The following is a 62,395-nucleotide window of genomic DNA, read 5'->3' as shown; positions in this document are numbered from 1 at the left end:
GCCCAGGGCAGGCTGATAGATGGGGCCTGATACATATAGTCTAGATGGAAACAGGGGTCCACGAGCACATAGTGGATTTTTTTTCGCCACCTGTTTTTTCTTAATCTTTGAAGTGTCTATTTTAAGGTTCTGACAGGTAACAGGATGAAATAATGTCCCAGGACATTTATTTTTAACCCTTTAATGCATCTATGCTAATTCCGAACCAGAAAAAAAATATTAAGAAAATGGCATAGCTCCTTGAGTTAACAACCTATACAGACAAATGAGCACACTTTTCCATACAATTCTGGGCCAAGGAATTTAACGTAATGGTTATTTTTAAGTTTTTTACACATTTTGACTTAATTTTGGGACAAAAATATAAAAAAATAGCAAAAAATGTAAATTTGCCTGTATGTTTTTTACATTATACTAAAATCCTGTGCATTAAATAAAAACATCTTGGGATTTTTCTTAATCTTTGAAGTGTCTGCTTTAAGATTATAACAAGTAACAGGACAAAAAATGTCCTGTGGGCTTATTTTTAACCCTTTACTACACCTATCCCAATTTCAAACCAGAAAAAAATATTAATTAATTGGCATAGCTCCTTAAGTTAAAAACCTATACAGACAAATGAGCACACTTTTCCATACAATTCTGGGCCAAGGAATTTAACAGAATGGTTATTTTCAAGTTTTTTTTACACATTTTGACTTAATTCTGGGACAAAAATATAAAAAATTAGCAGAACATGTTAATTTGCCTGTATGTTTTCACATTATACTAAATTCCTGCACACTAAATAAAAACATCCTGAGATTTTTCTTAATCCTTAAAGTGTCTTCTTTAAGATTCTGATAGGTAACAGGACAAAAAAATGTCCTGTGGGGCTTATTTTTTAACTTTTTACTACATCTATCCCAATGCCGAACCTGAAAAATAATCAAGAAATTGTCATAGCTCCTTCAGTTAAAAACCTACACAGACAAATGAACACACTTTTCCATACAATTCTGGGCCAAGGAATTCAATAGAATGGTTATTTTTAAGTTTTTGACACATTTTGACTCAATTCTGGGACAAAGAGATTAAAAAAAAAATAACAGAAAATGTTAATTTGCCTGTATGTTTTCACATTATACTAAAATCCTGTGCACTGGATAAAAACATCTTTTCTTAATTTTTCTTAATCCTTGAAGTGTCTACTTTAAGATTCTGACAGGTAACAGGACAAAAAATGTCCTGTGGGGCTTATTTTTAACCCTTTACTACACCTACACCAAATCCGAACCTAAAAAAATATGAAGAAATTGGCATAGCTCCTTCAGTTATAAACATATACAGTCAAATGAGCACACTTTTCCATACAATTCTGGGCCAATGAATTCCACAGAATGGTTGTTTTGACGTTTTTGACACATTTTGACTCAATTCCGGGACAAAAAGATAAAAAATATCAGAAAATGTAATGGTTGCCTGTATGTTTTTTACATTATACATTATATTCACATTATGAAAAGTCTACTTTAGATCCTGACAGGTACCAGGATGAAAAATGTAATTAGCTGCAGAACTAATTGATGATAAAATCCAACAATGTACTAAAAATAAAGTATTAGTATAGTGTGGTACGAATCATTTTAATCCTCATTATCACCATTGAAGAGATCATCAAAGTCCATCTTTTCAATCTCTGTCCTCCTCCTGATCACCTGTCCCCTCTCCAATCAATTCTGTCTCTTCTGCTCTTGCAAAAATATCAACAAGAGAATAAGTTAAGATGGTGTAAATTGACCAGACCGGCTCCAACACCCCCTCTTCCATTGTCTTCTCCCAACCCATACCCTGATCGTAAGGGTTTGGCCTTTCAGATTTTGGCTGATCTGTCCTTTTTTAGCAGGCAACCCTGTAGTTTACTCTGTCTACTTTAAAACCTGCATCCAGGGCTCTGTTAACACCCACCATCTTTTGCAGCATCTTGGTTCTCACAGCATCAATGGAGGTCAGTTGGCCAATGGACATACAGAACATTATCTCCTGCTGGAGCTCATTGCTGACCTGCCACAATGTACAAAGCTGCAGCTTCTTCAAGGGAGCTACTTTGCCTTTGCTCTTAAAAGAGCACTGGTGCAGCATAGTATCCCAGAAGAGTGCTGCAGTATTTAGATCCCAGAGGTTCAGCTAGCTCAGAGACATTCATAAGTTTACTATGCAAGCCAGTTCTGTGGTCAAGAAACATGGTAAGGTTGACACTGCTGGTATGGTAAAGGATATTCAGTAATATGTCGGTGTTTGGGGTCCTCATCACACTGGACTTGTACCCCTTTGCAGCTTGGTGGAGCACACGGGTCAACACGGACAACACGGGTGTCTGTCTCCTCCTGGTTTGACTGCAGGGCGTGGATCTCTGAAGCCTGAACCCTTAACAAAAGGTACAATTTTTAACACATACCTGTATATTGAAGACGCTACAATTCTGGCGTTCCATTCAAATGTTTTTATAGCGTTGGATATATGATGAGAGCTACAGTTAAGCACCGATAACTATGGTCTGAGCCTTTTTCAACTTAATTGGACATTTGTTGAAGTTAGGCAATAGGATCTCATATACCCATACCACTGCCCTCACTTCTCTGGTTCGAAATTGGGATAGGTGTAGTAAAGGGTTAAAAATAAGCCCCACAGGACATTTTTTGTCCTGTTACCTGTCATAATCTTAAAGTAGACACTTCAAAGATTAAGAAAAACCCAAGATGTTTTTATTTAATGCACAGGATTTTAGAATAATGTGAAAACATACAGGGAAATTTAATTTTTTTATATTTTTGTCCCAAAATTAAGTCAAAATGTGTAAAAAACTTAAAAATAACCATTACGTTAAATTCCTTGGCCCAGAATTGTATGGAAAAGTGGCTCATTTGTCTGTATAGGTTGTTAACTCAAGGAGCTATGCCATTTTCTTAATATTTTTTTTCTGGTTCGGAATTAGCATAGATGCATTAAAGGGTTAAAAATAAATGTCATGGGACATTATTTCATCCTGTTACCCGTCAGGACCTTAAAATAGACACTTCAAAGATTAAGAAAAAACAGGTGGCGAAAAAAAATCCACTATGTGCTCGTGGACCCCTGTTTCCATCTAGACTAATATCTAACATAATAGTAGGTTAGACAGCACCTCCTAGCGGATATGAGCAGACGTGCATGAAACAAGAAAAGAAGGAATCAAAACAGTTCTAAATTGTGAGAGTGGGAGTAGTGAGATCCTGGTTATTATAATAGTCATATGTAATCAACACGCTGTCTATCTGTATCTATTTGAGAATAATATAATATAAATTACAATATATGTATGTATTCTATGCTGAAAAGCTGCTGTAGTAGGATGATCATAAGCAAAATTTAAGCCTAAACCAATATATGATATAGATGTTTTTTTTCCAGGCCACGCGTGGCTGTTCAGAGTATGCATGGTCTGAATAAATGTGGAACGTGTGAAATGTGTGAGCAAGTGAGTGCGGCAGCTTCAGTGAGCATGCAGCAGCAGCAGCAGATACAGTCTATGGGATGCAGACGCGCATCCGAGCGGAGTGATGTCATCTGCCGGAAGATGCGAAGTGGCAGACTGTGATGCAGGTCGAGTGCAGTGCAGCGGCGGTGGGCTTCCCGTGAGCGGCGGCGGCGGAGGGGGACTGATAACAACAGCCAGAGCGAATAAAAGCGTCTCTAATCTGCTTTAAAGGTGTCAGAAAACAGATCGAGGCTACAGGCTCGTCTGGCAGCACGTTCTCGCTGATGGAGGCAGAAAACGGTGCTTCATTCATCGGCTACTGGCTGATCCAGCGCTGCTCTTATTTTCTATAGGAAAAACAAAAACACGGGCGCGCGCGGCTGGAGCAGCTGCAATCGACCTGCACGAGCATGAATCCAGCGGAGCAGACGGTGACATGGCTCATCACGCTCGGGGTCTTGGAGTCGCCCAAAAAGACGGTGTCGGACCCCGAAGGCTTTCTGCAGAGCGCGCTGAAGGACGGGGTGGTGCTGTGCCGGCTGCTGGAGCGCCTGCGCCCGGGCTCCACAGAGAAGGTAGCTCGCTACAAGCCTCTCCATATTTCTCTCTTTCCCCTATTTCTCTTTCTTAGTCTCTCTGTCTCTGTGTGAGTGTGTATGTGCCTGTTTTTTTATAAGACAACGCGAATTAAGCGTCACCATATTAGCTAACACGCGCTGTGTGCAGGATCCTCTTTTATGGGTCATTTCAGCGGTCAGTTAATCCCCCGCACATTTGGACGAGCTAGCAGTAAAGCTGCAGCTGTGTATAAAAGGCTGGATGCTCGGGCGCGCGATATTAGCGCTGTATTAGCAGCAGCAGCAGCAGCAGCAGCAGTGGAGACACGCGCACACATGCGCGCGCACACACAGTGCTGAATTCAGTCCTGTCCTGTAGGCCCGTCTGCTTCTGTTCTGAAGAGAAACAGGCCTCTGTGAACAGAGCGACAGGTAGGCAGGCTGGGAAGCGAGAGATCGCTTAACCTACATTATTATGCCTCCTTATGGAAGCACGACGAGCTTCACACCGCACTGCACAGAGCCAGCGGACATCTGCTGGACAGACAGAAAGACAGACAGACAGATATATTTACAGAGGATCGTGGTTATTTATCACACGATATTTATTTACGACAACGCCAGCGACCAAATACTGTATGAGCAGGTGCAGCAGCTGTTCACTGCTAATAATACACGTTTACCCACACAGTTCTAAGGTTCATTGTTTCTAGCAGACTGTAAGAAGATAGACAAGGAGATGCAATGATTTGCATTAGATTACATTATGGATTTTTCTATACAACTTCACTTATGATAGTCATAGACTTGTTGAAATTTAACAACAAAAGGAATTGCATCCAGCTTGGCTTCCATAGCCTATTGTGGTGTTTTGGATTTATTGTTAATCATTCATTAAAAAAATCTTATTGTTTAATAAAAGAATAAAAATAACCTCACTGACCAAATTTCAGAATTTCTATATAAAATCTGACTAATACTACATAGCGTAGTATGTTTGACACCTTCCTAAAAGAAGAACACCAAAATATGACTGTTGTTATGGCTGTTTAAAAATTACCAATGGTTTAACACAATAGTTTATCATACAACAGTAGCAGTAGAATCAACCAGAATTCTTCCAATCCTCATTCAAACATGTTAAAATTTAAAAAAAGGATAGGACTAAATATCTATGTAATATTTATAGCTTATATCCTTTATTAATAAGAAGTAAAATTTATATTATAGTAAAAATCTCATCACTTACCATCTGGGGACGAGCCCTGAATTATGGATCTTAGTTCAGTGAAGGTAGCTGCCATCTTGGAAAGCTATTAAAATTGAAAAATAAAAACTCACATTTTATTTTGACTTGGGCGTGATAAATTAGCTCAAGTCTCACTCTCGACATTGGCCAGTTGGGTATCAACTGAGGGTGTAGGTGATTTTAACACAGGTGGCCAGCATTGTAAGTTGAGGCATGGTTTACGCATGCAACTGTGGTATCAAAAGCTAGATAACTAGCTAATACAATGCCTCAACATTATCTTAACTAATACTTCATCAACAGTGTGTATTTCATTGGCATAGTCGATCTAGGTAACCAACACAGTGCAGCAGGAGAAACATTGCATGTATCATTGACAGGCTGTTTCTGAAACTTTGGGGAGCCTACTTGCATCCCTCCATCCCATCATGCTCAAACAAAAATAGACAGCCATTTAAAAGAATAAAATTATATGTCTTTACTTTTTCATTTCAAGTTCACTGAAATTATTATGGCAGATATATAATTTTCTCACAGTTTATAAAAATGTATAACAATAACAATAATCATCATCTTCATTATCATAAAGCTTGGGGGGCTTGGGGGACCTTAGTCGCTGCTTATACTGACATGCCAAAAGTCATGGGATAACAGTATGCATATTGATCTTTAATAGCCACACCTGTATAAATTGTGAGGGATTATCTTTTGAAGCTGAACACTGGCCAGCATGTTCATGGCAAGGAAACATGAATAATCAGATTTGGCATGGGGCCTGATAGTGGATGCCATATGGATAGAATATTCAATTTCTGAAGTTATGGAGTCATTTAATATTCTGCATTCAGTGCAGGAGGCCCCACTTGCAATTTCCACTTCCATGTAATGGCAAAAGTCATAGGACACAGTACTAGATCCTGTCTAAATACTTTTGGTATGTCAGTGTATGCTGGTTTACAAAAAATTGCACATAACAAACCCCTTCTGTTTGGCTATGAACTATGTTCAGGTCCCTGTTAGAAGGAAAACAGACTCAAAACACTGGGGTTTTGTGTTTTACACAGTGCCAGAACTGCTGAAATGAGTTATAGAACTAAGGTTGAATTATAAGCTGCAGTGTTTGCACGACTTGTTAAACAATACATTAAAGATTTTTATTTTAGACATTTACTGTTGACAGACAGAAATTTAAGTGCAGAAGGAATTGCTTCCAGCTGAGTTTTTAAACAGTAGTGTTGTGGATTCGCTTAATAAAAGTTTTAGTATATGTAGAGACATGTCATCTGCTGGTGTTGGTCTACTGTGTTATATCAAGTCCAAAGTCAGCGTAGTGTATGCCAAAAGATTTTACAGCACTTCATGCTTTCCTCTGCTGGCAACTTTTATGGAGACGCGGATTTCATTTTCCAGCAGGACTTGGCACACTGCCCACACTGCCAAAAGTACCAATTGGTGTTATATAATATTCTAATTTTCTGAGATACTGACTTTTGGGTTTTCATTGGCTGTAAGCCATAGTAAAGCCAACAATAAAATAAATAAACATTTAAACTAGATCACGTTGTGTAATACATCTATATAATACACGAGTTTATTATTTTAAACTGAATTACTAAAATAAAAAGTTTTTTTTTATTTATATAAAAAATGTCATAGAAAGTTAAATAAGGTAAGGTTGCTACAGGAGTTATGTAGGTATTTCCCCAGTTAGCTAACCGCTATATCGACACGGTACACCTAGCTGTCCTGCTAATCTGGTTTGTGTGAAGACTGCAGTCTGTCTAATCTCCAGAGCCCCATCACCCACCACCTCACAGCCGTCCTCCTCCTATCTCACCGCCGTGTATAAGAGCACCATTACTGAACCATGACCGTAAATATGGGTGAATAAGCTCGACACAGTCTGGACACGCCTCGTTTACTATCTGACACTATTTACTGAGCAGAGAAACCCAGACTAGATATTTAACGGTTTTATTTATCCCGCCAGACAGATAACACTGCACGGTTCTGCACCCCCCACTCTCTGTCGTCATTTCCGGTGTGTGTGTGTGTGTGTGTGTGTGTGTGTGTGTGTGTGTGTGTGTGTGTGTATTTGGTGTTGAATCTGGCGCTGCTGGTCGGTCCTCGGGCAGCTCCACACTCACTCATGCCCGGAGTTCAGACCCTGTCTCTGCCCCGCGTTTCACACAGTCTCAGTGCGGAGGAGCAGAGCGCTCCGGACCCCCGGCTCCGGTTCCTCACCCCGGTGTGCTGTGGTCTCTCCCGCAGGTTTTCCACGACCCCAAGAACGACAGCGAGTGTCTGAACAACATAAAGGAGTTTCTGAAGGGCTGCGCTGCGTTCCGGGTGGAGGTAAGCTGATGCTCTGCTGTTTTACTCAGTGTGTTTTACACGGTGTTTGATTTTGGGGTCAGTGCGAACATCTTTCACAACTCAGGGCTCTGAAACACAAAACAGCGCAGGAAAACAATCCACAAAGAGGCGTGAAGACTGACCCGACCGCAGGAGCACAACAACCCTACAACTACCGACAGGCTCAGCACACAGCCACGAGAAGACTAACTGCTAAACTAGTGTTAAAAGAGAAGAGACTAGCTCTAAACTGGAGCTCTATTAACTAGAGGGGGTTATAAATTATACATTCAGTCATTACAGGCTTGTGAAATGTTCTAAGATAACTAACTACATTTGGTAAGATTGAGTGAGTACTGTTTTTCTTTCTGAAGCATGTCTTGGTGAACTGCCCTGCTTTGTTCATTCATGTGATGCTTTGTCACTCTGGAGCAGATTTGACATGATATAACCTAGGTCTGTCCCTCCTAACGTGGTCTATAAACACACGCTGATAAATCTAACCTCGCCTCAGCATGATTCTACAGCTGCAGATGCAGTGATTTGTGGGAAAATAACAAATAGCCAGATAACAATCTGAGGTCCTGTCAGCATGAGTCTGTTTGCCACTCTTTCTCTAGGCTTTTTCTTAAAGAGGTTTGTTTGTTTTCCATTTGCACCCCCTGGTTTTCAGAGCAGCATGTTCTTAAGAAGACAGGACATATTTTTGGATACTTTCTGCTACTTAATACTTAGAGCTTGTGCTTTTGTTTGTTTACATATGTGGCCACAGAGAAATATATATTTTAACAACTCAGTTTTACTATATATATATATATATATATGAAGTCAAATATTGAAAATGACAGACGTCATCTGGTAGATGGAAAACCCTACAGTTTGTTTGGGTATTGGAAGCCGACTATACATTTAATTGTGAAGCACAAAAGGCCAGATTGGAGCATGCTGAATTATGCGCATTTATTATGGAGCCAGATGGTTTTGGATAAAGCCCATGTATACTCAAGTGTACTGAGAGGAGAAGGGTCTAGTCTGTGGTCATAGAGGGGAAGACCTCTGTTCAGATTATAATGGCAATAAAAGGAAAAGACAGATTTTTTTTTATTTTGCATATTTATGTTTGTTAGCTTGCAGTGAAGAATGAAAACATATCGAAATTATGGACTGATATTTGTCATTTGTGATGTATACATCAGATGATGCCTTAAACTGAGAAATAAAGAGTTGTGAAATGTAGAAATTTTGACTACCTAGATTTGTATTTTTTGAGAGAGAAACATGGATTTACATATCATTGCTGTTGCACAAAAACTTGCTTAAATATGGATGGAGGTATATTTAGTGTTTTTTATTCCAGGTCGTTTTGGAGCATTTTTTTATCCATTCATCATTAATTTTTTGACACGATGTAAAGAACTGCTTTTATAGTATTTTTCTTACATAGTCTAGTAGAATACTACTTCTACTGCAGTATTCTCCTCTAATGCTACAGTAAGTTGCTCTCTGTGATGCCCTGGCAGTACCCATGTCCAGCTGGGACATGCCTGCACAAGCCCCTCTTTGTCCGTGCTGAAGACCGTGTTTGAGGGGCTAGTAGTGCATTGGGATCTGCATGATTGCTGTTGTGTTAGATTACAGATGAACACAGGAACAGTCCAGCTAGTGAAAACTCCTGCTGCAGTCACTGCCGTAGTCTGTTTACTCTGTTGAAAAACCTGTTTAAACACTTGTTTCTGGTTTGATCTGAGATTATCCTTCTAAACACTGAGCATATCATGGGTTTTATTTGGTCCTCAGGTTGGGCATCTGGCACGGCTCATTACGTTCTTTATTTGTTTGACTCTGACTCAATTTATCACATATCGCTCGTAGACAGTATTTATTGTGTTTGTTGTTAGATTATGAACAGTTACTTTCTGTACACATGACTACTTGTGCTGTAGAGCCAAAAGCTGCTTATTTTGTAGGGGGTGGAAATTGTAATTTTATCCAGGACAGCATAATAATCTGCTTAAACAGCAGTTACTCCACTTTACAGACCATGTAGCCCTTCTAATGCAGCAACATACATCAAGTTGCCAGTTTCCCATTTTTTTTGCCATTCCCAGATGTGTAATTGATGATTTGTACTGTTTGTTAGTCACTAGAATAAATTAATTTGTATTTTCTGTGCTTCTACATTGCATGGCCCTGCTAATGGTCACTTTCTGCAGTGCAGGTTCAGATTGATTTTGTGTTTGTTGCAGTGCATTTTTTTGAGTCATCTTGCTGCTCAGGATGACCACAGGATGTAAAGTTAGACACTAATTGAATGTAACTCTGTATCTAGGGCAACACCAATGCATACAGATGCACACAGACTGCCAGAAGCGCTGGCTGGTAATACAGATATATGTGTGTACACACACACAAACACATGCATTACTCCCTCATTCTCCCCGGGCATATCCGTAATCAGAGCGGAAAGAGAAAGGGAAGCGCGGTGGGACTTGTCTGTCGCAGTCACTGCCCCTGAAAAACTAGTCATTACTTTCTATCAAATCATCAGTTCACACTGGCAGATTGTTCATTTATTTTTTTGTTATTCAGTGACATATCAAGAGCATAACTGCTAGTTTCATTCGCTCAGGCTTGTGATTTTAACATAAATTCTGAGAAGTCTTTTTAGATTATGGAGATAAACTGCCTGTAATGCAGGAAATGCAGTTATTTGAATTTAGAAGATCAATGGTGGAGTCCTAACAGTTTGTCTTGCATCAGTGATTATCACACAGCCAGGGCAGCATATTTCCTCATTTAGATATAAATTTGATAGTAAAAGAAATCTGCTGGTAAGAGCACAGAAATAGCAGCAGCAGCAGACAGTGAGTGGGCCGACTGGTGGATGATGAGACTGCCTAACCTGCACATCCCACATTTTTGTTCATACACTGTGTAGGATGGAATTCCTTTAAATGTGTTGCTTTGCGTTACTAAAATAATCCAACTGTGATTAAAACATTTAATATACTTTAATATACAACTCTGGAAAAAAATAAGAGATCACTTCAGTCTCTGATTCAGTTTCATATTTCGTATTTATAGGTATATGTTTAAGTAAAATTATTTTTTTTTTTTATTCTTTAAACTACAGACAACATTTGTCCCAAATTCCATATAGAAATATTGTCATTTAGAGCACTTATTTCAGAGAATGAAAAAATGCAAAGAAAACAAGTTCATATTCATAAAGTTTTAAGAGTTTATAAATCAATATTTGGTGGAATAACCCTGTTTTTTTTCACAGTTTTCATGCAGATTGGCATGCTTTCCTCCACCAGACTTACACACTGCTTATGGATGAATTTATTCCACTCCTTGTGTGAAAATTTAAGCAGTTCAGCTTGGTTTGATGGCTTGTGATCATCCATATTCCTTTTGATTATATTCCAGAGTTTTCAATTTGGTAAAATCTAAGAAACATATCATTTTTAAGTGGTCTCTTATTTTTTTCCCCCAAAGCTGTGTATGAGCTGTTGAATTGCATTAGAGGAATTGTCAACTCATTTTGTTATATCTGTCTACTTTTTTTCTCTTGTCAAAGTTGAGTGGGTGGAAGACTATAAGAGACTATATTGGAAGACATCAGTTGTTTTTCTTATACCACATTTTTGTTCAGGAGCTCTTAAACACAGCCCACTTCTAACAAACCACACTTTGAAAGTCTTGCAGACAACCATATAGACAACAGAGGCCAAAGAAGTTTGCATATTAAAAAGAGAAGACACTCTTAAAAGGTGTCTGCAATGCGCATTTTCTGAAATATCAGGTCCAATTAAGCTTTAGAGAGCAGTCTTTAATACTTGTTCCTTCTCTTATTCTCTCCCCCACTGTTTTGTCTGTGTGTCAGAACTGCGGGCAGAATGAGCCTCTGCCTAGTTTTGTCTCTGTAGTTAATCTGTGTAACTCAACCAGCAAGTCATCATCACATTGCTTGGATGTCATTTAGCCACAGTGTTTTGCTTTAGTTAGTAATGGTTGGATGATTGTCCTAATTCTTCTTAGCATTAGTAATGCTTGCCACCACACTTTGCTTCCAGAGGAATCTAACATTGGCTCTGATGTATCCTGCGGATTAAGGGTGTGTTCAGACTTGAAAAGCTTTGTTAAAAGAGTGTAAGAAGGAACATTCTTCTTAATGTTCAGTCTAAGTGAAAGCCAATCATTTTAGGCTATAATCATGTTACACACTTCAATAATCAATGCAGAATTTGGCTCAAAAGCGTGAGTGAATATGCTAGCATGGAAACACCTTCGTCAATGTGGTGATCAAAAATCACTTTACTTGTTTGATATTTGTCATATTTAAACAGTGATTTCAAATAAAACGTGAACTAGTAATTTGACATAGTCTCTCTATTCTTTCTTTATAAAAATCTGAACCTGATCTTGTGATGTGCCTTATCTGAAACCACATAAGAAAACTGACTTAAGGGTGATATGAAAAGATTGCATTTGCTGTTTACACAGTCCTGAAATCAGATCTGTTTAATATGAGGCAAAATAATCTGAATTGAGTCACCCTGGTAAAGTAACCAAAGCATTTAATCAGTTCTGTAAGTACAGCCTAAAAATTTACACAGTGTTAAGGAAGTCTGACAGATTCAGATTTGTCACAAACTGATTAAGTGTGTTATTTAGAAGGAAAAAGAAAAATATTCCAAGGGGAAACATGTGGGTGCCTGTGAAAGGGAGACTAATTCTGTACAACACCAGGAAAATTAACTGTATACAACATAACTCACACAAACCTTTGAGCACACTGTGGACTGGACCTTTAGGTGTAAAAAATACCCTAAAAAAGACAAAATGTAGATGCAAGGTATTTGCATGACAGCAAAAAAAGTTCTTGAGCTTTTACTTTTTGCTTCACTTCTGGTGGGCAGTATAAATGCAGCATGGAGCAAGGATGTCTAATCAGATCAAACGCAGAATGACCTGCTGTATCTTCTTTCTTCTTTGAGATGTGCAAAATATTTTTGACACATGGCTGTTTGGTTATTTCTTTATGAGCTCTGAATTGAATATTTTTGATAAGAAAAGATGAGTGTTCACATTCACCTATTCTGAAACACAGATGCAGGACACAGACAAAACACCAATGTACCAAACCAAACCTAATTTGCCTAATAAAGATCCTAGAGGTTGAAACATTACCACATTAATAAATCAGTGTGCAAACACTGCTTTTTACACCAATCATACACTATAAAATATGTGCAGTCATTGATGTAATTTTATCTCTGTATCTGTTCTTTACAACTTTTGGTTCAGTGTCCAGTATGTCTGTCTGAAAGCTGTGTACCGTAATCAGGACTAAATGCACTAAAAGGCATATTCACTTTTTTTCTGGAACTGAATTACGAAGTATAAATACACCAACACCACAAACAAGCCTGTCTCTATATATGCTTGAACTGACAGTATCTGGCTTTTAAATGGTTCTGATTTTCAAGCCTGACTTGTAAAGTGTGACATAACTTCCTCTCTGTCTTTTTTGTAGCCCTTTGAGCCTAGTGACCTGGTCCAGGGCCAGAACTTCAGCAAAGTCCTCACGACATTGGTTGCACTAAACAAAGTGACCGCAGGTGAGCTGAATATACAAATATTTTTAAGGACAGATTTAAGCATTTTCTATGTAAACATCTAATAGTGCACTAAAGAGAACTTTGATATTTCTGTCAGTAAAAGTACACTGCCTGGACAAAAGAAAGTCCTGAATTTAACTAAGTAAATGATCTGGGGTTGATGCTGCAGTTGTTTAGGTCTAGGTTCAGCAACAGTAGGTGCTGAAAGAATGAGGTCAGCTGACTACCTGAATATACTTAATATAGACCAGGTTATTCCATCAATGGATTTTTTTCTTTCCTGATTGCACGGCCATATTCCAAGATGACAATATCAGGATTCATCAGGCTGAAATTGTAAAGGGTGGTTCAGGGAGCATGAGATCATCATTTTCAGACATGGATTGAGAGTTCACCACAGAGTCCTGATCTTAACCTCATTGATGATCTTTGGGATGTGCTGGAGGAGACTTTGTGCAGCAGTCAGACTCTACCATCATCAATGCTCTCAAAGATCTTGGTGAAAAATTAATGCAACACTGGATTGATTGCAAAAGCTTGTTAAAAAACAATACCACTGCGAATGCATGCTGCAATCAAAGCTAGTATAGACAGTTGAACTATTTATTAGTGTGTGACCTTTTTTTGGTGGCAACTTTTTTTTTGGCCAGGCAGTGTATGAACTTTGAGAACTTTGAGATTTGAAAATTGTGGAATAACATAAAAAGCATCCTGTTCCTGCCAACTTTCAACTATTTGCATCTCTTTTTTTTTATTATGCATATTTTAAGATTGCCGTACTGAATGATTTTTTATCTCTATTTAACTTCCTTATTTTAGGAGTTTTCCTGTAGAACAGTATCTCATTCTCTGCTGTATGATACTGTATTGAACATGTTATCTTTCTCCCTTTTTCTTTTGCACTGGAAAAGATATCGGCATTGGCAGTGACTCTGTATGCACGCGCCACTCCTCCGCCCACCGCATCAAGTCCTTCGAATCTCTGGTCTCCCAGACCTCGCTGGGCCGATCATCCAAATTGCTCCATAACCAGTTCCGAAGCCTGGTGGGTAGCAGAAGTCACGATAAAGCTTTGGTATCTTTATCAACAGAACTGCATCTTAAAGCATCTGTACACTTTGGGGTAAAGGTAACAGCTATTTCAATAATAGAGCAGCCTTATTTTATAGTCCTGGATGGACAGACGTCTGTTAGATAAGGGAATGAAACTGACATATGATAATTTTTATTTTAGGAGCTAACACAATAATCACTTCCTTAATGTAGTTTTCTTTCCTGTAATTGTCTAATGTTCCATTTATCAAGCATTTCTGGGCCTTGAGTCCTGTAAACATTAAATCTTGAGGTTTGTCTCTCTTGCTTTAGGATATGACAGAAAACAGTAACGCCCAGTTGGTGGTGAAAGCTCGCTTCAACTTCCAGCAGACCAATGAGGATGAGCTCTCCTTCAACAAGGGTGACATCATCAACGTCACCCGCACAGAGGAGGGGGGATGGTGGGAGGGCAGCATTAATGGAAAGACAGGATGGTTTCCAAGCAACTACGTCAGAGAGGTCAAAGGTTCTGGCAAGTGTCATTCATGTGAAAGCAACGGCATCTTTTAAATCATTTTATTGTTTTTGGAGTATTGGTTAATTCATGATGATGCATTTTTTTGTTACAGACAAACAAGTCTCCCCCAAATCTGGAACTCTTAAAAGTCCCCCTAAAGGCTTTGATACAACTGCTCTTAGCAAAACGTATTACAACCTGGTAAGTATTTTATTATTATTGTAACCCTTTGCTAATATTGTATTTGAGGTTGCTATTTCCAGTAAGTTGTTTTTCATCAGATGAATTAAAATTAAAGTAAAATATTTGGCTGAAGGCTGAATAGTGTAAACTGTTTTTGAAAGGTTTTCATTATTTTTGCCACATTTTTCAACAGTGAATGATGAAAATAGTTTAAATGTATTTTTGTCTTGCATTTCAAAAAAGCAATTACAAACCTAAGATTACATTTTTTTAAATACTGATCATTTTTAACATCCCAGAAGACATACCCAAAAAGCACAGTACGACTTAACAATAAAGGAGTTACTGTTCTGTATCAATAATGCTGTCTTTTCACTATTAGAATTAACACATAGTGCTTTTTTTATTTGTGGCTCAATCATTTCAGTGCTGAATATCTTGTGCATCCCCATTTTTTTTATCACAATTTATTGGGCAAAATTTGATCTACATTTATAAAACAAATATTATAATAAAAAAAAACAGAATAAATAGAGACTTTTTGGGAGAGGAGTTTGTGATCTTTCTGAGGCTGCATTAGCAGTCGTCACTGACTGTTCTAATAGTGAAGTTTGACTTGCCTAAGGGCTCTGATGGACATTTATGTAAGCTTGTCCCAGTTCTGTCAGAGTTTCTTTTTAATGTCTGTCTGTGCTACTGCTTACTAGATATTTAGAGTGTGTGTAGTCCTACATTCTATCATCTTCAGCACAATTATGTAAATTAATATACTTTGTGCAGAAAACTTTAAATTTTTTTTTCTTTCAAAGTTGTTATGGTTTTATTACCGATTGTGTTTTGGTTACATAATACGATTCATTGTACTGTATGATGTTTTGTGATGAGTTGAGTTTAGGGTGATGTCATGCTTGAACTCACCGTAGGGCATCTTAATTGATTACATTTTCATTGGGGTGTGAGTTTCTACAGTAAATAGATGTAAATTGCACAGGACTGTCTTGATAGAATTATCTGTAGCATATAGTAAAATTTACTATATACACGACATAGTTTATACTATATACATAAGGTTGAATTACATGACAAAAGTATAATCTATACCCTACGTATCAGCATAAATATACTCTGAAATTGTATGTGTTAATTGAATTGCCTCAATTTATTATATGTTGGGATGCTATAAATCTGTGTGCTTGTTTGTGGAAAGGCTTGTCGCTGTTGTTTGGCCTAAAACACTGCCAGCCAGATTAAATACAAATCATTTAAAAATATATTTTTGTTTATCTGTGTACAGGTGCTGCAGAACATTCTAGAGACAGAAACAGAATACTCAAAGGATCTTCAGAGTCTTCTTTCAAACTACCTGAGACCACTTCAGAACACAGAAAAGTAAGCCTCATTGTCTCCATTGTAAAAATGGATGTTATCTCTCCTCTTCTTGTAGTATTTGGGAGTGATTAGACCTGCTGCATTGTATAAACTGAAAGAACCCTTATCTGTAAATGCTTCAGGGTTGTCTGTATAGAATTCTTTAAAACCCTTTATCTTTATAAACCCTTTAAAACCCTTTATCTTTACCTTTATTGTACTGTGATCTTTAATTACAGTTAATTAATATGTGGAGGTTGCATTTAAATATTCTCTGAATTTACATGGTTCACATGATCGTTCTCCAACAGCTGATTATAGAAGAACAGATGGCTGTTAATTACAGCTTAGCTAGAGCACACACAAATAATGGATCTGTTTGTGTATATAACCGATCTTGCGTAATCCTGGATTATCTTCCTTTAATTGGTTTATGCACAATTATCTATAACTCTCCCTCTCTCTGTCTGTGTTTTTCATTCTCTTCCTCTTTCTTTTTCCGTCTTTCTGTCTGTTTGTCTTGCTGTGAATCTCTCTTTCCTTCATAGGCTTAGCTCTGCAGATGCCAGTGTCATTTTGGGGAACTTGGAGGAAATCAGCACCTTCCAACAAACCCTTGTTCAGTCACTGGAAGACTGCACCAAGTGAGTACCGAGTGATATAATTGACAGTATGATGGAAGAGATAAGGGCAGCTGAATGAAATTAAGATCTGTGTTGTGCTGGAGGGGCTGGCATCCTGTGAGCTTTGCTTTTCTTATACTGACCTCTGCAGGAAAAATCCGAATTCTTCGGATGTTGTACAGGAGAAATCTGCACGACCGAGTCAGATCTGCAACATGACTCGAAATTGATAACTGGTCATCCATTACTACCCCAAGGCTTTGTGCTTCCGCTGATGGGATGACCAGTGAGTTCTTGAAATAGATGGATAGATGTAAGGTTTATAATGTCTATCCATCTCTAATAACAAATGTCTCTACTGTGTAGAGAATGCTTTCTACTTGATTTTGGAACATTGCTGTGATGATTTGATTGCATTCAGCAAAAAGAGTGTTGATGAAATCAAAAAGTATTAATTAGGATGGCGTGCCATCAATGTAGAAAACAAGCTCTGTAGCCCATTGATGGAGGGCTTTATAAACCTTATGTCTATGCTTTAACATAGGTCTGGGGCCAAATGTCCACAAATATTTGGACATATAAAATCAAACATTTGTGGAAATAAATAAACAACAATAATTTTCAATATGATTCCATATGGAATGTTGTCTCTGTGTGATACAGCAAATAATTACCATATTTTTTCACACTATAAGGTACACTTAAAATACTTTAATTTTCTACAAAAATTGTCATTGCGCCTTATAATCCAGTGCGCCTTATAATCTGGTGCTTTGTATGTATGAATTTTACCAGTCAGGTTGGAAGGAGATTCAGTTTTGTTTCCAGAGACTGGAGCAGTATTAGCATTAGCCGCTAACAGTGCTAAGCACTAGCTCTTTTGCCGTTCAGAGGTGAGTATTATCAGCCTGTAGTCTGCTTCTAACCCCAGCTAGTACTTCTGGAGCAGCATTATACGGTGGACGAGAAAGCCCAGCGCAGTGCAAATTGAAAAGCGCTGCAAAAGCACAAAACACATCCATCAAAAATACAACACAGGCACAGCAAATAGAAAAACGCGCTGCAAATAGAAAAACGCGCTGCAAATAGAACCACAACACAACGGAAGTGAGTCACAACACAACGGAATTTTCCCGGGGGACCTTAAAAGATGCTGTACCAGCTGTGTACAAAGGACAATAAGTGGCAAACAAGCTTCTGAAAAGTAAGTAATGTTTATTACCTGTGATTACCACGGTTGTGTGCATATTATTAAAAGTTCTGCTTCACAAAACGCCTTGTTTGACACTTATTGTCCTTTGTACACATAGTGAAGTCCGAGACGTTACTGAAGACGCAGCTTAGCTGGTAAATTTTTCCCCCGGGAAAAATCCGTTGTGTTGTGACTCACTTCCGTTGTGTTGTGGTTCTGTTTGCAGCGCGTTTTTCTATTTGCAGCGCGTTTTTCTAGTTGCAGCGCGTTTTTCTAGCTGCTGCGCCTGTGTTGTAATTTTGATGGATGTGTTTTGTGCTTTTGCAGCGCTTTTCAATTTGCACTGCGCTGGGCTTTCTCGGCCACCGTAGCATTAGCATTAGAGGCAAGTATTATTGGTTATATTATTATTTTTAAGTTTGCTAGTGTTCCACATGACAAAAGTATTTGTTTAAACAGCTATGCTTATGTTAGGCTCAACACATACACTGTTAATTAGGCAGAAACTTCAATGTAAGTGGAAGAGCAAGTATGTTATCTTCTAGCAAATCAAACTATGGACATTTTTCCTTTAATTAAACATTTAAGAATGAAATGGTGTTAATCTTAAATGAAGGTTGTTTGGGACCTTCATATATTGGGTAAATGACTAGCAATGCTTATTAAAGTATTAAATGGCAGCTATGAGAATTGTGACAAAACCGTAACCTTTTTTGTCTGTGTTCAGACTTCCAGAGCTGCAACAGAAGGTGGGGGGCTTCTTTTTAAACCTCATGCCCAAAATGCGAGCCCTGTACCTTGGTTACTGCTCCAACCATCCATCAGCTGTCAACATTTTGACTGATCACAGGTAAGAGACTTCAGTCTGCCCTACTTGTGGATTTATGAATTGTACAAGAAGTCATAAAATCACATTCACTATGTGTGTGTGTTTTTGTCTGTTTTTTGTAGTGAGGAGCTTGGAGAGTTTATGGAGGGCAGAGGGGCAAGTTCTCCAGGCATCCTTATTCTGACCACAGGCCTTAGCAAACCTTTCATGAGACTAGACAAATACCCTACACTGCTGAAGGAGCTGGAGAGACACATGGAGGTAAGAAACTCACTATTAACAGCTATGTTAAAGAGTTCATATGAACAGGGATTGTTTAATTGGCCTTCCAAATTAGAAAACAATACAAGCACATCATTGTGTTTTTCCATTTGTTCTTCACAGGAAGGTCACCCAGATCGGATGGAAATTCAGAAGTGCATGACTGCCTTCAAGAATCTCTCTGTGAGTTCCAGTTTTAAGTACATATGCTTGGTATAAATGAAGTGTCCTCTGTGGACAGTTTTTGCTATGAACTGCTTGTTAGTATTCTGTATGGTGCTCCTCATATCTCCTCACACACTGACGTCCTGGTGCTGGGCCTTGCCAGTCAGGTGTGGACCATTGCCATAGCAACCAGTCTGTTTTTCACACTGTGTTTCCATGGTTACAGGGACAGTGTCAGGAGGTGCGGAAGCGTAAGGAGCTGGAGCTTCAGATCCTCACTGAGTCCGTCCGGCTGTGGGAGGGGGAGGACATTAAGACTCTGGGCTCTGTGCTCTTCATGAGCCAAGCCATGGTACAGAACCACGGCTGTGAGGTGAGACAGTACTGATGTCCCACCATACACTAGGGATGCACAGGAATAAATATTTTTCTCAAGAAAGGAGTATAATCAAACATTAGTCCAAACATTGACATCTCAACAGACAAAAACACAAAGAAACACAGTACAGTGTATCTGCTATATAGCTATTTTTCACGGTGGTTGCCCACTGATGCAACTATGTTGAGCTGTGCTTCTACAGTGTAAATGTATAGGTCAAGCAGTCTAATAGATATGTATAGTTTGTATATTTCAACAAACTAAACAACTAAACAAACTGAGAATGCTCCCAGCAGAAGTATAAAAATCTTTCGAAAGTGAAAAGTATCAGGTTAAATATAAGGTAACCTTTATTCAGTTTTTTATTTGAAGAACGATTTAAACTTTGGTTAGCAAACAATAACACTAAGCTCAGATTGTATAATGCACCCCAAAAAATATATATATCATTAAAAATCAGTCAAAATTCTGGGTTTCTACATACGAAGAGACACTACGCAGCATATTTCGATGGGTAACGCGACTTTTGACTTTTTTTTTTTTTTTTTTTTTTTTTTTTTTTTTAAGTGTTCTTGTAGAAGCCTCTAGTAACGCACACACAGCTCCTATGCAAGTATATAAACAATATTAGATTAATTCAGACCACTATATCTGTAAAAAAAAAAAAAAAGCGGGATAATGATCCTAAATACACTTCAAAATGAACTACCTTAAAGTTGCAAGCTAAGGTTATGTTCATAGATCAAGTGAAAATAAGTTCATATTTTCTTATAGGACCACACAATATATAGTTTCATAATGCTGGTTCCAATGTGTGCATGGACAATAGTCACATCACAGGATGTGCAGTGTTACAGTGCCAAATAAACATTTTTTAAACGTATTTGGTGCTTGATACAACAGGATTGAATGCATAAAATGTGCACATGTTTTGACTGCAGAAATCTTATTAAAGTGTCCAATATTTTTTACAGTGAAAATAAATATTGCAGAACAAAATGTAATGTAGAGACAGATTTTTTCCAGTATGGTTCAGTCCCATAATCTGCAGAGAACACATTTTTGCACAATTTAAAGCATGATTACTGCATACTGGCATAATTGAACATTTGGAAGGAAATACATTGTAGTGCAGAAGTAATGGTACATTACAGAACATACAAATATATATATTTTAGGGATGTAATGGTACAGTGTGGCCACGGTTCGTATCGCGATTCTTGGGCCACGGTATCGGTTCGGTTTTGATATTATCTAGCTTCAACATGCAGTATGTTTTTAGCCCTTTCTAGTTCAAATCAACTCCTACTGACACTTGCAGAACCAATATTAAATTGAAAAAGGCACAGATTAATTCAAATCACAATATCTATTATAAAAAAGGAACACTTATTCTTACCATTAGTCAAAAACAGGCAACTGATATCACACTGTGCTTTTTTTTCTTGTTCATCAAACTCAATGCTGAAGCCAAAATGGTCCCAGACAGCGGATTTATAAGCTGACGACGCCTCTTTAAATGTCTTTTTCTCCGTTTCACGTTCACTGCCCTAATCACGCAGCTGAGAAAGTTTTGTTTAATTAGCCCTAAAATCTTCAGCGTCTGCCTTCAGAGCACTGATTTGCTCCTGGGAAATTCAGAAAAAAGTCTGATTGGTTGTTGCATGGTTGTGGAGAGACACACCGAGATAAGTAATATATAAAAAAACTATCAACTATAAAATATAATATGCTTAAAAATGTGCACAGTAACTATAAGTTAGTATTAGTTATATTTATTTCTGACATTTATAACGAATTAAATTTATGTTCAGTACACAGACTTAATAACTGTAGCTTAATATAGCGGATATAGGCATTCTGCTGTCTGAGAATTTTAACAGATGCTTATTTTTCCTCAAAAGTTTTTTTTTAATTCACTTCGCTATTATTTAACTGAAATTCACTTTTATTTATATCTAAAAAGAAATAAAGCAAGTTGTCACCCTGGTGTCTGGTGCTGCCCGTCAATTTTATAAAACTTACAACATTTGAAATACACAGAAATATAAAGCTATATGTCTTCGTCTTAGTCTTCGTTTCTTATCACCAGGGCAAATTTATTAAAATATATTAATTAATTTATTAAAATTAATTTATTAAAAAGCTGCAGGCATGCATAGCAGAGTTTGGCAGCACGTGCAATGCGGTATTACCTGTTTTCTTAAAGAAAAATCTTTTATTATTATCAGGCTGTGAAAGCCTGTGATTGTTTGAAATTAGTTTTATTTAATGAGTTTATATTTTATATTTTACTTTATTTTCACTACTATAATTTTTTCTTCATACAATATAAATTCTTTACTTTATGTGACATTTTTAATGATCTTTTTAAAAAGTCCTATTTTTTCTTTTTTACATATATATTTTATTCGTCTATAGTAAACGGCATTTTTTAATTACATTTTTTTTTTGTATTTTTTATTGTAAATGAGTGTCCCCCTCCAGTGTAAATAATGGTTGATTGCTTGATTTATGTTCAGTGTTGCAAACCCAGTTTTTACATAAACAATAAACAGAATAGAGAATAAAATAACATTACCCTTCCCTTATCTGAGCTGCTGGAGTGTTTTAGCGCGTGAGTGTTTTAGCGCGTGAGTGTTTTAGCAGTGTTCGCATGTTAGTGTGTGTGTTCTAGCGTGTGTGTGTTCTAGCGTGTGAGTGTTCTAGCGTGTGAGTGTTCTAGCGTGTGAGTGTTCTAGCGTGTGAGTGTTCTAGCGTGTGAGTGTTCTAGCGTGTGAGTGTTCTAGCGTGTGAGTGTTCTAGCGTGTGAGTGTTCTAGCGTGTGAGTGTTTTAGCGCGTGAGTGTTTTAGCGCGTGAGTGTTTTAGCGCGTGAGTGTTTTAGCGCGTGAGTGTTTTAGCGCGCGAGTGTTTTAGCGCGCGAGTGTTTTAGCGCGTGTGTGTACACACGTTAGTGTGTGTGTGTTGTAGCGCATGAGTGTTTTAGCGTGTGTGTGTACACACGTTAGTGTGTGTGTGTTCTAGCGCATGAGTGTTTTAGCGTGTGAGTGTTTTAGCGCGCGAGTGTTTTAGCGCGCGAGTGTTTTAGCGCGTGTGTGTACACACGTTAGTGTGTGTGTGTTCTAGCGCATGAGTGTTTTAGCGTGTGTTTTGGTGTGTGTGTGTGTTGTGGCGTGTGTGTTCTAGCGCATGAGTGTTTTAGCGTGTGTTTTAACGTGTGTGTGTGTGTGTGTTTTGGCGTGTGTGTTGTTGTGGCGCGTGTGTTTTAGCGTGTGTTTTAGCGTGTGTGTGTGTGTAGCGCGTGTGTTAGCATGTGTGTGCTTTAGTGTGTTTGTGTGTGAATGTATTAAGTGATTTCTGCGTGACAAACTGAAATGACGACTGCACTTTTTTAGGAGAGGAATGAACGTTATCTCATGCTCTTCCCACACGTCCTACTTATCCTCTCTGCCAGCCCAAGGATGAGTGGCTTCATCTACCAGGTCAGAATATAGGCTCATAAAACATACTACTGCTTTCCCAAATAAGCACTGATCCCCCCCCCCCCCCCCTTAAAACCACAAGCACTCACAGCTGGACTATTCATAGTAGACATTAAGGGTCCTTGCTTCTTTTGTATGCAGACATTATTTTCTTTCCCCTTTTTTCCTTTCAGGGCAAGCTACCATTGAGTTGCATGACAGTAACGCCATTAGAGGACTGTGAAAGCTACAAAAATGCTTTTGAGCTCTCGGGTAATAATCCTGCACTATATCTGTTATTTTAAGTTAAGACAGCAGGCAGTTTTTTAATAAATGTGTGTATGTGACTGAGGTGAATGCAGGACGTGCAGAGGTTTATATAGTGTGTTTGATTTATCCCTGCAGGAAGCATGTTTGAAAGGCTGAAGGTTGTCTGCTTTAACAAGCAGGATCAGCAGGACTGGCTGGAGCACCTGAACCGACAGACCAAACACACCACCATGACGGCCCCCAGCATGAAGCCACTCACAGTGCCCTGCCACACGGTGGGTGTTTTCAAATAGAGACAAATTCTTTGAAGGGCTGTGATGAGCATTATTTTGCTGATGCCAAGTGGCTGTATGAATCATTTTCATACATGATCAGCTTATTAACATTTTTGAGCTGTTTGGAAGTGTTTAGATTTCTAATAAAACGTGGTCTTATTATTGCAAGTCTCACTTAAAGACAAACACAATGTAGCTAAACTGATAACTCACAAACATTTAATTGACCTTTGACTTTAATAACATTTGTCAAAAGCAAATGTAGATACAAATAATATTTGCGCAGAGTTTAGTTTTGCACCGTTCTCTCTGTAAATGTATTTCAGTTTAGCATGTTTTCTGTAATGCAATCTATGATGCATCCTCCACCATGTTTCACAGTAGACATAAGGTTTTGGTGTTAATGTGAAGTGTTCTTTTTTTTTTTTTTTTTTTTTTTTTCTTTCTTCAAGCATGTGCATTGTGCTTTCTCACATTGTAATTCTATCGTAATTCTTCGAACTTGCTTTTTTTTTTTATCCTCCAGCTCCCATCCCACCCGCTTACACCGTCCAGACACGCCGAGAGCCGGGGCCTGACTGTGGCTCCTGCTTACCACACCCTTCCACACCCTTCCTCTCATGGAGCTCCACACAGCACCATGATGTGGGGCCCTCTGGAGCCGCCCAAAACTCAGAAGCCTTGGAGCCTTAGCTGCCTGCGGCCTGCACCCCCACTTAGACCATCAGCTGCACTTTGTTATAAAGAGGTGGGTTCTTGGTTTAATTGCATTAGTTTTCCAAAATGTATTATCCTTCTGAATTCCTTTGTTCATCAATTTTCTCTTTCCTTCTTTTACTTTTTCCACTGTTTCAGGACCTCAGTAAAAGCCCCAAAAGCATGAAGAAGCTGCTACCCAAGCGGAAACCTGAGAGGAAGCCATCTGATGAAGAGTTTGCATTAAGGAAAAGTACGTTGGCTTGTTTTGCTGTTAATAATACACTATCAAAAGTAGAATAGCTCCAAAGGATTATTTGAACAATGCCATGTAAGACTCATTTTTTTTGTAAAAGAGATCAATGTATGAAGAACTTGGTTTTTCACCAATTTAAAGGTTTTTCACACTTCTGTTACAAAAGTGGCATATTTTATGGCTTTGCCCAAATAACCCTTTTCTAACTTTGTTTGTAAGAGTTTACAAAAACACACCACTAACAGATCTCTTACTGAAACAGGTACCGTAGCTTTGGAGGAGGACGCTCAGATCCTAAAAGTGATTGAGGCCTACTGTACGAGTGCCAAAACCAGACAGACACTTAACTCAAGTAAGATTTCCCAGAAATGACCTGACCTGCTCTCTTATTAGATGTCCTCTCTGTGTGTCTCTTATGATTCCAAGTCTGCATAAACCTGTAAACCTGGGTCTGTTTGATCTTAACAAAGGCATTCTTAGGGCTCTGGTAACAATATCCTCTTTTTCTCTTTCCTCTTCACTCATTTTTGTTTTTATTCATCATTAATCCCCTGCTCATTTATCTAATCCTCTTTTGTGTGCTTTCATCTCTGCACATTCACGCATAACCCTTTCTCCTATTTTCAAAAACCATTTCCATTATTTTTCCCACTTTGTTTTTTCCTCCTACCTTTTTATTCATACGGTTTGACACCCATGTCTTATCGGGAAATCTCACACCGTTCATTCATATGATGGGACTGTCATCCCCTGTGGTGACTGGCCTGCCCTCTACTCCCCTCCCCTCATATCAGCATGGCAGGGCACCGACCTGATGCATAACCACGTGTTGGATCAGTCCAGCGTGGACTCTCTGGGCCGCCGCAGCAGCATCTCGCGGCCCGAAGCTACGTCGGATCTATCTGAAGACTCGGACTATGACAGTATATGGACGGCCCATTCGTACAGAATGGGCTCAGTTTCCCGTAAGAGCTGCAGCTCCTACATCTCCCACCAGAACTAAACTCTCCCCCACCCACACTGCTATTTAGCGTTTATTTCCTTTTGTTTGTTTTATTTATTTATTTTATATTAATTTATATATTTATCTATTTATATTTTCTATTTATTGTATTTATTTATTTTTGTTTGTTCACATGCCTGTATTGAACCTCACTCCTTGCTTAGTTTCTTTTGCCCTTTTTTTGTGCACTTATCCAAAGCAGTTCCTTGTTGCCTTGACAACTTAAAGCCCTTTTTTGCCTGTGTTTTTAATGTGTCCCCTCATGTAATAGTTGGGGAACATGCCTTTCTCTCCCTCTATGCTAACTAGTATTTCATCATGAAGATTAAAGAAAGTAGTTTGTGGACTTCTGAAGCAACGTCCTCTGGATCTTGTCCTGCTAGAAACTGTAAGATCTACAACTCTGTAAATATTGTAGTATTGTCATTTATCTGAGATGTGAAGTATTACTGAAAATGGCTTTGTTTACTTAGAACATGCATCAGGCACAAGAACTCCGGTTTCAGTGTTTAAAGGATGCAAGACAATAGAAGAGTTAAATGTCATGGGGAAAGAAAAACTTTGGTTAAAAAAAAGTAGATCTTGATTTGTTACATTAGGCAGTATTAGTGGATTATTCTGTATCTCTGTCTTATATTTATGTATTTATTTTTAGCTTGTACAGAACATGCATTCTGAATTATTTTGGACATTTAAAAGCTTGTATTGTAACATGTATGTTCATAATAGTGTCTGCATATGGTATGAATGTCTACCAAGAAATGTTGAACTTGTAATGTGGGCTCATACATTTCTTTGAATAAGTTTAAATCAGGTATGTGGTTGGTATTGAAGGCTTCTTTGCTGCTCATATGAAGCTCTGTGAATACCTGTAGTATTTTAAGTAAAGAAGGATCTTTTCCTTGTTTATGTATGAGGTGTTTACCAGACAAAAGAGAAATCTGAAATCTGTCTTAGTACCTGAACAAAAAAGGACTATAACTCTTCATGTTGTGTAGTATTCCTTGTGACCAAGTTCTATTCTGTGGTTAAACAAAAAAATAGGCAAGAAAACATGAATCAAGTGGACAAACTTACTGCCCTTTTGTCTGTTGTACTGTGCAGGTATTCAAACTCTCTGTATAAATCAGAAGTCAGTGATGTTTACGTGGTTTGAAATGAAGATATTATTAATGTGTTTTATTCATATATACACAGTCATATTATGACCGCCCTGTGGAAACTCATTGTTCATTTTATCTGCTTTACCTACCATATAGGAGCACCTTTGTGATTTTTTTTTTTTATTAGTTACAGACTGTGGTCTTTCTGTTGTCTCCTGAATCAGTATATTTTGTGCTGGTATGTATGGTTCAGACCCAGCAGTGCTGCTGAAGGTTTTAAACACTGCATCCACTCACTGTTCACTATTGGACACGTAGCTAGTACACATTGTAGATGTAAAATGTTGCTGTTTCTGTTGGACCTCCTCTAATCCATCATCAGTCCATCATGTAGCCTAAGCTGTTTAAAAACCCCAACAGCACTGCTGTGTCTGACCTATATGTACCTATTTAACACATACCAACACACTACCACCATGTCGGTGTCACTGCAGTGATTAGAATGGTCGTCCTATGGTTTCTGACAGTTAAAGAACAGGGTGAAAGGAAGATAAAGTATGCAGAAAAAAGCAGAAGGACTACAGTTTGTAATCATAGAACAAAAATGCTCCTACATGGTTAGTGGAGTTAGTAGACTCCTGTAGAAACAGGAAAGTGGGCATAATATTCTAATATGACCGTGTATATATCCACATAGACACACTCGGATTCAATTATGAAGCAGATCAGTCATTGTAATATACATTTTCAATAAATCTTGACTTTGTTAGACTTTTTTGTACCATATTTCATTCTTTCTGGACTAGTGCTTACATCATAATTTACAGTGAATGTTTAATCTGCATTTCTTTAAATAGAATTTTGATGACCCTTTGTTTTTTTTGTGTACACGTTATCAAGAAGTTACCTGTGTTGATGTATGAGAATCTTTCTGGGGCCCTCTCTGTCTCTTTCTTGTCTCAGATGTCCCGTCTCTGCATGACTAACTTGTCTCACTCCTGTTTCACACACAGTTCTTTGGAAGTCTGATTGGTCACTCTTGTCTGATCACTGTTTCTGAGCATGTACGTCTCTTTTAACTGACCTTACCAGTCACTCCTACTACACATGGAGATGTGCAGAAACAAAACTGCAGGGCTTTGACTTTTCTTTCGGAACAGGACAGCGGAGAGACACGGCTCCAGCACTGATAGTGCCAACCGAGGAGAAAATGACAGTGGAAGGGCTGAAGAGCAATGGACAGACAGTTATAGGGGAAAAGTAAGAATACGTTTTATTATTTGCTTTTTAACCTTTTCTTGTTAAATCTGTTTTTTTTTTTTTTTTTCTCATATTTAATCCCTTAAACTCTGTATGTAGACCTTTATGTCTGTTTTTCACCCTCATAATTGCATTACTATTATTGTTAGTGTCAGTTTTACACACAAAATAAAACCACATGGGACTCCACAAAGTATGCTAATGATACCAATTCATTCATATATATTTTTTGGTTTGCATCTCATAACAATACACGAATCCTGAATGTATTATTGTGATTGTATCACAGTTCTGTCATCAGTTTTTTTTTTTTATTAGATTTTAAGATAAAGTGGAGAGTAAATCAGATGTAAAATAGTTCTATTCTACAGGTGCATCTCAAAAAATTAGAATATAATTGAAAAGTTACTTTATTTCAGTAATTCAAGTAACTCATTATATAGATGTATTGCACACAGAGTAATCTATTTTAAGCGTTTATTATTATTATTATTATTATTTTATTGTTTATAATTTTGGCTTACAGCAAATAAAAACCCAAAAATCAATATAATAATATTAATATTATATAAGACCAACTTGTACTTTTGCCAAGTCCTGCTGGAAAATGAAATCCGCATCTCCATAAAAGAAGCAAGAATTAAGAAGTGCTGTAAGATTTTTCGGGAAAACACTGCACTGACTTTGGACTTGATAAAACACAGTGGACCAACACCAGCAGATGACATGTTTCTCCAACCCATCACTAATTGTAGAAACTTCACACTAGACCTCAAGCAGCTTGGACTGTGTGCCTCTCCACACTTCCTACAGACTATAGTCTGGTCCCTTGATTTCCAAATGAAATGCTATAATTTACTAATTGTTCGGAGAGCCACATCATCTGCTGGTGTTGGTTCAACTGTGTTATATCAAGTGCAAAAATCCTACAGCACTTCTTACTTTTTGCTGCTTTCATGGAGATGCAGATTTCATTTTCCAGCAGGATTTGGCACACTGCCCACACTGGCAAAAGTTCCAGTTGGTCTTACATAATATAAAAATTAAGCCATAATTATAAACAATAAAAGAAATAAACGCTTAAAATTAGGGGTGTGACGAGATCTTCTGGCTTGAGATCTCGCGAGATTAAAATGTGACGATATTTTCTTGCGAAAAAAAAAAAAGTAGATGAGCTCCGCGGTACAGTTAAAAAACTCTGCTCGACAGTCCCAAAGATTCACAGCCCTAGTAAATACTGTAAGTAAATAGTACACGTGACTGTTTCATAGGCAGTTGTACTAATCCCTTAGCTCTGTACTGTATTAAACAATATTCTGTCTCTGTTTGCACTTGAAGCATAGTCTTAATATGACTGGTTATGGTTATGCATAGTTAAATTACAAGAAATGTAGGGTAAAAAACACAAACCATAGGCTTAATATGACTGGTTGTAGTTTGCACTTATTGTTTGCACTATATAAGACCTTGAAAAGTTTTATTTTTATTTTGTATTCTTATTCTTATTCCTATTTCTTATAAAATCAATGTGTGAGAGAAACCAGTCTGTTAAGTTTGCGTTATATGATTTTGTCAAATAAACCTCAAACAATTTTTCATTTTTGACATTTTCTTTAAAATGTTATTTTTAAATCTCGTCTCGTTCTCGTGAACCCAGTATCGTGTCTCGTCTCGTGACATTAGTGTCTCGTCACCCCCCCTACTTAAAATAGATCACTCTGTGTGCAATACATCTATAAAAAAGGGAGTTTCACAGTTTGAACTGAATTACGAAAATAAAGTAACTTTTCAATGATATTATTTTTTTTTCAAATGCACCTGTATCAGGCACTGTACTTCAAAAACCTTATCAGACTCCACCCTTCAGTCATAAGTCAAGCTATAGATTAAAAAGGTATAGATTAAAATCCCATGGCCTCACACACAAGACCAAAGCTGTTAAATATTAGGAATGTACTTTTTAAACTTGTCTGTTTAATCTTCACCTGCTTTGTATTCTATTGGCCTGTTTTTTATATATGGAGCAGATGATCATGTTCACTTTATTAAGTTGATTTTATTTCATTTTTCAAACCACACAGCATTCCTAACTAGCAACAGTATTGCTGTGCAGTTAACTAAAAATCTGCAGGATTTAGTTTTTGTTTGATTTTAGATTTCATTTGTGATTGTTACTACACATATTAATACAATTTATTAAATGCACTAATGGTAAAAGTAATTTATTTTGATAATTATAACATGGCAGTTTTGTAAAAAAAAATTTTTTTGGGGAGTACTGCCATTGTTGCTAGGTAATGTGACTATGTTCATGTGAGTAGTACTTGAAGAGTTTTGGTCAGAGTGCCATTTTGATGCAATATTGGCATTCCTAGAATGTCTGTCAGCCAATCACATTGCAGGGTCGGAACTAACTAGGGTATAGTAACATACGTGTATTGTAATAGTACAGAACTATTTATCTGACTCAGTTTCATTTATATTGCAGAAGTCTGGTAGATGTTGTTTATGCGCTGAGAGAGGAGGTCCAGGAACTTAAACAGGTAACTGATAAAGTTTCTCCACATTGGACTTTTGTGTAATGCATTTCTGGATGTAACACATTTAAGTTAATACAGTATTGTACACTTTTTGAAGTGCTGTGGTTATATGGTTCCTCTGTGAACAGGACAATAAGAAAATGAAGCACTCTCTGGAAGAGGAGCAGAGAGCTCGCAAAGACCTGGAGAGGATAGTACGGAAGGTTTTAAAGAATTTGAATGACCCAACCTGGGATGAGACCAATTTATGAGATCAGTATGAGCTTATTTTTATATTTGTACACATTTTACTGTATGACTGATGATGAAAGCTAAACTGAGGTGTCTGAATGTTCTGACTACATGTGGTGTATGTGGGGATTGATTATATAAGCTGGGAGATGATTCTGCCTTCTCATTAAACAACAGGGTGTTTGCATGTTTCAGAGTCAGCTGCTGAGATGCATGTGAGACGCACCAAAATGGTGTTCATGAATATTATGACAATCAAAGAAGAAAAAAAAAATCTAGCATGATATTTTACCAGTATTACAATAACTCCATGCTCAAGCTTTATTTCTGGAAAAGCTGTTATTGCTGTTATTCTCATGTCTTAATTGTTGCTTTTCTATCCTTGCCAGTTCAACAGGAAATGTTGAAACTGGCACATGAATAAAATTGCAACATTTTTTGTAACTTTTATTTAAAATTACAGTTATTAATAACTATTTTATGAACTATGACAAAGGGATTAAGTGGAGTATGGTTTCAAGTGAAAATATACAACAATTAGATGATAACAGTAAAGTTATTTTTGAGGAAAAAGGAAAAAGAGTATTTAAAATGATTTACTTTTGCTGAATATGAACCTATTTTTAATTTGTCAGTTATGTGTTTTGAATTAGTAGATCGTGAACCTCAAAACTTCATGTATGTAACCAAATTCCTTTACTCTGAAAGATGCCTGCTTTTGCTACAGTTTTAATGTGATTGGAGGGTGATCTATTTCTTTACAGTTGCCTACCATTAGTATAGTAAAATGCTCTATTTTATAATACCTGGTTTTCTTGCAATGGCCTCTGCAATGAAACAGGAGAATGAAATGAAACAATGAAACTCTGCTGGATGTCTATATTTTTAGTCATATATTTTTAGGATGTATATTGGTTTAATTTGTTCGTCTACTCAGAAATACAAGAAAGACTTGTGTTGTACAGAAACATGTAAATTGTAAATACAACAAAGATGGGTTAGAACATTTGTTATTGTTTTTTGTCCAAGTTTTCATTTATATTTTATTGCATTTATTTAAACTGAAATTCCCATCATAATGCAATTAGGATTTAATGTAAATCCAATTAAATGTGAAAATTCTAGAGACCGTTTTGTGTATAGTTATTTTGACCTTTTTTTTTGAGATTTTTTCTTATTTTAACCTGTCATTTTTTTAATTGCATCATACACAGCTCATCAGTTTTACCTTGTCATGTTTGTAGTGTAGTTGCACTTAATGTCTGTGAAGATCAGACAAAAGCTAAATCCTTATTTATGGGCTGATCTAGCTGTCAATGCCTATTTTAGTACTGAATTGTGGTTCTGACTGCCTTTCCACAAGAATAACTCAAAGGAAGTATTTATTAAGGAGTCTGACCTTCAGATGACTTTCTTCATCAATGTTGCAATACATTTAATTCTGTAAATAAAGATCTGCTTTTTATGTGCTTTTCTTTCTCAATTTTTTAAGAAAACTGTATGGATACTTATTTATTGTTTCCTTAATTAATCTGAAATCAACTGCTTTTGTTGGGTGAACTGTCAGCAAACTGCCACTGTTAGGCTCTTGAGCAAAACCCTTGGGTAACACTTTATAATACTGTTCCATAGTTAATAGGTAACTAAGCAGGAACTAATTAATAGTGCTGCATTAACACCTACATATTTTCTATTAACTACCAGGGAGTACTGAATAATTACTCAGTAGATAGTACTGAACTAATGATTATAGTAGTTCACTAATAACTTCACAATAATTACTGAGACTTACATATCTCCCAGAGAACTACTTACTAATGATGTCTCCTTTATAATAACTATTCATTAATTACTGCTCAAATCAACATTAATTACTGAAAACCCTTACATCCCACCTGGGGAACTATAGATCTAAATCAGGCATATTTGAGTTAAATGCATAATAATTGAAAGCATTTTTGTATTAAGCAAGTGACACCATTTGTAGTAGTGGTAACCTTAATTACCTTATTATCCTCAGTTCCTTCCAAATATTAGCAACATATAGTAAAATACTTCAGTGTGTATTACTCTGCTTAACCATCAATTTTTGGAAGAAAAAAACAACATTATAACGTAATTATTATTGCATAGAAGACATTGATGAAAGTTCTCCAGAAGGCATCTAAGACTCTAAGAATGACTGTAAGACTGTAATAATGTAACAATCATTGCTTTAATATTAGGTATCAGCCTTATAAAAGTGTATCTTCAGCGTTTGCAGTCTCACAGAGGTTTTTTTTATACTGCGCACTATTAGGGCAATTACGGTAATTTCACAGCGGACGCAGCTCTCTAGGTCCTTCGTGTAAATTCTCTGCTGTGCTGCTGCTGCTGCCGGAGGAGGATTTAGAGAGACTCTGCTGCTTTCATATTTTTCTGTATTTGATTGAAAATAAACTAGTAATCAAGATATTGAGATCTTTTACAGCTTATTTTACCCCCGGATCAGAGGAGGACTCTTTGTGGGTTGTTAACCAGCTTTAGGATGTGTGTTAGCTAGCTAAGTTAGCTAGGTTATGTGTGTGTTAGTTAACTGGCTAAGTTAACTAGGTTGTGTGTGTGTTAGTTAACTGGCTAAGTTAGCTAGGTTATGTGTGTGTTAGTTAACTGGCTAAGTTAACTAGGTTGTGTGTGTGTTAGTTAACTGGCTAAGTTAACTAGGTTATGTGTGTGTTAGTTAACTGGCTAAGTTAACTAGGTTATGTGTGTGTTAGTTAGCTAGTTTAAATGTGTGTTAGTTAGCAAGCTAAGTTAGCTAGGGGAAATGTGTGTGTTAGTTAACTAGGTTAAATGTGTGTGTGTTAGTTAGCTAATTTAGCTAGGGGAAATGTGTGTGTGTTAGTTAGCTAGGTTAAATGTGTGTTATTATTATTATTATTATTATTATTATTATTAATGTATATTTCCCTTTATAATACTGTGACATGATCTGCAGTAACTCCTAAAGAAGAACACAGTAACTCCTCAGTCATTAGTAACGGGTTACCATGTGCTGCTGTTAACTCCCGAAAAAAGAAGACAGGGACCCCTTATTAATTGAACACAGGGATGCCTAGTTCGTTATCTAACACAAATATTTATTCATTTAAACATGATTTCCACCAGAATAAGGATCTAGGACACAGCCTAGAGTAAAGCTGTATGTGAGCCATCACTTCTACTGAGCACATCTCCAGGAGGACTGAAGAAGAGCACAGGTTTAGAATAAACACCTGTAACACACTGACAGAACATTACAAAAAATGGGGGTTAAACAGACTACTGCACATTTCAGTGTGTCTAACATTTGGAAGATATTGAGCATACTAAGGTAAGTAAGGTTAATATATGATAAGTGGTGTGTCACTGACTTTAATATCACCACTGATAGAATAACCTGCAGCAGCAGATAAACACACTGATAGAGGCTAGCGGTCCGGCGCTGTGGAATTACCGTAATTACCCTAATAATGGGCACGAAAGTCTGTGAGACTGCAAGGCTAAAGATGAACGTTTATAAGGTTGGTGCTGAAAATTAAAGCAGTGACCATTAAAACAAAATTGAGTACAGTCAGTCTTAGAGTCTTCTGGAGAACATAAATAATGTCTAACTACTATGTAATAATATTACGTTATTAAGTTTTTGTTTTCTTTCAAAAATGGGGTTTAAGCAGATTACGACACACTGTAGTATTTTACTATATGTTGCTAATATTTGGAAGATAATGATGATAATAAGGTAATTAAGGTTACTACTACTACAAATGGTGTCACTCAAATATGCCTTTAATATCACCACTGATATGAATTGTTTGTGTAGACTGATTTAGATCTATAGTTCCCCAGGTGGCATGTAAGGGTTTTCAGTAATTAATGTTGATTTGAGCAGTAATTAATGAATAGTTATTATAAAGGAGACATCATTAGTAAGTAGTTCTCTGGGAGATATGTAAGTCTCAGTAATTATTGTGGAGTTATTAGTGAACTACTATAATCATTAGTTCAGTACTATCTACTGAGTAATTATTCAGTACTCCTGGTAGTTAATAGAAAATATTTAGGTGTTAATGCAGCACTATTAATTAGTTGCTGCTTAGTTACTGCTTAGTTACCTATTAACTATGGAACAGTATTATTAAGTGTTACCAAAGCCTTGTGCTGGTGTTAATTGTGCGTGTTCGCTGCACAGAAGTGTAAATAGCGGAGGCTAAATTCCACTGTGGTCACTGTTGTTGTCTTGTATGCATTGTTTTTACCAGATTTTGGAGCATTGATATGATTGGATCATATTATGATCAGGATGTTAAATAATCACCATTCCACCTTATCCTCAACTTCACATCTCCAAAACATCAAAGATTCTGAATGGAGCACCCTCATTTTAAAGCACACAGTTCCACTGCGCCACAGCTCTGTGCACATGCACAACATTAGGCTTGGTGATAATGCGTTTGTGTGTGCATTAGCACATCTGTGTCAACAATGGGTCCAACTTCCAGCAATATTATATTATATTATATATAGATTTGACATTGCTCCTGGGTTCCCTCTAGAGTTAGGGAGTCTAATTTATGCTTTGTGCCACCAATACAGTAAACACTTTTAATTGCATTTCACAAGAAGTAGCAGTATCTGAAGTGAAATAAATATGTAGGATGAGGCAGAGAAATATTTTAGGATTTTACACAAATTAGCCTCGGTTTACGCAGCAGTTCTTGTGAATGTTGTAATGTCTGCCTTTCAGAACGACCTAAATGGCAGGCAAATCATTAAAATGATCATCTTGCACCTTTCAGCCCAATGATGCGCTTCCTTTTAAAGGCTGCCAGGTGGGCAAAATGTCTAGCAGCCAACAGTCTTTCACCAAGAGGGACACTACTATAAAGTAGCCTCTGAGGGCATTTGGTAAAGCAATGGGGTAGAAGCACTTTATGCCCTCATTTTGCAACAATTTTGTTTTTTTGTTTCTCATTAAGTGTATTTTTTATTATAAAGGATGTCCACAAATGTTTGAGCATATTGTGTGGATATATGGGCAAATGTTTTTGTTTTAATAATATACTGTTGTATCTTTATTGATCTGATGAACAGTGTCACATTTTATGAAGTGCACCATATCAAACTGATACTATATATTAATTTGGAAACATTTCAGCTCTTAAGTTTCTGAGTGGAGGCCAATGAAGAGGATGACTTTGTGCCCTTGTCTTTCTTCCCCACACAGCAGTGCTGGATGAAGGTTGCGCATGCACCAGGACCTATTACAGTGACAAGGCAATCTAGGCCCTTTGTGGGCGATGATTCTACTTCATTGATTTACAATGGAAAGGATATAATTTTGCTGGTGTTGGCAAAAAGCTCAAATGTCAGCCTTTTCAGAATGCCAGCATTGCCTTGTTCGCGGATGAATAAGGAGAAAGTCACCTTTTGTCTCACGTTAAATATTCCTGCATAAATACAAAGGGGCATAATGACCTCCTGATAAAAGGAAGCCCTGATTTATCCCAATTTATCCTTTAGCGTATAGATAAAACCTGCAGATAAATGCCAGGCTGGCCTTTTCATTTTTACGCACTCCTATTCTTTCCCTGTTATTTTTTTTAGCCCTCACCTTATTGAGTTTAGAAGACAGCAGAGTCACATTCATTGTTGATACTGATGTAAAAAATAGCTGTCTGCATTTCCAAGAACCATTGAATATCATGCAAACGATATATATATATATTTATATATTTATATATTTATATATATTTATATGCTTTCATCCTTCTCTGAGTTATAGATCGCTTTCTCCTCCCTTGTTTTTGGGGCTCAGGACCGAGTCATCAGGGATGCAGACAGTTTGGGACAAAGCTAATCACACCTGTAGAGTGTAATGGTCCTCTATTTGACTCCAAGTGTCAAGCCAGGTATTAATACCTCCTCCACTGTTACTGACAGTGAAGTATAATGGCTGTCTTTGAAGGCCCAAGTGAAAGGGACAGCAGGACTCTGTGGACATTGAATCAATTAGCTTTTGACCAACCTATACACAGACACACATACACCTGCACACACACTCCTCTAAGACCCTGTCTTTTCCTTTCTTAGCCTGGGTCTATTCAGTAGCCTGTGATCATTTAGATTTGACATGCATTGTGGCTGAGCTTGTCTCTCTCTTTCTCTTTTGCTCTCTCTCTCCCTCTTTTGCTACTGTCTGTCATTAATTTCCAGGCTTTACAATTTGCCAAAAAGAAAGAGAAAAGAGAGTGAGGGATGGATGGATGGATAAGAGCTCAGTGTCCTTTTGAAGGGGTTTGTTATTGCACAAAAAAAAAACAGCCGCCCAATAATTTTTCGTCAATGTTTAACTCTAAAAGCTTTTCCCCGTCAGCTTTTGAAAAGAATAGCAATAAAGCCCTATTGAAAAGGATTGAATAAAAACAGTCCTCTGGGGCTTTGACCGAAGGGCTTCTTTTCTTCTGCCTCTAATCAAATAGGAACTGAAATGAATTAGAGTTTTCTTATGAAAATAGCCTTTGTTGGCAGGGAGGCCAGTAATTCATAAACAATAAGCAGCGTCATTGTGTGCATAGTAATATATTCATGCTGTGGAGAGACTAGAAGGCAGTGCTATGGCTGTGTGGATGAAGAGGGGTGGTGGATTGCCTCTGGACTCTTTAGAAGCAGCCTCTGCTCAGCGAGCGCCTCTCTTCTCTCTTAACCTTTCTGCAGTTTGTGCTTCTTCTGGTGTATTCCTACCTTCTACATAGGTTTCTCATTCTACCTTTTTTTTCTCCTTTACATTCTCTTATCTGTTTTTTAGTGTTATTTTCTTACCCACTTTTTTTTTATTCAAAACATTTTTCTTTGGATGCTCCAATGATCACTTTGGCATGGATTTTGGAACTTACTTAGTTTGGATCCTCCGTTCTCTCCTCCTCTCTCCGAGCCAGAAGATCTGTGCTTTACTCCAGAGGAAGTTAGACACAGTGATGGACTCACTCTTCAGTCTCTGTCCTTCCTCCCCTGGGGAAACTAATGGACTAATAGGATTGCGTGGTTGGTCAGAGTCACTTCAAACTGAGGGACTATTTGATGCCTGTCATCACAGTTCAGCTGGAATGGAGGAAAGAGTCAACGTGGTGAAAATCAGAGAAGGAAAGGATGCTTTTACCTTAAAACCTTGCTACTTTTAGGAAAAGATCTTCAACTGGAGGAAAGTATCCAATATCAGAGAACACGAGGCTGATCTGCAAAAATCCAGCAGCAAACAATTATCATCTTCACCTTGTAAATGAAGTGTAAGTAAATTTTTTTGACAAATGTGCGCATTGGCTCACATTTAGGCACATTTTCACACAGCTTTTTCTATTTTTATCTATTTTAAGCTTTCTAGGAATCTCCAAGTCTGGAATATATATATCTCTGTCTATCTGTTCTGCACACATAAAGGAGAAACATCTGGAAACTTTTAAACTTCTCTGTTAACCTTCTGGAACCAACTAGCAGGGATGCACCAAAGAGTCTCTCAATATCTCTTTTAATATGACCCCTGGGAATTATGTCATCTTCATTTTTGTTCAGCTATGTGTTTGTGGTGTCAGGCTATTTGACAGTAAGTGCTGCATCAGCTGCAAGTTCTGTCTTTAAGATCAGCCCCTCCATAAGGATGATAAAAACTCCCTGGAAAGCTTCCACTTCTGTGCTTGGATTAAACTGTCACCTTACAAGTAAGTGTTTCTTTTTAAATATACTGAGATTGACAGGTGTTCACGTGTTTTTATTTTGATAGATGTTCACGTGTAAATCCTTAATCACAGATAAGTGCTCTTCTGCTTGCCTTGTTTTGCTGATTTTGTTCATAAATGTACATTTTGATCTGTCCAATTTAATCATGTCATATGTTTTTGTAAAGTTTGTTAAAACATTTAAAAACACTATGATTTCTTAGATTACATGTGGTTATCATATTACTGTATATTTCATACATTGTAGCCAGTAAAGCATAACTGGTCCCAGATGTCAATGAGGTTTTTGTGAATAGCTGCTCTGTATTGTACAAAATACCTTAAATTAGACTGTGACAACCCAGACTTCACTGGTGCTGAGCACAACAACTGGACTAAAGCCTAATTTTATGCATAGTGATCTTCCTTTTTCAGTATATTTTGTTTTGTTCAGTTGGTTGGTGTGTCTGAATGTGAGCTTAATCTGATTATTATGACATGTCATATGACTTAATCTAATATTGGTGTGAATTTAAATGTTGTAAAGGCAATGAAAGTATTTTTGGGTTTAGGTTGTGATGTTGAATGATTGATTAGTTATGGATCACAAATGCCACTCTTACAACTTTTTATTCTAAAGGTACTTAATGGAGCTCCACCACTTCAGAGAGCACTGTTGCGACTGCTTCACAGCTCACAACTGGGGTCTTTATACCCCTCCAGCCCAAGCTTGGCATTGGACATGTGATGATAGGCTGATCATGTGTAGGGAGGGACTTTTGAGCTCTGTGCTTGTAGCTTAGCTGCTAAAATAAACATATTAGACCATTGCTTGCAAACTTTGCTGAAATAACATTAAAGTCTTTGAATTTCTTTGTTATTTTCTTACACAACAGAATGAAGCTACAAAATCAAATAAAAATATATCAAACAGAAAAAAACAATAGAATACATTCAGAGATAATACTAGTTAGTATAAATATAGAGATGGGGTGAATACGTAATGATGCTGCTATATATACAGATCTGGGAAAAAAAAAAAGAGACCACTTAATGAGGATGTTTTTCCTTGATTTTACCAAATGAATTGAAAACCTCTGGAATATATTAAAGAGGAAGATGGATTATCACAAGCTATCAAACCAGGCTGAACTGCTTGATTCTTTGCAATAGTAGTGGCATAAAGTTATCCAAAAGCAGTGTGTAAGACTGGTGGAGGAGAACACGCCAAGATGCATGAAAACTGTGATTAAAAATATGGTTATTGCACGAAATATTGATTTCTAAACTCTTAAAACTTTATGAATATGAACTTGTTTTCTTTGCATTATTTGAGGTCTGAAAGTTCTGCATCTTTTTTGTTATTTCAGTTATTTCTCATTTGGGACATATGCTGTCCGTAGTTTATAGAATAAAACAACAAACATTTTACTCAAACATATAGCTATAAAAAGCAAAATCAGAAACTCTTTAGGAAACTCCTGAAGACAAGGTTCTTTAAAGAGCATTTGCTCACAAACTAACTACTTCTAACCTCATTTCCTTCTTTCCCTCCTTTCCTCCTTCATCTCAATATTTCTATTTGGCCTTCTTAAGCCCTGTCTAAAAATGTTTTTGTCTTGAATCATTATTTGTAAGTCGCTTTGGATTAAAGCATCTGCCAAATGTAATGTAATATAATGTGATATATATACCTGTTTTTTATTTATTCAAAGTAACCGTTTTACTTTTAAGTATTAAAATGTTTGTATAATGTATTTCACTGGTTTTTGAACTGAACTGAAGAATGAATTTCTTGGGTCTAGTGTTCAAAACACAGTTACATTGTGACAACATTACATTGTTTTGGTGTCCATATATATTATATTAAATATATGTAACAATATATTATAAAATATATGACGCACTCTACTGTCTGGTAATGGATAACTGAAATTGGATAATTGAAATTGGAATTGAGATTGGAATGGTAGAAAGTTGATGAGAGACCTGAGCTAACAAACTTTGGTTAATAGACCATTTTCATAACGTTGCAGTTAACGTTATTAGAATGTTCAATCTGTCAATTTTTATGGATGAACGTCTTAGACCGTTTTTTGTTGAACGATTGTTTTTGTTGAACGATTATGGTGACGTTGCTGATGTCATTTGTGTCAATGTTTTCATTTATAGGTTTAGGAAGGTTTGCTTCTTTTAACATTTCCATAATGTTAGTTAATATTCATCTAGCTGGGTTGTGTTGCAAACCTTTAATGTGTCACACGTTTTCAGAACGTTGCTTGAACTTTGTTTCTGTAACGTTACAGGCCAACCGTCCTGGAACCTTTTAAAATGTTTGATAAACGTTCTTATAAAGTTCTCTGTGAGCTGGGGGATACCGCTGTGAATACTGTTGGCGTGTTTGCTGGTTTGAGCCACAGATCTGAGGGTGGATATCGGTGTAGTGTACAGGAGCCGGGCGGTAGAGGGCAGTGTTGCTCTGAGGAAAATCAGGAGTCACAAGAACGCCAGCGTGGACCCTGTTCAGAACCAAGTTCAGAATCCGGATTATTGTTTATTTATTGTCTGAACAGAGTTTAAAAATATAACTGGTCGTAAATACGTTTAAAGGCTCGACCTCCGCTCACCTGTGACAGGTATTTTATTTTTTATTGAATCTCAGCGAACACACACAGCTGCTTATTGTTACCTAGATTAACTAGCGTCAGTTAGTTAGCGTTAGCTAAGAACACTTAAAATGAACAGTAATAATTTTATAAGAAGTGGGAGAGTTGTTTGGACCAATTTTTGGACTGTAACTGAATTACTGAAGTTTTACAGTGTAAGTTAGTGTTACAGCGACATTATATTATTTGTAAATATGTGAGTGTGTGTTGTATATAACGTGTTTGTTTTCCCCCATATTTTGACCAAGGGATGTGTGACTTGTAGTACACAACAAGTACAAGTGAAGGAGTGAATTTGGGAGGTAATGTATGAACTTTAACTCACAGTTGACCTGATTTTGATTGTGATATTAATGTGACTGACCTTTAGAGAGGTCCTCAAACCTGGACTTTGAATCCAGTTTCCTAAAATAACCGTTTTAACCTTTTTCCAATTTTTTCAGGAAACACAAAAACATATAACAGTTGTTATTGGCTATATTTACAAATTAGCAAAGGTTTAAGAGGATAGTTTATCATACAGTCATGCAGTAGAGCCAACCAGTTTAAATACTGATAAAAAAACAAACAAACAAAAAAACAGAAAACAAGTCAACATTTTAACCCTCTTATTATCTTTGGGGTAAATTTTAAAGTATCTAAAAAAATGGTTGATATTAGTTTTGTGATTTCATATTTATTGTCTTTTCTTAATTTTATGTAGACAATAAGTAAAAAAATAAAATACTTAAAATGTTTCTGTTTTATATGCATAAAAAAATAAATATCAATAACAAACACATTTGTGTGGTAATAATGTTGTGGTCACTATGGCATTCAGTTTTATAATCTTTCTTTAACTGTTACTTCACTTAAGGCCCTAACTTAACAACACAACATGTATAATACTAATATTAACCACTAATAATTCATCAAATAAACATACAATAACTGGCAAATAAAAGTTGCTAACATGTTTATTAAAATGTATTTAAATGTAATTATAATACTTTTCTGGAGATTGAAATTGCTTAGGTCATGTTGCCCTAGAGATTAAAGGTGTTAGTAAATATGAGGATAGCAGGAGGGGTTATTAACTTTATGGAATAGTTTGCTGACTAAAATACAGATAAAAAAAACCTAATTAAAACTCAATAAAAAGATTAAACAACTGTGCAATATTTATAGCCAAAAACCTTTATTAATAAGAAGTAAACTTTATATTATAGTAAAATCTCATCTCTTACCAACAGGGGACGAGCCCTGAATCGAGGAAATTAGTTCAGTGAAGATAGATCTATCTTTGAAAGCTATTATAATTGTTAACGTTATATTTTTGTTGCTTAGGCAAAATAAATTAGCTCAAGTCATCCTCTTTTTAAATAGATTACTGTTCTAAAGGGGTCGAATAAAATGTCTGATCAACTGATGTGGATTTGGAAATGATTTTTTTTTGCAGGTAAGTCAATTTAGCCAGTTATTTTAGGAAGGTGACGATATGTAACACTACCCGGCCAATCAGTTAAATTATCTGTTTCCTTTAGCTACTTCCAGTGAGGACTAAATCTAGACTCAAGGTCTAGGTATAAAGTCCTAGCAGACAGTACACTCTGTGTCTTCCCAATTTGGGTGTAAATAAAGCCCATCTATCAGAAGTTGGGCTGACATTTATTAACCGCAGTCAGCCTGTAGATGGCGCTGTTGAAGCACATTCGTGCGCCACTCTAAAGCTCAGTACATTTTACACGAGACTCGCCAACCAGTACATTTACCTAAGGACGCCTGTACAAACCCGTGGATACAAACATTAAACCACAGGTAAATATAAACTCCACGAATTACTCTGCAATGCAGGCAGATTGTTTTTTTTTGTTTGTTTTAATTAGTGCAGTGTAATTAGAAATGTAATGTAAATGTTCTCAAATGTCGTGCACCTGATTTTGCTTTCAAATTACACACACACACGATTTTTTTTACTACTTTCCTAAAAATCTCGTCACTAAGTTTGTTTGGTCAGGTTGGGCAAATACAACTAATCATCCATTTGGGTCTTTGGTGGTCAGTTTGTGTCTTTGGCACATGAGAACCACTTAATTATGCACTTAGCTAATGTGGCTCACAGTAGCTCATGTCTGCAAGCAATATAGTATGATAAACAATTATGCTTTAACCTTCACAAATTCCATATAAATAAGAAATAATAATTATTAAATTACATTCATAAATATTAATGGAAATGTATTTGTTCTTACTGTACCACAGTTGTTTAGAATTTAAAAGTACATTTAAAATTGTGTTTGAAAAGTAGTTCCCACGTATTAAATACATTCCCACATATTTCTTTTATATTTGGGATAACGGTAACAAGACACACTTGCAGCTGTGTAGGTATAGCTTCCCAAGTCAATGCTACAGTACAAACAAACACAAGGGATTTTCATCAAAAATGTATATATTTTTATGCATTAAAATGTGGAAAACCGTAGACAATTCCATTTTCTATATAAAGCTTTTACTTTTACTAAAGAATCACCAAAAATCAGTTCTAAATTTTAATTTAGTTCATAGTTCAGTTCATATAGTCATATAATAGTCTTATAATACTGTTTTTTAAGTTTGCTTGAACTTCTAAATGCATCCAGCTGCTTTCATAACTACTGGCACCTTTGATTAGCATGAGCAAATTTATGGCTAAAATAAATTACCCACAAAAGATGGCAATAACATGACCGTATACAGTCATTGGTAAACATGCGTCAATGTGCCCTTGAACAAACAAATCAATGCAGCTCAAAAAACACATCATACACAGGACTGAAGAGGAAGGAGCAGTCGGTCAGGAGGTAAAGATTTTGAGCAGCTGCCCTTTTCTCCCTACCTGGCTTTGCACTTCACCGTCAGAGCAGCGCTGGCTGGCCATCACACCTCGCACAGCGGTCTGAATAGGGAAGCAGGCCCATTTCCTTTCATTTTAAGCAGCAAGCTAGCAAGCTGTGCTTTTACTCCAGCTGTATCCATGACGACAACATCCCCTTGCCCTCTCTCAGGTTCAGTTATCGAGTACTTGATTGACAGGAGTCCAGATGTCACCATAGCAGTTGTGCAGATAACACATTTGGTTATTTTTTTTTGTTGTTTTTTTTTTCTTCCACTTTCTTTCCAATAGGGCAGCAGTACCCAGTTTTAATGTGCATATTTGTGTGAACGTGTGTATGTGTGTGTATGTGTGTGTGTTTTAAAGGCTTTCACTATTAAACTTTATCTCAGTCCTGATAGATTTCTTATGCGTTTACTTATTTAATGCTTTTCTATAGGCCTAACTGATCCGCATTACCAGTGACAGGCCGTCTGCATGGAGGCCAATGACAGAGATGTCAGACCATCAGTTTCATCTTAAAGACTCTATTAATCCATCTGCTCAGGCCAAGTAGAGTGCTGTACCCGAATTTCTGCCATATGAGGGCATCACAGCAGAGATTCAATCAGAGTAATGGTCAGAATCTCACAGTGCATTTGTATCGATCCTCAGGACATTGTATTGGCTGCTTTTGTGAAAAGGAAATTGAGTGCTATTTTCTAGTCGTCACAGTCTATTTGTCATTTACCATTTGGACGTCCACTCCTGCGGTTTAAATATGAATTGTACAGTAAAGTCGGCTGTGTTTGTATTCTTGCTTGCATTCCAGTATCCACTTGTATTCCTGTATTGCCTGCGTGCTGCGATACATAGTTTGAATTTGCAGTTTAAAGAGTTATTTAAAATTCTGATATGTTGGTACTTCATAAGTGCTCAGTGAGACTGCATTCCTGGAGGTCTTTGAATTTCTATGCGGCAGAGATTATTACTGAAATGTGTATTACTGTATGTGGTCAAAGACAAAATTAGCGTAATGCGTGTTTGCAACCCAAACCTCGTGTGTGTTCAAAGAAAAAAAGTTCAAAGAACTTTTTACTTTTAGGATGATTCTTCTACAATCAATAACTGTTTATGGCATTTTGTGATGACACTCTATTTGGAGCATTCACTCAAAACATGTGTTTGTTTATTTAAAAAGTACTTAAAACCCTATTTTTTTTTTTTTGGAGTTGTGAGGTTTGGATCTGATTTAAATCTTGTGAGAAATGTTCTACAGTGGCCAGCATGCTCATGTGAATTATTGTGAGTTTTATGATTTTGAACGAGGTCTGAACGTAGGTGTCACATAGATGGAAGTTGTGTGGGCATTTAACACTCCTCAATCCTCAGTGTCACATGTACTGGTAATACACCAGAGAAGGCAGTCAAAAACCCCAATAATGTTCTATAACAGTGATGACCATTATTTATTTATATATTATTATATCCCAAACTTTTTATACACCTGATCCACTAGCGAAAGGCTGAATGCAATGGCTACTTTGGGAGAATATGGGAGTAAGGCTAAAAAGACTAAAGATAATAACCATGAGCTCACCGTAAAAAAACAGCATTATTTAATCTAAGGTAAAATAACAGATACGAAAGGGGGATATGACCATACCTTAATGTTGAGTTAAAGAAAGGTTTGCTAAAAACCTTAATTAAATATATGCTCAAAGAATTTGAATTTATTTTTAACACTAGGCACACCTCATGTTGGATATTTAAGAAGTAAATGTTTAACTATGGTAAAATTAATTTACGGTTTAACTAATGTAATGTATCTATATTATACAGTTTATAATCACAAACATAACACAACTACACAATTCAGTTGTATTTCACTTAAGTGTTGTATTGAGAAGAGTGAAATAAAGTCTTCACACTGCTCCTTTAATTTCAACGTTTATACGGCGTTGTTTGCACAAGACTTTAGCTACACAAATGACCCATGCATGCTTTTGGATTTTATAAAAGTAGGGTGCGCAGCAGCCATAATACAATACAATATGGTCCATTTTTTAATTTTCTGTAAACCACTTTTAAATATCAGGGTTGATAAAAGGCTTGTAGGGCCATATCTGAGCATTTTTACCTCAATTCATACAGTATTTCAATATTAAAAAACAAATTTAGAGACTCAATAAATGTTTTAGTTTTAGTCAGCAAGTAAAAATACACCACTAATATAAAAAAAGATTTCTGTGCACCTGTACTGTATGTATTTATAATTGAAAATGACTAAGGCATTTTTTTGCAGATCATATATAAACATACAGCACAACACAAATCCTTTTGTTGCGGATGATTATTAGGGTTATAAATTCTTTTTATCTCCATCTCTGATAACCCATTCATGATCGGCCCATAAAGAATTTGATAGGCTAATTGAATAGGGCTTGGCCTCACACTTTTGTAATAGGCCATTATACATCAGGGAGGAAGGTGACAGGGAGACAAAAGCTTGTGTTTAAGGGCGAGGCCCCCACCCCTTTCTGCTTTCGACTTTACAATAAGTTTCGCAGCATTTGACTGTGAGGGAGTGTTTCCCTCACGCATCGATTGTCCTTTTGCGATTCCCTTCTGTTCTCGTTCATAGAAGGAGAGAGTAATGGCTCTATTGAGGGCCATGATACAGAGCCCTAGCTCTTATCTAGATCCTTCATGTGCTGCAGGGCCATGTGGACCATTAACCTCCGTTGTTTTATCTAATGCTAGTGATTAGTGCCAAGACCTACAGTCCTTTTTTTCGTGTTTGTGTGGGTGTGAGCGTGTGTATGCTATTGTGTGTGTTTCACACAGTCCAGTAGTGTTAATTTGTGTGTGTGTTTGTGTGAAAGATTGCTTAGAATCTTATAATGGTAGATAATTTCTGTGTATCTGAGCTTGTTTGAATTATAGACAGTGGATGATGCTGGTGTATAGTGAGATGATGTGAGTGTTGGAGTGATACTTAGGGTTTTCTTCTTGCTTCTGTCATTGTTTACGGAGGTACAGTACTGCATATGCGTCTATGCTCATATATTCTTGCAAGCTTGTACGCTCCTTGGAGAAGCTGTGGCCTTGCCAGATGGATGAGAAGTTCAGTTTTGAAGTCTTGCAGTAATTTAACATTCCTCAACCCACAGTGTGTACTGGGAATATGACATAGAAGTTATTACAACCCACAGTAGGTGGAAATGATTGTGACTGGCGGCATCTGGCTGCATTTGTCCGTGGTACTATGCAAGCAGCTCTGAGAAATGATCCCTATACATCTATATTTTATGCACAATCCTGCTAGTCAGTGAAATCTCTCAGCTCTTGCTGTAGAAACCATAGGTGCTAGTTCCTGTCCCATTACTTTTGACATGTTGGCTTGTGGTCTAAAGATTGATCATTGTGTGATTCCCTGTACTGTAAATGGGGGTAAGGGGAGTGAAGGAACTGTACTTTCTCCCCCCCCAGCATTGACAACTGAGGTGCCATTGATTATGCCATCTAACCACCACCTGCTCCCTTGGCACTGAGGTTGATGCCCACTGCTCTGGGTGAGGGTGTGTGTGTGTGCGCACACGCATGTGCCCTTTGTCATCATTGTGTGTGTTCACTTCCACAATTGAATTAAATGTGGAGGACAAAGTCTGTTATACTGCTGTGAGATGGATATAAATTATAGGGGTGCACAGTATGGACAAAAATATGATGCACATTGTGATAAATTAAGATCTAAATTAATTGCAGCACCTTAAAGTTTTTCAAGACTTGGCTTGGTTGCACTTGCTTTATTCTCAGATGAAAGGCAAATTTATACTTAAGTCTATAAGTGTGTAAGTGGCCTATGCCGTTGCGAGCGTTTACTTGTGTGTTAAATTGCCGTTGTTCCGCAATTACACCTTTTAAGGCGTAAATTTGAAGGTGGAAATATACAATGCTTAGCAGTATAAACACAGTTGCTGCAGTCTGTGTCACCCCAACATTTTTTTGGGGTGGGAGGTGTGTGTCAGGTTATGTTGTAGGTTCCTCGCAGAAGCATAAATTTTAGTTTGGTGTGTGACCTCTACCTTGCTCTACCTTCAGCCTAGTTATGTGACATGATCACAGTCTGCAGCATAATCGCTAATAGCTCCCTCTTTTACTGCACGGGAGTAATGCAGTTTGAGGGTGCTCTTATTCAAGGCGTTATCTCAGCTCTTTCAATATGTTTATTGTGAAAACTTATGTTGTGATAAAAATAAAAATCTGATTTATTGTACACTTTTAATAATGATTGATCTTCACTACCTTTTTTTTTTTTTTTTTTAAGCACAAATTCAATTGTTCTCTGTAGTATTATCAATTTTTTATCAAACTTCTTTGAGGTCAACAGCCGAGCCTTTTATTCTCTATATTTATAACATGTAAATATATTTAGCAGTATTAAAGCAGTCTATGAAAGAAACAGACCAAAACTAGCACACCTGCTTTAGAGTTTTGAATGGCACTCGCCTTTTGTATTGCCATCATCTTTTTCAAGGACAGTAACTATGCAAGAGCTCACAAGGAGGTGTGAAAATTGCTAATGTTTTTCTGCTTCATTCATGCTATTTTTCATTGTCATAACGTATTTTCCTCTTTGGGAAATGCCCATAATAGAAACTACTAAAGGGACAGAGGGAACGCAGATAATGAATGTGTTGATAAGGTAAGATATAGGATAGATCTTTTTATTTTTTTATTTTTTTTGCTTCTAACTCCCTTTCAAAAAAATGTGTGTATATGTCACATACATTTAAACTACAATGAATTTCCTCAACTGTGAAATCCGCTATTGATTTACCTTTTTCAGGACCACTGTGTTTAAATTACAGCCAATTCATTATTACTGGTGATGCTAATGATTATTGAAGCCAAACAATGAATCGGATAAAGAAAAGGTATATCTTATGTCCACAGTGATTCTGACCAGCAGAGCCACAAAATCTAATTATGCTATTCACAAAAATATTGGGACACTTGCTAAAGAGTTTATCCTGCTTTTGATGGAGTAACTGTATCTACTTGCCAGGGAAAGCTTTCTACAATTCTGAAGCATTTCTGTGAGGATTTGATTAACAGCAGTTTTTGTGTTAATTAATGCTTCATCCCAAAAGCATTGAATGAAGCGCCATTATTTCTTACTTTTAGGCTAGGATGATGGAAGTTTTTAGGACCTGTGAATACATTCTTCTCCTATAACTTTTATTATTAATTGAAGAGTAAAATTTATCTTTATTGTTTTCAATCTTAATAACCGGTTCAAAGGTAAACCATTTTAAAATTTCCCTTTTTGAAAATAGCATTTATACAAATGTTAAATAAAAAAACATCAGATTAATGTATTTTTTTATATAAATATTCTTTCCTAATAGGCATAAAAGGAAAGTGCGAATTTTGCTTGGTGTGCTGGTTTTGTCAGAAGAAACCAGTTAATGATACTTAACCCCACTGGTTTGTCTTAGAGACCATGTGTGAAAAAGGCGTCACATGCTGAATGGGCTTTTCCTGAATTTTATCCTGATTCTATTTTGTTCCGACTCCAGCTTACGTTCTGAAGCACCCACACATGCATATACAGACAGGCAGACACTCACACACACATGCATAGACACACAATACCCTACTCTACACTAATATTTATGTACTTTATCTGCAGTGCTGTTTTAGTGTGCTCTTGAACACTGAGTGTTGTTGACAGAGGGAGTGGAAGTGTGTGCTGCTATCACTCTACCTGTCAGAGAGAATACACACACACACATGCACACACGCACAAACACACCAACCTGTCAGAGAGGACGCTCCAAGTCAATAGTGCTGCATGGAGAGGCTGGTAATGGCGTCTATTTCGGCAGAAGTGCTGCTCTCTTCAATTGAGTGACACTTACTAATGTGTCATCATCAGCGTCATCAGAACATGGTCAGCATAATTTATGGGGTTTGGTTCCTTTGGGAGTGTTATTTATTAGTTTAATTTTATATGTAAAGTAACAAGCTTAAGTGTGTTAACAGATTTTTGTTGACTTTCCTTTACCACTATTTTACTCTTTCATCACTTTTATTCATTTTTTTTTTTTACATCAGCTTCATCTAGATCATGTTGGCCAGAAGCAGAGGTCACTGCCTTGTGCTCATACTGGACTTTCTGGGTTCTTTTATTAAATTCACCATATCACTACACTCATAGCTGGCAGGGAAAGGCCAGTGAATGTGTCTGTGGAAGGAAATCCATGTGGCAGTACTCTTTTTTGTGTATAGGTGGCGCTTTGGCTATTCACTGGAGCTTGAAAAGCATTTACAATTCACTCCATTATAGAACATAATCTAACCCTCAACCAACTGAAATCTAATTTTGAGGAGGCCTTAATTTCAGTCAGGTTTTTTTGTCCTTACCCCGGATCATATTTTCTCCCTATTGTTTGTGCAGATGTAGTTATTTCCACTGGTCCTCAATTTTTTTAAGTGAATCAAATTCAATTTGGACGTGAAAGAAGTGAGGCACTTTTTTTTTATAATGTAGCTTTTTTTTTTTCTCCCTTCTCCTTTCACTGTCGTTTTTTTTTTCATCTTATCATCTTCTCTCTCTCTGACTCTCTTTCTGACTGGTTCTTTTCGCCTATATCTGGTGTATGTCTGTCTTTGTCTGTGTATGCGTACATGTTCAAAAGGGGCAACACATGCATGCTGTATGTATGTATGTTTTTTGTATGTGTGTGAGACATGTGTGTGTGTATATGTGTGCAGGATGCTTGATTTTGGCAATTGCTGAAGTGGAATGTGAACTCATCTTACTTAGCAGAGAATAGGCCAATTAAGGCCTAGCAGGGAATGAGAAGTGGTGCAGGAAGCCCACTGAATGTTCCATTGATTAGTAGTGTTAGCTTAATCACAGAGTGTCATAAGCTCATATGCTCCAGTCAGCAGGGGCTCACTTGCTGCTCTCCTCTGAGAGGGCAAGGTTTGGGTGACAGTGTGGAGGTGAAACAGGCCAATGATTGCGTTTCCGTCGCTTCAAAGATGTCAGGATGTCATCCAGAAAAATGAGCGGCGATTAGCGCCTGCTAACTTTTTTTTTTTTCCCCCTGCTCCGCGAAGAATTCCCCACTTTACAGGAAACGGGAAGGATGGAGATGACTGGAAGGTCTGAATGTGAGCTAATGTTGGTGCATGTGCTTTATTTATGAAGCTTAATAGATGGTGTGAAACATCAGTTCATATTCATTTTCATTCACATAAACTCCCCGCTTAGCCTTTTTTATCCCTGCCTAAATTTTTGCAAATTGAAAAGCGATAGAGGAGCAGACTGGTTTAATAAGCATTACTTATCATATTAATTAAAATCGGATGGCACAATATGGCTGACAGCTGTGGGTTTTGATTTGTTGTGTTGCTAATGTGACACTCATTATACAGGTCATGGTAAGACAAAGCCGCAGGGGTAGCTGTGGTAACATGCAGATGCGGAGACTGAGGCCTGCTACACAAACACGAGGGGCTCGCCTAAACGGCCCATAATTACCCCAGCACACAGCCCAACAGTAACCATGGAGAGGTGAACAGCAGTTATGACCTCAGATATGGGACACGGATTCAGATGTGTAATTGTTTTTAAAATGGAATTAGTTTTGGCTGGGCCTTTTTCAGATGATCCGTATTCCACGGCAATAGCTTGCATTCAAAGGGAGGGCGTTTAAATGAATACTGAACTCAAGATGTGTCTTTTTGTCCTTCTCTCCCTCCCTCTCTCCATCTCTCTCCCCTTTTCTCTCTCTCTCTCTCTCTCTCTCTCTCTGCAAAGTCTGTTTTGACCCCCAAGGTTACTGTATTGCTCTGTATTCCACCTTACCTTTTATTCTCTTTTTCTGCTATTCATCATGAATATTAGAAAAAAAAGAATATGTAGGACAGAGTTATTGCTCTGTGTAAGTCTGAGTGTGTGTGTGCACGCATGTGTGCGCTTGTGCTTGTGTGACTAAATTGTACTGTTGGTGGCCATTGTGGAGGAAGTGGGGGTTTCACTCTGACTCTGAGTGAAAGCTGAATGAGGAGTGTGTGATCTGCCATCTCTGCCCTCATGCTCTAAGCATGACCATCTCAGCATGGTCACTGCCATGACTTCAATAATGCACCACTGCATACATTGTGAAAACAGACCTGACCTGCTTTTTTTTTTTTTTTTAACATGGGGCGTGCAAACGTTTGGGCACACTTGGTTAAAATTTTTATTCATGTTAATAGTTAAGCCAGCAAATGATGACCTGACATCCAAAGGGCATGAACAGAATAACCTTTTTATTTCCACACTGTACAGTTACAAAATAACAAAAAAGAAAAGAAAAAGGGCTCAATGTAAAAATTGCGTCAGTTCTTTGGCAAACATTAATGCTTTTAAACACTTTTTCTATCAGAAATGAATCAACCTTGTTTAAGTAGTTCTTTAAACTATTTACATCTTCCATAAATGTATTGTATATGCAGGTGTCACTGCCTAGTACAACAGTGCACCTGAAGGCCTTTTCAGTCAATTTTTAGTTTTCCTTGCCTTTTAAATATAAGCAGTTTTATCTAAAAGTTCTTGTTCTTAGTTTAACCTCCACCATTTCTGTTAACTGCTAATCTTTTATTTAGTTATATGTTGGGGAAAACAGCTACCTGTTAGTTTTATGCATCTGCTTAGAGGAACTTGGTTTTAAAAAGATATATAGTTAAGAACATGTGTGAACATTTAGAAATGAGGTGATCTAGGTCTTGGGGGTGTCATTGCGTTACATTGAGTTTAGAGTTCAGTCCGGTGCATTCTGGGAAATGGGGTTCACTGCCAGAGGCAGGTGCACCTGTGTGTGTAGGATAGTCGGCATAGCTAAATTGGGGAGAAATATGGGATAAAAATATTAATATATTTAAAAAATATATAATAATGCGGTAAAACTTATTTTTTAAGTTGTTGTATACTAGCCAAGCTTAGCATATCGCTGTGATAATTTAACATAGCGAAATCGCAAGTCTTATCAGAACGAAGCTAGAATTTGTAAGATTTTAAACTGTTGATAGTGAAAGGTAATAGGGCATGTAGCAATGCTAATGCTAAAATGAGATAACAATTAAACTATTGCAGTGAAATTAAATGATTATAAAAATATAAAATTGATATGTATTTGAGTGTGTGTGTCGGATCTGTAATGCTGATGTTTTCTGCTTGTCAGAGAGTTATGGAGGAGGTCTATCATCTGTGTGAGTGTGTGTGTGTTGCTGAGTGTGAGAAAGAGACTGTGGATTTGGCAGGGTTATGGAGATTTGGCCGGTAGCGAAGAGGGAGCAGGGTGAAATGTGGGGTCAGGATTGGACGTCCTGAATGCTCACCCCAACACCAGAGGGCACAGAGAGTGGGGCGTCGCTGTGGTAGGGTCAGCGCAGGGGTGATCCAATTCCCCCAGGCTGCAGCAGCGCTAGATTAGGCTAGATTGTGTGCAGGTCCTTTTGAACCCACTCCATGCAAAGGTCAGCAAAATAAGATGAAGAATCATAACATGGAGAACAACGCTTGTGTACACCACTGTGTATGTGTCTGTGTTTGGAACTGTGTGCGTTTGTGTGTGTGTGTGTGTGTGTGTGTGTGTGTTTGTGTGTGTGTGTGAGAGTGTGCGCCTGTCCGTGTATGTGTGGCTGTGTTTCTGACGCCACATTGGTGTTTGTGACAGCAAATCTGAATGACATTGACAGGGCCAGACTGTAATTAGTGGTCTGATCGGAGGCTCTCAGGAAGCGGTGCATTGTGGGATGTTTCCTCTGACACTGAGCATTTACCAACAGCTGCCTGTCAATGTGATCTCCCTCTCTCAGAGAGAGGACGCTTTAATTAGTTAGAATCCCAAGAGGAGCCTCTCATTTACAGTCGTGGCCATCTTCATTTAAATCAGCCCCTATCTCTCAATCCCACATCGCTCTCCTCTTTTATCCATCTCTTTTCCCCTCTCCGACGCTCCATGGTGATTCACCTTCATTCTGAGTTCTGTTTTCCCCAACACACCTGTCTATTCTTCTCTGAAGTTCATTCATTGTGTGGGCCATCTTGTCCTCTCTGTACCTCCACCCACTTTCCTTGTTTATCTTTGACGTTTCTTTTTTCAGCTTTCTGAAGACTTTTACTCTTTCTAGCGTCATTCAATCCATTGTTTACACTTATATTAAGTTTTTTTTTTCTTCTATGAAAGCAGTAGTTCTAAGTTGGGAGGGAACAAAATATTATGATAATTAGGGCTGTTGATTAAAAAATGAATTAACCATTCATTCAACCAAATTCAACCAATTTGTTGTGGTTAATTGTGTTTAATCACATTTTCCCTTTGTTTCATTAAAAGCTTTAAAAAAGGAGATGATATAAATGTACAATAAATAAATTATTGTAGGATCAACACAATATGATTTGATGTATATTCAAATATGTTTGTCATCTTTTTAAATTTTAAATTTAAACACAAATTTTTGTGTTTTTTGTGACCCATATTAAAGGATCAGTTGAAAAAAGTCAACATCAATGCAAAATATAAAAAAAAAAAAGATGAAGAAAGATTGTCCTTAGGGTTCAGGCTGCTGAATCTAATTCTCTCTGTAGTAATGACTCAAACTACTCATTTACACGCAGACATTTACTGTTTGATTTAGTTGTGTCAATCAAATAAAGATTTCATCAAAAATCTGTTGTTAAACACAACACACAGATAAGCAGGTGGATTATGCAGTTAGTTATGAGCTTTAATCCATATTTCTATATAGTTGCTAGTCTTTTATTCAGTAATATATTGGGGAAACAGCTACCTGAAAGTGTTACGCATCTGCTTAGAGGAACTTGCTTTAAAAAAATATTTTTTTACCTTAATACCTTTGGAGATCAGCTCTTCAAACTGTTCCTGCTGTGACAGAAAACTGAAAAGTCAATAGTGAGTTCACGAGTGAATCATTCCGAACACAGATTGGGTATATATAAAGCTAAGGACAGGTGTGAAAAATTAGAGTTAAGGTGATCTAGGTCTGGGGGTGTCATTGTGTTGCAGTGAGTTTAGAGGTTAGTCCAGTGCATTCTGGGAAATAGAGAGTGTGACCGTCTTTTGCATGCCACTGTACATCATATATCATCACACTTGAATATTATATATGCCAACAAAAAAAAAAGAATAAGTAAACCAAAATAAGTAATAAAAGAAAATAATAATAGGAGCTCCAAGTCGTCCAGCGGATCAAGGCTCTGCCACTGTAATCGAGAGATTTCTGGTTCAAATCCCTGTCATGCAGTTTGCCATCAGCTGCCGTAGCCCTGAGAGAGCACAACTGGCCTTTCTCTTTCTGGGTGGGTAGATGGCGTTCTTTCCCCTCATTACTCCTAGGCAAATCTTTTTTTAAAGCATCTGTAAGATTTTTGAATATGTTTTTTATCTTTTTTTATTTCATTTTAAATACAGATTTTTGTGATTCTTTGTGACCTATGTTCAGTCAGTTGAAAAAAAAGTCAACATCAACGCAAAATATAAAAAGAGGATGAAGAAAAGATTATCCTTAAAGTTTAGATTGTTGAATCTAATTCTCTCTGTAGTAATGATTCAAACTCCTCCTCCTTTACATTCAGACAATTACTGTTTGATTTAGTTGTGTCAATCAAATAAAGGTTTCATCAAAAATCTGTTGTTAAACACAACACACAGATGTATTAAGCAGGTGAATTATGCAGGTAGAAGAGGAAACATGGCAAATGTATGTATGAGAGCTAGTTATGAGCTTTAATCCATATTTAATCCATATTTCTTTCTTATAAACCAAGTAGTGATGCTGTGATTAAATTCTAAACTGATAATACTTCACAGTAAAAAGAGTGAATTATGGGTCGATGTTGTGACCAAATATTTTAATTTGTGTAAAAAAAAAAAAAAGGAATGTTCCAGATTAATCTTATGTGTAAATAGTAGCAGCATTAATTAAAATAAATTGCATCAATATGCTTCAGTGACCATGCCTGGAAAGCTAAAAATGTTTATTTTAAAACAGAGTGGTTTGGTAGGTGTTTGATGATCTGACGTCTTGTTTTTTATTTTTTTTTTTCAGAAGATTGTGTTTGTTATCTAAGGTACTGATATGTGGTCTGATACAAGAGCTACTGCCAACACAGAGATATCAGAACGGCAAACTCAGGCTGCTAATTCGTCTGCTCATTCACACATTGCTAAACCAAAGAAACACAGAATAAGAACTAAGGAGAGCTGGCAGGCTAAAAGAGAGGGTGACCAAGTATTTGGTAAAATCACCGGATTCCTCCGCTCTGAACAGAGGCCGCATCTTGATGCACGCTTTAATTTGTTTTTTAATTTGTCACATGCTTAGTTCTTTTTTTATGTGCTCACTTTTGCTCTTCCTCACTTCCCTCAGTTGAACAGTAAATTTCTAAAAATAAAGATTCCTTAGATAGATGGACCTTTGAGTGCTGCCATAGAAGAACCACTTTTGGCTACATGAAGAACCACATTTGTAATAAGTGAGATATGGAAGTATGAGGAACCTTGGTAAAGAATCTTTGCACTATGCAAAGGTTCTTTCGACATTTACAAGGTTCTCTATTACAGAAGTGTCATATTCCCGTTCAAAGAACCTTTTGAATTACATTTATGTGTACATAAGGCTCCATATTGACTTAACCGATGCCGTTAGCTGACCTTTGCAAGTCTTTTAATATGATGATGACCTTGTCCTCTGACATACAGAAGACTTATCCATTCCAACCTCCCTCTTTTTCGCTCTCTTTCTCTCTCTCTCTCTTGTTTCACCGTCAGACCGTATCTCTCGCTCCTGATCACAGCAGCACTGTCTGGATCACAAGAAGCTTTTTTCACCTTGAGCTACCACTCACAAGAGCCGTGTTTGTGTTGACCACATCGATGCTCAGACTCAAGAAATACAGGTCAGCTAGGGGTCAGCGGGCTCCTTATGCCGCACTGCAAATCTATAGCTGGAAAGTGTCCTGCCCGCGGACAGATAATCAACACTTACAGTCGTCTTGTGGAAATGTGCTGTTGCCTTCGCTCATTTGCTACCTTGGTTACTACCCCGCGATGTTTTCCTGTGTGTTTTTTTTCCTGTTTTTTGCACTCTGTCAATTTTATTCCATTGTTCATGTTCCTTTGTGAGCTCTGTGAATGGAACAACACACTGTTACTTGTTGCCTGTCAGTCATGTTGGTTTGAAAGGACTGGGGGGACTCGGTGTCTGTTGAATGTTGTAGTGCTGTCAGAGCTGGCTGTCTATCTATGTCAACCAGTGAAGTTGTCATTTCAGATGTCATTATGACATGAGGATAATCAGCCCAGGCAAACTGGCTATGAAGTTCTGTTCCACTCCTCTGCTGTGCTCTACTGCGGGGAGTGCTTGGCAGCTTTTAGCTCAGTGCCTTTTTTCCGGCTTCAGTGGTACCGGCTGTCTTGGCAGCCAAGAGATACCAGACTGAGCAACAAACTTCAGAAATACATCAGATCTAATTTGTGGAAGCTGGTGAAGTATTTATTTGTGCTGACATTTACAACACAACTGGTATATATATATGTTATAACGATAATGTTCCAGTTATGGACAGTAAATTTTTAAATATATAGAAATGGCAAAAAAAACTATACTACTTTAAAAAAAAAAATCTACTTTTGGAACTCTTATGCTGGTGTTCACTCTTTATCACGACCTTCATCAGTTCATTGTACCTTTCACACTGCATAACTTGTTTTGAAAGTCTTCTTGTGTAGCCTAGACATTGGAGCACTCAATGAGCTCTGGGATTGTGTCCTTCAGTTTTTTGCACATACTGTGACTGTGACAGCACAAAGCACATGCCAGTTTCCCTTAGATCTAAACCTTTTGTTGTAGATTTTCAAAAAACGGCAACGACTGGAAAATTGAGCCTGAATTCATGAATTGTGAACCTGGCCTAAAGATGCATTTCATGAATATGGCAGGGTGAAAAACCAAAAAGGTAACCTACTGCATAACATGGGGTTCCACCAGCATGCAAAATTTATGATGCACCACCGTATATGATAAAAAAAATCTTCATCCTTCAATTAGAATTAACATTACGTTATTGTTAAACACAGTATTTACAATTTAAAAGAACTCTTTCTGTATTTTTGTATTACCTCCTCATGTATTACAGCAGGTTATCAGGGTTACGGCTCAGACTCCCCTCCAGCATCGGCAGTTAACTGAAAAGTTTGACGGATGGAAGGGATTAACAGTTTCAAATGGAAATTAGATTTTTGGTTATATTTTTGGCCTTTTTTACATCGCTGACAACAATATACTTTATCTCTTACCATCAAAAACAGTTTATCACTGGTGCTCTCTATACTGTTCTTTTTAAAACAGTTTCACATAACATGTATGTGATCGTATAGCTTGTTTTTCTCATAAAAATATATTCAAAAATTTACAGAGGATTTTTTTTTTGTCTTATCGCACAACAGGATTAGAAAAAATAATTCATAACATATTCAGAAATATTTATAGAGCATTTTTGGAGGAAAAATCTAGGGAGCAACATACCTGAAACAGGTTAAACCAAATAATTCTTCATATCTTGCAATGCAGGTATAAAACACTGAGGTTGTAAAAAATAAAATAAGAAGAAATTAGCTTTAATCACATTTTACTATAGAAAGCATGAGTTATATAACGCGGCTCGCACTTGCGGAGCACACATCTAGACTATAGCTCGATAATGTTAGCATTTCTTATCAAAACTATATAATGAGCAGAGCCCAAGATATTTTTAAAGTTCTATATAAAGTTATAGAACAATGTTTTTAAAGTTTTTAACTAGATATAGATTAAAAAATATATATTTTAGAGAGGAACTGCAGCAGCTACGCACTATCCATCTCAGAGCTCTCACTCCTCTGATGCAGGATCGTCAAAGCAAGAAATGAAAAGCTCCCAAAAATATTTTTAACCCTTTTTACAAAAATATTAACTTTTACAAAAATAATCTTTTAACACATTTTAACCCATTTTTTTTAATAATAGAGCAATTTTGGTGAAACTCATTAATTATATTATCTGTTCATTCCAACTCTGTTACACATAGCAGGCACTGGATTGCTTTTCCCCCAATAAGAAAGGCAGCCAATAGGGCACTTTTTCTCTTTTTCGCCAGTCTAAAGGTCACTTTGTCAATGCTTTTTCAACCATGGGGGCATTGGGCACATTTCTAAAGAAGCTTTCAGTAGATAGGTTATAATACAAAATAAATTAGCCAAGAACCATTTAGGAACCTATATTTTAAAGAGTGCATGTACATGTTCATCCCACCATCACAAACATTAGCTGCTTCTTTGCCGTGTTTCTCCCCCCTGTCTTTTTAAAAATTCATCTCATGCTGCAGAGTTAGATGCTCTGTAATGATATATAATCATCCCATTTAGTGTGTCTGGCCTTGTTGCGAGAGCAAGTCAGTCTTACTGTCTGTCTTTTTGCTCTCCCATTCCTCTCATTACCTGTACACAGCAGTGCCAAGACAAATGCCAGTGGCCAAGCCAAGTGTGTGTACACTTTGGACTCTCGTGTTATTCCTGTCCACTCTCCTGTCCAGCCCACAGAATTGGCCAAATTAGGAAGATTGCCACCTCTCCACAAGCAGCACTTTTAAAGTGCTGTCTGTTTTGGCTCCTCTTGCTAGTCTAATAAGCTAGAAATCAGTGCATCATTGACAGCATGACAAGGAGGCTGACTCCAGATCATCTCTAATAGGCTTTGGTAACGTGGAGGATAGGCTATCTGACACATACAAAAGGTAGCCCTCTCACTTAGATTACTGTGCTGCCATACCATGCAATTACTGGACTAGGGTCAGTTTCACTCAAAGAGGGTTGAGAGACGGCCCTCTAGGCTGTGGGGACAGAGGTGGAAGGTGAGGTACAGAGAGTTTTTTTCCTTCTGAGCTACAGTAGACTCTTCATCTTCAAACACAGCTTAGAGCCTGTCCAGTACGCCCGCACAGGGGATTATTGTCAGGCTTTGGTTTTGTCTTGCCTCCTTGATCCTTTTTTTTTTGTTCTGAAGTGTCCCCCTGAGCTTTGTGTCAGTAAAACGGCCTTGTGTCAGCCTTGTGTCAGTAAAACGGATCACGGGTTTATTGATATTAACATGCTAAATTTGGTTGCGGAATTCCATGATTGATGGCACCTAAATCACCAGTGACTCCTGACAGAGCGAGGCAAATATCATTGAATCAATTGTTTTCTGTTGTTGAAACACTGACATGTTATAGAATGACCTTCTTCTTAAGAACAGTTTAAACAGCTTGAATGAAAGGTTTACAAGAGACCTCCTAAATTGACACACATGCTAGTGAAAGCAGATTTACTGCCTCCCACAAATCAACACACATTTCCAACAAGCATAGTAAAGTTGCTTTTGGGAGTTGTTCCCATGCTGACTGTCAGCAGTTACACCCTTAAACAGAAATGCTATAAACACTGAGCGTGTTTATGTGCACTTAATAGTACGATTAGGAGACCATTTCTGCAGTAGTCATGTTAACAGGATACTCTGATTTCTTAGATTGGAGTAAGATCTAAAAATCAGATTAAGTTTATGTGTACTTTAAACCAGAGTATTCTCAGATTTGCTAGTCTGTGCATGAGTGTAAACAGAGTGTGGCACCAGAAAAAGGCATTTAAGAGTAGCATTTAAAATAGCACCTAAAACATGTCAGGTTTCATAACAACGGTGAAACTGAATGATTTTAAATAATCTTCATCCTCTAGCTGATGTGCAAGTATGTGATCCCTGTGGAATTACTTGGATTTCTGCATAAATTGGTCATTAAATGTGTTCTGTTCTTCATGTAAATCACAACAATAGACAAACACAGTCTGCTTAAAGTAATACCACACAAAAAATGATATGTTTGCATGGTTTTATTGACCTCAACATGTTAACATTCACAGTGCAGTGGGGAAAATGTTTGTGAACCTTTGGATTTAATAACTGGTTGATCCTCCTTTTGCAGCAATAACCTCAACCAAACGTTTCCTGTAGTTGCAGATCAGACCTGTACAACAGTCAGGAGGAATTGTACAGCATTCCTCTTCACAAAACTGTTCTATTCTTGCAATATCTGGTGTGAATCGCTCTCTTGAGGTCATGCCACAGCATTTCAATTGGTTTGAGGTCACGACTCTCCAGAAGTCGTATTTTTTTCTGTTAAAGTCATTCGGTTGTTGATTTACTTCTATGTTTTGGGTCGCTGTCCTGTTGCATCATCCATCCTCTGTTGAGCTTCAGTTGGTGGACAGATGGTCTTTTTTTAGTGTTTAGGGTCGTTGTCTTGTTGAAGTATCCAGCCCAGACACAACTTCAACTTTCTCACTGATTTTTGAACATTGTTCTCATGAATCTGTTGATATTGACTAAAATCAATGTGACTCTCAACTTTAACAAGATTCCCAGTACCTGCACTGAACACACAGCCCCACAGCAGGATGAACCATCACCAAATTTTACTGTAGGTAGCAAAAGTTTGTCTTGGAATGCTGTGTTCTTTTTCTGCAATGCGTACTGCCTCCAAATAACTAAATTTTTGTTTCATCAGTCCACAGCACCTTATTCCAAAATAAAGCTGTCTTGTCTAAATGTGCTTTAGCTTTAGCATACCTCAACTGACTCTGTTTGTGGCATGTGCACAGAAAGGGCTGGTGACCTTAACACTTTCTTATAATTGGATTCACCTCTGTATCAAAATCAATAGAACGACACTTTCACTTCCTAAGTTTCAGTGTATTCATCTGCTATATGATATATTTAACTGAAATTGCTGATCCAACAACCAATGTTTTATAAAGGAAAACGATGAAAATGCCCAAACTTTTCATACCACTGTACCCCTCAGATCAGTCATACCAAATGTATGTAAATTAAGTGCTATCGTTAGTATGCAATCAAAATTACATATTTAAAAAAAAAAAAAAAGATTTATTAATTAAATGTTTTATTTATTTATGTATTAAATGTTTTCATTAAGAGGTGAATATTTATCAGACTCCACCAGCAGTGGTCAGATGTCGTTGTTTTGTCCTCTAGCAGGAGACATGTCAGTAGTAGTCCACTAAGCATGTAACTGCTGAAAAATGTTAGTGTAAAAATAAATAAATATTTGGCTCAAACAGA

General features: G+C 37.2%; 1 protein-coding gene across 8 annotated transcripts; it reads left to right on the top strand.

Annotated features, from left to right (window-relative positions):
• The first annotated feature begins 3,596 nt into the window (after positions 1-3,596).
• Positions 3,597-32,397, top strand: arhgef7a (Rho guanine nucleotide exchange factor (GEF) 7a). 8 transcript variants are annotated; one of them, XM_022680430.2, is made up of 22 exons: positions 3,597-4,071; positions 7,574-7,657; positions 13,200-13,284; positions 14,196-14,329; positions 14,650-14,851; positions 14,949-15,037; positions 16,314-16,408; positions 16,936-17,031; positions 18,930-19,052; positions 19,154-19,292; positions 19,416-19,475; positions 19,684-19,830; positions 23,233-23,319; positions 23,493-23,571; positions 23,704-23,843; positions 24,370-24,591; positions 24,699-24,792; positions 25,058-25,147; positions 25,590-25,760; positions 28,062-28,161; positions 30,650-30,704; positions 30,830-32,397. In XM_022680430.2, the coding sequence occupies exons 1-22, from the start codon at positions 3,907-3,909 to the stop codon at positions 30,950-30,952; spliced, it is 2,580 nt and encodes an 859-aa protein (XP_022536151.1). In that variant the 5' UTR covers positions 3,597-3,906; the 3' UTR covers positions 30,953-32,397. The 8 variants fall into 8 exon arrangements, with proteins under 8 accessions (XP_022536151.1, XP_007255636.1, XP_007255634.1 ...); XM_007255574.4 differs by lacking the exon at positions 25,590-25,760 and having other exon boundaries at positions 3,598-4,071; XM_007255572.4 differs by lacking the exon at positions 25,590-25,760 and having other exon boundaries at positions 3,598-4,071; positions 14,196-14,407.
• The last annotated feature ends 29,998 nt before the right edge of the window (positions 32,398-62,395 follow it).

This window comes from Astyanax mexicanus, chromosome 11 (assembly GCF_023375975.1).
Source record: "Astyanax mexicanus isolate ESR-SI-001 chromosome 11, AstMex3_surface, whole genome shotgun sequence".
Classification (NCBI taxonomy): Eukaryota; Metazoa; Chordata; class Actinopteri; order Characiformes; family Acestrorhamphidae; genus Astyanax; species Astyanax mexicanus.
The sequence above is the reverse complement of the archived record's forward strand: the minus strand, read 5'-3'. Positions and strand labels throughout refer to the sequence as shown.

Excerpts from the sequence above, each read along its gene's own strand:
- arhgef7a (XM_022680430.2), top strand. The coding sequence starts at position 3,907 with ATGAATCCAGCGGAGCAGACGGTGACATGGCTCATCACGCTCGGGGTC. Across the intron at positions 7,658-13,199 it reads GCGCTGCGTTCCGGGTGGAG|CCCTTTGAGCCTAGTGACCT; the intron begins GTAAGCTGATGC and ends TCTTTTTTGTAG. Across the intron at positions 13,285-14,195 it reads ACTAAACAAAGTGACCGCAG|ATATCGGCATTGGCAGTGAC; the intron begins GTGAGCTGAATA and ends GCACTGGAAAAG.